Raw genomic sequence first — 60,948 nt, 5'->3', positions numbered from 1 at the left:
CCGTTTGTTAACGGGACAGGATGGACCTACCGTTTCGTCCCGTTTGTCCCGTCCCATTTTGTCTCGGCTAAATATCGTCCCGTTGGACAGCCATAGCATTGACGGGTAAGTGGTAATAAAAAGTGTCCACAGTGTACCTACTCGACCCACTTTGTTATGTTGTTGTCTGTCTATTTGTCCTGTCATTATTTGGTCCATTTTTCTCGTTTACATCACATGAGAAAATGCCAATATTCCCACTATTTTATAGTTTCTTTTCTTCTCCTTTATATATGTGGGATGTGGCTACTGCAAGATTGGATGTGCATCTCCATTAGTAAGTGCAGTGTTACTCACTAATACTTATTGTCAAAAAAGTAACAATAAACATAGAACTATCCTATAAAATCTTGAGTACCCCTCGCTCACAGTGGTACAACCATTATTACAAAAAGAAATTAGTGACCACAATAATACCCTGACTTAAAATTTTGGAATCTACCTTGCACCTGTGGTACAACTATAGGGAGGAGGCCTAGGCAATTGGATCCATTTTTTTCCCCAATATCATCGTTTTCACCAGTCATCAGGCGTTTGTAAGAAGCCGAGCTTGATGCTGAAAAAGTGAACATACCCACAATAATCTCCTTATCTATCCCCCCAAGTTGGAATCTGAAGATGCTACACTTGGTGCATATCATAGTATTTTTTGTTCCATATCCATAAAAGCTAATGCTCCTATAAACAAAACAAACCAGTTGCAAATTTCAGAGCTATAAATCAAAAGTTCTATGTAATACAAACTACTGGAACATGAACACCAGAGTTATAGATGAACAAAAACTAACCAACCAGTTGGAATTCCTATCCGCATCATGTTCCATTGAAATAGGATGGGAGGCTTGAAATGTTCTCGAATTTATGGCTCAACAAAGTTTATTCTCTAAAAGACATTTTATACATGGAAACTAAATAGTCCGTTGGCTAGTTTAACTAGTATTACATGATGGCACCATCTCATTAGAAGAACAAGTTACCAAGAAAGAGAATGAAAATAGCTGATTGCTGAATAACAATGCAAAAGTCTGCAAATAGCAGGTACACAGTGAACATGCTACCCTTCCCCTCAAAAGAATACTATAATTCTTACTTGCAATGAGACACAGCAACATGTAAAGAGTTTAAAACTCCTTATAAGTAGATGCTATAAATTAGCTCAGCCAAGAGGCAAAAGTGAATAGCATGTGAGCTCCTGAACCAAACACATTTTGGCTGCCGTGTCACAGTTCAACCACCAGTGCGACTACATAACTCCCGATTAAACAAATAAGGGAGGATAAAGAACATAAATGCAATACCTGCAATCTCCCGTTGAAGAAGCTAATGTGAAATTCCCTTTGCTTTATGGCTCAGTAATCCTCAGTGCAGCATCCTCATTCATTGTCCAAACATAATCAGGCATGTCAAGCCTTGGTCCAGCCACTGTTCGGTAAATGTAAAGTTTATCAACAGGGCAGCTATCTGGCCGTGTATCCGGGGGACCCCTCTCATCTATAACTTCAACATTAAGCCTAGGCAGCTTCTGACCTAGCAGCTTACAGGCTCCAAAACTTACCGAACAAGAAGACATCCAAAGGGATCGCATACTCTCCAGCTTTGCAGCATTAGACAAAAGAGCATCGTCGCCAAAGGGGCAGTCTCTGATCTCTAGTTTTCTGAGGCTCTCGCAACCAGATAGCACATGGTGGAGGCCCAGATCACTATCCCCAGCAAAAGCAATGGAAAGCATCTCTAACTTTTTAGCATGGGTTCCAATGTACTCAAACACACGGTCAGTAAGGAGGCCAGAAAGAGAAAGCCGTTGCAACTCTTTGCATTCTTCCACAATTGCCCCAAAACCAGTATCAAGCGGTTCAAGAGTCAAGTAATCAGGAGTTCGAGGTTCAATAATACACAAGCGGAAACGAGTCATGTTAGGACGGTTTCTAGCAATAGTAACCAAAGCGGCATTTGTCATTTGGCGGCAGAAGTATAAAACCGACTGGAGCTTAGGGCAGCCATCTGAGACAGCTACAAGGCCTTGCTCTGTAAGTAAAGCATCTGGTTCTGGAGCAAAGGGATCAGAAGGAAACACCCTAAGTTCTTGAAGGTCCTTACAGGAAGCGGCAAGCATCTGAAGACCAGTATCTTCAATGTAGTCTAGTACCTGCGATCACATTCATTCAAATTGAAGTGTTTTAAACACTAGCAATGATATACCAAACATGTAGCAAGAAAAATTAAAGAACCACTTTGACAGGAAAGACTTCAAAACCACATGAAAAGAACCGATCAAAAAATCTTTAGCATTTAATTCAGATTGATAGATGTCTTTCATATAACTGTTTGTCCCTTCCCGTCACCAGAATTGACATGAGTTATTAGAATGTTCTCTCTTTTCTCCGGAAAAAAAGTTGTTTATGGTTTCAATATCGAGAACACGAGACAAGTACAATAGTAAAAGCAAGCTAGAACATACCCACAATCTCTGCAAATTGTGACACTGACTTATGAGCTTGCTAAGATCAGGGTTTTGAATAGTAGCATAGCTTAAATTCAAAGAGGTGAGTCCGGAGCAAACTGGATATATAGCTGGAAGGTAAGCTGGCACGACATCCCAAAATCCAGACAAGCCTTTAAGTCTCTTGCAGCCTGAAAAAGCTTCTTCCAGGTTTGAGAAAATATCAGACTGTACCTCAGAAGAGAAGGCACCTGTCCCAAATTCAGCCAACTGGGAAGCGCCCAGCAGTAGGTTAGGAAGCTTCTCAAGGGGAACAGAATGATTGAGCCGAAGAGTCCTCAAATTAGGAGAGCGAGCAATCAGACGCTCCAGATCTGAGAAGCTGACCTCAGAACCCAAACAAGAAATGTTAAGTGAAACCAGTGAAGTACAGCTATCAGGAAAATAACTGAGCCAATCGCTACTTAGGTCCTCCACTTCACTTTCTCCCAAGTCCAGTTCTCTCAGATTTCTGCAGCACATTGTGAGTTGCATGAGAATATGGTCCAAAGAATCCGAATAACAATTTCAAGAAAGGGGACTAGAATAAAATCTAAAAGTCAAAAGACACAGGAGAATTGAACTGTCAGAACAAGTATATTTCCAGTACTCCGTTTCCTAAATTCTCCAATTAAGCATGTTACATTGAACCACAGTGGCATCCAATTTTTTTTTTCCTTTTTGAAGTAGTATTAGCACCGCGGATGTACTCCATTATAAGCCCCGACCAGATATAACACGGTGGCTCCAACCAAAGCACCATAAATAAAGAAACGGAAGCTAACTAAAGGAGGATACTTTTCTCTAAATATGAACTGCATACTTAATCACTGTGTGTGCAACAGCGCATACAGAGTAGCAAGTTCAGCATTACATGCTTTTATGAAATCAACTAGTTTGCATTTCCATAATAAAGTTTCAGTGACAACTGGGATGCAAAAGGGAAAATTTGACTGGAACAAATGAAAGACCTTTTGATTCTCTGCTCAACTAAACATAGGCGCGTAACAGCACAGGCATAGAACCTACTAAATACTAACAAACAAACAAAAGATTTTGAACTTCACGGTAAGAAAATCAGATCCATATTACCCACGGAGCAAGCAACATTTAACCATGATTCATTCTGTAAATTTAGGAAAAGTGAATAATGCAAGTCCTTGTCCTGTTAAAAAAAAATATCAATTCCTCTACAGTGTATTCTCAGTAAAATGAAAAATTAAAGACAAAATATAAGCTTTGTTATTTTCTTGATTGATAAAGGTAAAAGGTCCAATTTTGCCCTTGTGTTTCGCCAAACGGTCTAACTTTAGCTCATCAATATCCTCGTTGTTACAATTTTGGCTCGAAATTGTCCTTAATCACTAAATGGTATGTGGTGGAATCCAACCTATAAGTTCAAATCCTGAACTCGAACTCATAAGTTCAAATCCTGGACTCACCACAGAGTCAACATTGACCAGAAAAAAAGGTTCAAATTTGAAGTCAATGCAACCACAAACGAGCTACCAGAAGCACAAAGTTTAAAACTTTATTCTCCAGGTAAGAACTAACATACTCATCAGTAACTTTTAAAAAAAGCCAAAAAGGTAATCTGACGTGTACTATACCAAAAAAATGACACGTAACAGAAATCTGACCTGCAGTTAGCAGCAATTGCAGCAAGTCCATCAGTAGTAAAGCCTTCACAAGACAACAACACCAACACCTTAAAATGCTCAAACGAAGTAGAAATCAACTCCAAAGACTCATCACTCACAACCATTCTCTTAAGTCTAATCTCCTCAAGCATAGTATAAGTCCCCGACATTGCAGCAATCCAAGGTTGTACATACGCACCCCAACCTTCAGGTACTAGATTAAAGTCCGCAAAATGTGGCTTCCCTTTCAGCTTCACGGATCTAACTTCAGTAGGGAACCGTCTGATCATAATTTCAGGGCTAACGGCGTAGCAGTTTCCTATGAATACTTTCCTCCTGCACCGCCTCTCAATCTCGTACCATGATTTGCACACTAAGGATATACTGTTCAGGTCCTTATCTGAGGTTAAAAACGAGAACAGGTGCTTTAATACTTCTTCTGGAAATGATGAGGACGCCATTGCTGTACGGAGCGGAGGTCAAAAATGGAATTTTTTTTTACTGGCTGAGTAGCTTGCAACAAATCTTCTCTTTGTCTGAGGAGAACTGTAACGAGTGTTTTGTACTGCAGAGAAGCGAAGATACGTGCCTTTTATTACGTCAGGATGTTGGAAAATGGAGAGTTAAGTTAACCAGGGTTAGGAGCTTCAGATCTGAATCAGACATTAATCAGGGTTAAGTTGAGTTGTCGGTAGGGAGACAAGTACTGTCATGTATCGGAACTGTCACATACTCACATGTTATTGTGGATATAGTTGTTGGGAAATTCTCGCAAGTTTAAAACTAATAAGTTTTAATTTTAAATAAATATTACTTCCTTCATTTTTATCCATATGAACATAGTATTTGACTTGATAAGGAGTTTAAAAAAAGAATAATTTTTGAAATTTGATATATTAAATATACTATAATATTTGTGTGTCGTGCTCATCAAAAATACAACGACAACATACCAAGTATAATTCTACATAGTGGGGCCTAAGAAGATTAGGGTTGAGAAACGTGTCAGGCTAATAGAAGGAAAAAATATTTAAAAGAGAAAAACAATAAATTGTACAAGACAAGACAAGAGAAGATTTACGTGTTTCGATAATTTTTGTCTACTCCACGGTCACACAAAGAATAACTATTTATTAATTGAAGAGATAAAGAAGATGTTGAGGGATGATTTGCAAATAAAAATGCATACCCCTTTTATAGGCATTTGAATGTCCTGCCGACGTAAGCTCTTACATCATAAGAATGTCGATGTAAGCGCATACATCATAAGAATGCTGATGTAAGCGCATACATCATAAGAATGCCGATTAAGCGTTTACATCATAAGTTCATCTCTTTTTTATTTTTTTTTCTTTTATTTTGTCTACTTTTCTTTCTTTCACATACAACAAGTTTGCTACTATCAATCTCCCCCTCAAACCTGTGTTACGTCAGGAAAGAAATAGAAAAAAATTGCTATTCTCTGGTGGCGCCTCCACGCTATAAGTCTTGAAAGCTAATTGAGACAGTGCACAGCCTTAGTTTGTCAACACCGACAACTTTGGTCAACATGTCTAACGGGTACTTTGATCCTAGTATCTTCTGCAGGGAAAGGGTCTCTTCACTTTTCAACTCTCGGATATGATGATACCTCAACTGGATATGCTTCGATCTTTGTATGAAACACTGGATTCTTGGCAAGATGAATTGCACTCTGGCTATCGCTGAAAAGCTCACAATTGTCCTGCTATTTACCTAGCTCTTTAAGAAAATTATTGAGAGAAATCATCTCTTTTCCAGTTTCTGAGATTGCCATGTACTCTGCTTCAGTGGTAGATAGAGCAACACTTTTCTAAAGTCTGGACATCCAGCTAACAATAGTACCACCCAATGTGAACACGTAGTTTGTAGTACTTTTTCGACTATCCAGATCGCCGCCTAAATATGCATTAGCAAAACCTTGTAAGATAATATTGCTCCTTTTAAAACAAAGTGTCATACCTAAGGTGCCTTTGAGATATCGCAATATCCATTTTACACCTTCTCAATGCTCCTTTCCTGGATCTGACATGTATCTACTGACAACTCCAATTGCATGGGCTATGTCAGGTCTAGTGCAAACCATATCATACATCAAACTTCCTACTGCTGAAGCATATGGAACTTTGGACATGTACTTCCTTTCTTCATCTGTCTTAGGTGATTAGTCCTTTGACAGATTAAGATGGCTTCCGAGTAGAGTGCTTCTGGTCTTTGAATCATGAAGACTGAACCTGCTTAGTACCTTACGTATGTACTTTTCTTGAGACAATTATAAGGTTCCTTCAGACCTGTTTCTGCTAATCCTCATCCCAAATATTTGCTTAGCTGGTCCTAAGTCTTTCATTTCAAACTCCTCCGCCAGTTATTGCTTAACCATGTTGATCTTATTTATGCTAGATCCTGTAATTAGCATATCATCAACGTACAACAGTCAAATGATATAAGATTTATCAAGATTTTTGATATAACAACAATGGCCCATCTCACATCGTGTGAAACAATTATTATGCATGAATCCATCAAATTTCTTGTACCATTGTCAGGGTGCTTGTTTCAAACCATACAAACTCTTCTTCAACTTACACACAAGGTTTTCTTTACCAGAAACTTGAATACCTTCAGGTTGCTTCATGTAGATGTCTTCTTCAAGGTCACCATGCAAGAAAGCAGTTTTAACATCTAGCTGCTCCAAATGCAAATTTTCTGCAGCTACGATACTTAGCATCAACCTGACAGTAGTTAATTTGACTTCAGGAGAGAAGATCTCGATGTAGTCAATCCCTTCCTTCTGCTGAAAGCCTTTTACTACTAATCGTGCTTTGTATCTCTTCTTACCATCATGCTCTTCCTTGACCCTGTACACCCACTTGTTTTGCAATGCTTTCTTTCCTTTTGGTAACTCTGTAAGTATCTATGTCTTATTCTTTTGAAGAGAATTCATCTCTTCTTTCATGGCTAGCTTCCACTTATTAGAGCTTATCACCTACATTGCTTCAACAAAATGCTATGGTTCTCCAGCATCAGTCAGAAGTAAATAGTGGAGAGAGAGAGAGAGAGAGAGAGAGAGAGAGAGAGTTAACATATCTGTAGCATCCGTGACTCTTTTAGATCTCCTTAATGTAGGTTCATGATTAACTAATCCCGAATTTGATTCTAGTCCTGACTCCAGATCTGGTTCTCCATATGATTCTATCTCTGGTTCTGGTTCTGATTCTGATCCAGATTCTGCTTCTAGTTCGGCATCTTCAATTTCAGATCCAGTTGTAGTCTATCTAGCTACTTCATTTTCTGAGATTTCTTCTAACTCAACTGTTTTAGATGTCTGTCTGTTGGTGCTGGTTTGTTCTACTTCAAGTTTGTCTTTGTACATCACATTTTCATTAAATGTGACATCCATGTGTCTTAGGATCTTTCTATTCTGATCATCTCAAAATAGATAACCAAAATTGTCATCACCATAGCCAATAAAGAAACATTTCTTGGCTTTAGGATCAAGCTTATCTCTATTATTAGAGTTTACATGCACATAAGCAACAAGGCCAAAAAGAAATTAGATGTGAGAGAGTTACCTCCTTTCCTGTTCATACCTCCTTATGAATTTCAAAATTCAGCAGTACAAAGGGTCCCCTGTTTATGAGGTAAGCTATCGTGTTAATAGCCTAGGCCCAAAAATACTTCGGCAATCCAGAATGGTTTCTCATACTTCAGGCTCGTTCATTCAGAGTTTTGTTCATCCTCTCAGCAACGATATTTTGTTCCGGTGTTCCAGAAACTGTCTTGATCATTCTGATCCCATTCTCATAGCAGAATGCTTTAAACTCTTGATTATCATACTCTCTTCCATTGTCAGACCTCATACATTTTAACTTTAGACTTGTCTGATTTTCAACTTCAGCTTTTCATCTTTTAAAGTTAACAAACACATCAGATTTATTTTTCAGAAAATAAACCCATAACTTTCTTGTAGAATCATCAATGAAGGTGACATAATAGCGTGAGCCTCCCAGAGAAGTAACAGGAGCTAGTCCCCACACATCTGTATGCACTAGTTCCAGCTTCTCTTTCTTTGGCGTCCTTCCCGCCTTTGAGAAACTAACTCTCTTTTGTTTCCCGTAAATGCAATCTTCGCACAAACCTAATTCAACATGCTTCAGGTTTGACAATTTTTCTTTGGATGCCAACAACTTCATTCCCTTCTCACTCCTATGCTCGAGCCTCCGGTGCCACAATGTTGTATCACGACCATGATCAATTGTTGCTATAGTATCTCTGTATTGCAGTTGCATACAGTGTTCTCTTCTTGAAGCCTCGTGCCACAACCAAATTTCCTTTGGTTATCTTCCACGATCTGTTACTGAATGTTGTTGTATATCCTTCACTGTCAATCTGACCCATAGATATCAGATTTTTCTTGAGGCCAAGAACATGTCGGACATTTTACAATTTTCAAAGCGTGCCTTGTGAAGTCTTTATATGAACTCCACATTTTCCGACAATGTCCAGAGGTTCGTCGTCTGCTAGATAAACTTTTCCAAATTTTCCAGTAATATAATTATGCAATAATTCTTTGCATGATGTAGAGTGAAAGGATGCACCTCGAGTCCAGAATCCAAGATTTGACTGGACCGTCTGCACAACAAATTAGTGCATCACCGACTTGTTCAGCAATTGCATTTTCTGAATTATCATCCTTGTATTGATCGTTCTTCTTCTTCTTTGGTTCTCTACACTGACTACTATAATGGCCATTTTTATCGCAATTCCAACACGTAATGTCTTTGTGATTTTTAGATTGCCCTCTTCTCCTTGACTTTGATCTGCCACGACCATGACTTTGTCCTTTTTGGCTGCTTCTCCCCCTGCTTTCGATATTAAAAGCAGATCTTGGGGAATCACTTGATTCTCTTCGGCGAATATCTTCGCTTAGAACCAAGTCTTTAATATCATCCAATTCGAGTTTGGTACTTCCCGATGAACTGCTAACTGCAGTTACTGTTGCAGACCAACTCTCCGGTAGAGATGATAGTAGAATCAACGCCCTAACTTCGTCATCGAATGCTATATTAACAAAACTCAACTGAATTATATTACATTAAACTCATTGATATGTTCAAAAACATATCCACCTTCTGTCATCTTTAAGTTGAACAATCGACGCATCAAATAGACTTTATTTGAAGCAGATGGCTTCTCGTACATATTTGATAACTCCTTCATCAGGCTTGCAATGGTCTTCTCGTTAATGATGTTAAACGTCACATTTCGCATCTGCGTCAAATGAATCACACCAAGAGCTTGGCGATCTAATAGATCCCAATCCGCTTTGGCCATAGTCTCTGGTTTTACCTCGGTCAGAGGTAAATGTAAATATTTCTGGTATAAATAATTCTCTATTTGCATTTTTCAGAATCTAAAATATTTGCCATTGAACTTGTCAATCTTAACCTTCCCTTCTTCTGATGCCATTTTTCACAGCTAAAAAAAAAATTATGTGAATAGTGCATGTGAATAGTAACGATGATCAATTGTGTCACACTATTCTTGTGAATAGTATATGCACCAATATCGTACTTTTATACCAGAATTACATTGTTTGTGCTCTGATATCAGTTGTTGGGAAACGTGTCAGGATAATAGAAGGGAAAATATTTGAAAGAGAAAAGCAATAAATCGCACAAGACAAGACAAGAGAAGATTTACATGGTTCAGCAATTTTTGCCTACTCCAAGGCCACACAAAGAATAGTTATGTATTAATTGAAGAGAGAAAGAAGAAGTTAGAGGGATGATTTGCAAATGAAAAATGCATACCCCTTATATAGGCATTTGAATGCCCTGCCTACGTAAGCGCTTACATCGTAAGAATGTCGATGTAAGCGCATACATCATAAGAATGTTGATGTAGGTGCTTACATCATAAGTTCATCTCTTTTTTACTTTTGTTTTCCTTTGTTTTGTCTACTTTTCTTTCTTTCACATACAACAACAGGTTTGCTACTATCAGTTAGTGTGTACGCAGACCTTACCCCTACCTTTATGGATGTAAGAAACTGTTTCCAATAGACCCTCGGCTCAGGCAAGCATAGATACCACAATAATAACAAGAAACAAGACGAGACAACACCGAAAAACCATGTAAAAGCAACATACACAACAAGATAGTAAGATGATCGGAAAAAAAAAATCACAGGTATTCAAATAAGCCTGCTACCAACCAAATGCTCATAAAAAATAAGATAAAAAATTAAATTAAATTAAATTATTTTAAATGAAGACCATCCTTTTTTGGACGAACCAAAAAAGAAAGGTTAACCTTACATAAACTAAAATGGGGAGTAAAAACTTTTAACTGAATTAGTCCCTATTCCCCTTTGGTCACACTGCAATAGCAGAGAGCTTATCATTTCCAACTAACTTTGCATCGTTTGGCTACCCATGTGTTATAGTAAGTTTGCATTCTATATTTAATGATAACATTGTTCTAAAATTAGTCTATATATAACAAATTTCCCTATATAAAGGGGTAAAAATCATATACCTCAATAAATTAAAAGTTAAATATATCGCTACTATCGCTAATTATATATAATAGATTTCATCAATTTCATGCTAGTGAAACATGTTACATAAAACTAAAGGAAAGATAAATATTTCTCAATAAGGCATGACGAATTTATCAACATACGCTACAGATTCATGGGCAGCAAAGCATTAATTTTGGAGTTCTTTTTTACCAAAAAAAAAAAAAAGAATTTATCAACATATATAGTCATTGAAGTTAGAGTTCATACTTCATATTGGATGATCTTTTTCTTTTTTCCGGATCATATAAGATAAACACATAATAATAATAATAGTAATTGGGGAGATCAATGCCCAATAGGAAAAATTAGAATACATTACCAGATTACAATATTGGACCGTTGCTTCACAAACGCTCCAGTATTACAAATGGCAATATAACGGGGGCCAGCCACCCCGCTTTTCGGGATTAAAGTTTAAACTCCTACTGTAGTATAAAATCAGTACCGCGTAGCTTCTTTCGCTACACAAAACAAAGTGCAAAATATCACTAATTAGCAGCTTCCGTATTGTTGAACCTTCTTCTCCGTTTAAGGTGAGTTTCATTAATTAACCTGAGCATTCAAGTTTTGACTTGTATTTCTGAATCTGTTGCTGCTGCACTTTATATCCATATCTCTTTTTTGTTTAGTTATATTAAGTCAGATTGTTTAAAAGCAAATGGGAGTAGCAAGGGATAAGCTATCATCATACTGGTGGTGGTTTAACAGTGACAAAAATACCACCCAAAACCGGTCGTCGTGGCTTCAATCAACTCTAGCCGGTGAGAAACTATACTCCCATCTTCTTCCTCTTATCTGTCTACAGGCTAGAAATCAGTGTCAAATTTATAACTTTTGTTGTCTATCTTTTAATTGACATGTTTTGCATGCTTCTTTGATAAACTCGATGCTCGTTAAAAAGGTAGTGAAAACTGAATAGCCTAATGAAAAATTGAATCTTTTTTTTGTTTTTATATTCAACTAAGAAGAGAAAAATATTGATTATGATCAATTATAGCGCCATCATTGTGGTCCAATTACTGGTGAGAAACTTTGCTATGTTAGTTGGTCAAACTTTTATTATCTTGCTTTAATCTGTGATTAAGAACTGGTTGCCTAATTATAAGGTGGACCTATTTGGAGTCCCTTTTGGCTAAAGAGCCAATACTTTAAGAATAGTTGATGCTTGTTAGTAATGTGACAAGAAGTCAACTAGTTTTACGCTCGTTGTCAGGCTGCCGCAACCCCCTCCTTTATCCGAGTTTAGGATTGGCAATATGAGCAAGCTCACACAAGCGGAGTTGTTGTTGCTGTTGTATTCATCAGCAACACTTAAGATTGCTCGTGCCTTAGTATTATGCCAAAACTTTCTTTCTTCCTTTTTTAAGTTGCAGTAATTCATTCGTTGAACCTTGGGGATCACCATTAGCATTGAGGTCAATCACCACACTACCTCTATCATACATACGACATTACACGAAGCGAGGGTGCATGGTCAACACACACCTAAAGCGTCTACGTTCCGCTTGCAGCCAATACAACCACAACCTAACTTGCACGAGATTAAACAACCGAAGCTACTGGTAGTCCCGAGGAGGAAAAGAAAAAAGGGCAAACCGGTTCACGAAGCATCCCGCATTCATGTAGGGTCCGGGGAAGGACCGCACCCCAAGGGGGTGTTATGTAGGCAGTCTACCCTAATGCAAGCATTAATGGCTGATTCTACGGCTCGAACATATGACCTACAGGTCACACGGAGACAACTTTACCGTTTCTCCGAGGCTCCCCTTCCGTTGAAGTAACAGAAATATTTTAAAATACCAAGGACTAGCAAAGTTTCTGTACTTGTTTCATGAAGCCTTAACTGTATATTGTTGCAGAACTAGATGAGAAGACAGAGGCAATTCTCATGATAATTGAGGAAGATGCAGATACCTTCGCCCAAAGAGCGGAGATATATTACAAGAAGCGACCACAGCTCATTAACATGATTGAGGAAATTTATCGTGCCCATCGGTTGTTAGCTGAGGGATATGATCAAATCAAGCATACAACTGAGCCGCACATTTTGGCATCGTGGAAGTCTCCATTTCCTTTCACAAAATATCCAGAGGAGAAATTGATCAACTCTATGGAGAAAGCCTATGACAGCTATTCAGAATCCTTTGACCCTGCGTCTGAGTCTTCTGATTTATCTGAGGTAGAGGATCCTGAAAACGACGAAGAAGAAATCCAAATCCAAGTAGAGAAGGCGATACTGGAAGGTGGCCTTAGCCTTAAAACTGATGTAGTATTGAATCTGAGGGAAGAAATTGAGATACTGAAGGAACAGAGTAGAGTTCAACAAGAGCTTCTAATGCAGAAAGATGAAGAGAAAAGAGAGGCAATCAGACAGCTTTGTATAGCTTTGGATTTGCTGAGGGAGGAAAACAATAGGCTGAGGATGAGTGTAGCTACGACTTCTCCGAAAAAGGAAAACTCCATTGAGCTCAAGGCTTCAAAGAAGGGGTTCTGGAAAAGGCTCTTTAGCTGATCTCCTAAATCAGAGTCTGCAATTGTTACTAAATGCAACTGATCAAGTACTAGTAATTTAGCTAGTATATGTAGAAAGAGATACTCAAAGATTATACTTCATTTGTGTAGTATTATACCTCAGAAATTATTCTTGATATTCTTTATAGTATAGCAAAATTGTCATGTATAATAGTGTATGTCAGTTTCATTTTAATATTCTTTTGTTGGGCATATCAGCTGTGTTCATAACCCCTCAAACAGAGAACGGAAAAGCATGAATTTTGTATACAAAGTGGAGAGTCATTGTTTTATTCCCTTCTTAATTGATGCAAGAATCGTAATACAGCCTAATTAACTTTTTAATGAAAATGTCATACACCTATGACCTAACAATGAAATCTAATGTTGCAGCAAGTGATTATGTACCCTGATGAAAGAGCAAAATACCATGAATAAAATCTTTAGTACATGATAGACAAAAGAGGTGTGAAATTTTATAATCCAATAAACTATACCACAATGCAGCAGCCATTAGGACATTTACACAGCAAAGACCAGAATTGCACTAAAAAATAATGGTAGAGGAACTGCAGAGTAAACTGGCAATGACCCAGAAGGCTGAAATGGCATGAGAGATTCAGGAGCAAGCATAGCATCTGGATTTGGTGGGCTGAGACTTGAAGGTATTGTGGGTAGTGAAGAATCACTAGGAGCAAGTTCCGAGCCACCAGGGGAAGGAAACAGAGGAGTTATATCTGGAGAAAGTGCAGGAAATGGAGGTGAAGATAATGGTGGATTTGGCAGTAATGCAGGTGCAGCTGAAATAGTTGAAGCTGGCACCTTTCTTGGAGAAGTTCTATCCAAGGTAAGAGAAGAAGAAAAAGAATGGCAAACCAAGAAAATCATGAGTATAATCAAGAATGGCTTTTTGGAAGTGAAAGCCATTAATGATAGTGAAATGAATGGACACCCTTTTGCCTATTCTTGGCACAGAAATAGTAAAGGTATTATCTTTGGTGGAAAGAATGACAGAGTTGGTATTATGATTGAATTGAAGGATTATCAAGAAGAATGTATTTAGGGAATGGTCTAAGAAGACAGCTTGGAATGTATTGGCAATAGGACAAGATTGGTGAATGGTTATTGTTTGTGAAATCACATGAGGATGAATAGGAACTTATGTGTCCTTTTCCTCAGTGGCCTTTTGTTGCCATTCATAGTCTATGGAATTTTCTGTGTCTGACAAACCATTTTCAAATTGCGTCTGCCACCTCCACCCAACTTCACCATCTCCATCTATTTGGATGATTTTTGTTCCACCCTTGATAGTTGATTAGTTGAGACTCTACACTTTATAGGGTAAGAAAAAGTGGAATACCTACCTCAATATATTGGACTGTGTTGAGCAAATTGTCACATCCCCTGTGCTTCTGGTATCTCGAGACTCTTTATCTTCAAAAGAAATTGACGATGTAAAATGTGATTTAGTAACTTGAAAGATATGGTAAATAAGTAAGCACGTTTAGGAATTTGGAATTTCTTGACGTATCCATGTAAGTTATAAGCAAACACGTTTAGGAATTTGGAATTTTATGTGAGTTGGAGTATGTTCTACAATGTGCAGCCAAACATGAAAAGGTTGGTACCTACTCCAGAACAGTTCGATGACCTTTTGAGCTCATAGGAATGTGATGTGGCCCACATAGGGTTAAGAAAAACGATTTTTTTTTTTTTTTTGGTTTTCAACCAGGTGTCCGGTTACCACCTTGGAACCCGACTAAATCCGAATTCGCATCGGAAAGTCCCACATTGGAGGGTAAAACGCTACCTAACTAAGGCAACTCCACACCCAAGACTCGAACCTGAGACCTCTGGTTAATGATGAAGGAGTACTTATCACTCCACCACAACCCTCGTTGGTAAGAAAAACGAATTAATACACCATCTGATCTTACTCTTTATTTTTATAAAATAAAAACTATAGAGACGTTATATTCAAAATGAAACTAGTTCTGCTGCCTAATAGAACTTATACAGAAGATCCGATAATGATTTGGAACCACCTTTTAACATGCTTCAGACCAAAGATTACTGTTTTTTTTTTTAAAGGAGAGGCCGGAGAGGAGGGAGGAGAAACTGAAAGAACAAAAAGAAAAAACAAAAGTACTAAATTAAATTGGAAGCTCCTTTATTAATTGTTACATATATTGAATTCTGTGAATGGTTAGAAAACCTCAAATCACATCTACTCTCAAAATTTCCTAAAAAGAGATGTTTACAGCCTATACCTGAAAAAATAAACCTCAGAAATGATGCATACTTTAATGTGCAGGGCCATGCACTTCCATTTCATTCAAAGGCAATGGCCACCAGCACCTTGATTTCAACTGGACAGTTCTTTTGCGTCTAACAATTGTATCATTTGCTACATAATTTGGTTATTCACTTTGCTGGCCAATCTTGTTACAAACCCAGGAGGCAGCCAAGTAAAGCACTCCTGTGTCTCTCTCAATGCAGATATTGCCTGGTCATCTGATTTCTTTCCCCTCAAGTAAACAATAGTGAGATCTTTCACTGTCAAAATAACCATCTTAGGCATGAAAACTTTAAAAGAATGGCTTGGCTTCAAGTGAGAATCAGGATCAAGCTTCATAGATTATGTGATCAAGCCCAAAGAAGACCTTCAGAGCCAAATTCCAAGTTAGAAACTGGACTATCACCAAAGTTCTGTTGATTGGTTGCTTCACTATGTTCTATGGAATCAACATATGCTCCCATAAGATCGGATGATCTTTCAGCTGGAATGCCATAGTCTTTGAGAATACTAGAAGAGGCGTCTAGGGCTGCCTCCCTTTCGAGAACGACCAAAAAATTGTCTTCAAATTCAAACACTAAATATTTGCCTTTGCAAGCTGCACGAGAAGACAAATTTGTAACTGCCCCAGTTCAAGAGAACGAGAACTTAAACTATATATACATTAACACTTACAATCCACTAGATGAGCCAAGTGGTGAATGTTTTTAATTCTGGTGCCATTCAACTTCAAGACCTGCCAATAAACTAAAAATTAAGACTTCATTGAAGAAGCATACAACAACAACGACTATGTCTCATTCCAAAGCTAGTTGGGGTCAGCATATGAATCCACTTCATTGAAGAAGCATACGTGACTAATTTGAAATTTGATGTTCACACCAATTACAATTCAACTGGTAGGATTGTAACATAAAAGTACATGAGTAACTTGCCTGATCATTGCTCATATCCTCATACCCGATATTTACTTCATTCGCCAAGACCTACAAGCAAAATAAACCATTGAAATATAGAATTATTTTACGTAACTCAGCATCAGCTAGAGGTGACAAAATGGGTAAGCAAGTGATAAAGTAGACTCGAACACCAAGGGTGATAAAATGGCAGGCTAAAACCCATTTAACCTTAAATCATCACCCTTAGGTTATGTCCCCTGTTCCTGTTCCCCCACCATGGCCCAGGGATGGGTATGTCCTACTTTCATGTCCAGTAATGAACAAGAGAAAGGATATACTAGTCACTATATCCGCAGATCAATTTACAAAGGCCAAAACTTACTCCATACATACCTGGGATAGTACAACAATCTGCTGCCCTTCGAACTTTGCCAAAGAGTATCGAGCCTTGGTCAATAGTTTCAGCTAATAAAATTAAAAGAAAACAATCAAGACAACAAAGTATTTCTAATCATTGACTTATCAAAACAAAGAAACAAAAAAGAAAAATAAAATAGTTCTAATTATTGTGAGCAATCTTCGTTTTGTCAAGACTCACCCCAATGCTATCTTCTTCTTCCCTGCCAAATAAAATATGAGAGTTTTGTTATCAGAGAGAGAACTCTTATACTAATACGTACTTGAAAACTAGCAGTTTGGTAGCTCCATATAACAATACAAAGAATTCTAACAATTCTTACTCTATTAGTGGTTCGGATAGTGGTGTAAACACCAAGCCTGCAACTATTAGGTATGAAGGCTGACCACCTTCTATATGATAAGGAACCTTCAGATGAGAGCAAACATATCTAAATAAATTAAACTGAGATTCAAGTGATGGGTCACCAAAAAGACCGAGGGTCAGCTAACATTTCTTTTATACCAAATGCACGCGCGGCTTCAGAACTGCTTGAACCTTCATGAATTCTCCTCCTCTTATAATACCAAGCTCAACTGAATCACCACTGAATCTGAAAAGGAAACAACAGTTTTGTAAGATATACAGTAGCAAGTGCATACTTAATAAATCGACACGCAGGACCAACATTGATATGGAAGATTGGGAAATTCTGGAGTTTGATATCAAGGATTCAGTGAAATATTGGCATTAGGCTGATATCCATTTCAAGGTCATCAAGGAAATAGAAATGGATCCACCAGGAGAAAAAACAAAAAAGACTATTCAACCTTCACAGTATAAAAAATGATAAGCATTCCCTGCTAGCTTTGGCAGATTTAATTTAAGGGCAGAAACTTATGTGGAAAAGACAAAGGGGGAAGTGGTGTCCTGAAAATTGGTAATCATTACATGAACTAACCAGTCTCAGAGGTTGCCATTCAAACTGAACATTACGTGCATAATGTTTGTCAAACGTAATATGTAATAAATAAATAAAAAAGATGTTTGTCAAACATACTAATGTCTTTAAATGCAAATTTAACTTCTTTGCAAGTAACTGAACTTTACTTTTGACTAATGAGATAGCGAAAAGCTATACGTTCACTTGATCGAAACGGCACTGTTCCTTCAGACCCAACACGAACACCATCAAAGCTAACAATGACGTCGCCCTGAAAAATGTACCAAGTATCATTTGACTTAGTGACATTACCAAAATAACATGCCAGTGAAACAATTAAATCCAAAAGAAATTTCCTAGTAACTTAACACCGTAAGAATGGAAAAAATCAAGAAAATCAAATAGACAGGTGACATGAATACAGATACCGACAGAATATCCATGTCACCGCACTCATTTCATACCTTAAAGCTTCGTGTCTTGAGATCACTTGAGTTCCAGCACCACATCGATGGTGCATGTTACTCAATGTTGTGAAAATAGCAATTAATGAAAAGAATGTACAAACTATGACTTGATTCCCTTGTCCATATTCAATCAATCAATTACACCTAAATCTCAAACCAATTCAGTTTGGCGATATGAATCTTCCATATTCATTATGCTCTATTAAGGAACACGTCCTTAGTGGATATTGGTTTCAGAAAAAGTTATCTGCTTTAAGGGAAGTAGGACGTCAAAACCACTATATTCAGGGGCGGAGCTAGCGCTTTGGTTACGGGTTCAGCCGAACCCAATAGCTTTGGTCCAAACCCGGTATTTGTCTTAAGAAATCCATTGAATATGTACAAATTGTTAATTCAGAACCCACTAACTTAAAAGAACAAAAATCCCGAATCCATAAGCTTCAAATCCTGGCTCCGCCCCCAACTATATTAAGCAAACACACTTGTTCTAAGAAGAAGAAAAAAGGGCAGTCCGGTACACTAGGCATCCCGCTTTCACGCAGGGTTCGGGGAAGGGCCGCATCCCAAGGGATGTGGCTTTCTAATGCAAGCATTAGTGACTGCTTTCACGGCTCGAACCTGTAACTTATAGGTCATGTTAGTTTACAGCATGTATATAGTGTAGTATTGTCCCACATTGGTAGAGGAGTAGTATGTCCTTGTATAGTATAGCTATAAATAAGGACCTATTGTATTGAATTGTTCATCCAATATCAATAACATATTTTCTCCCGTACCTTCTCACATGGTATCAGAACAATTATGAGAGACTTATCGATGTGCATAAATTCCAGCGATTCCGGGAAAGATAAATCAGTACTTTTTAAGGCTATTTTCTATCTGCTTCATCTCTGTCAGTGTTGTGCAAAATTCAACACTACCACAAGAGTCGTCACTGTCCGGCAACCAAACCCCAGTGAAAAGCTCCGGCAGCAGCCACCTCACGCGCCACCAGAAGCTCACGCGCGTGAGCTCACGCGCCGGCGCGTCCGACCACTTCCGGCCATTTTTTGAAAATCTTCCTTCAGAACAGTTGGGTCGCCTGGTAATTCCGATCCTACCCCTACTGTTTTCATTTCATTCCGAAAACTTTGAGTTTTTTCCGACAGCTACAGTAGATTCCGGCAGCTACAGTATTTCAGTATTCTGTTTCTGTGTTTCCGTACTCTATTTCAGTGGATTACAGTTGATTCTTTCTCTTATTTGGTAATAATTTGCAACAATGTCTTTGGGATTTGATACTTTTGGGTCTAGAAACATGAGTTCTGGAAGCTCTAGTGCTATTATTACCTCGGAACCTTTAATGGGAGGTTCAAACTACTTAGCTTGGACTTCATCTGTCGAGTTGTGGTTTAGAGGTCAAGGTGTTTAAGATCATCTAATCAAACAGTCTAGCGATGGAGATGAAAAGGCAATAGCACTCTGGGCAAAAATCAATGCTCAGTTATGTAGCATCTTGTGGCGATCTATTGATTCCAAGTTGATGCCCTTGTTTCGTCCATTCCAGACATGTTATTTGGTTTGGCCAAAGGCACGCACCTTATACACTAATCACATATCTCGCTTCTATGATGTGATATCGCGGATGACAAACTTAAAGAAGCAGAAATTAGATATGTCTACTTACTTGGGTCAAGTACAGGCAGTCATGGAGTAATTTGAGAAGTTGATGCCAGTTTCTGCTAGTGTGGAAAAACAACAAGAGCAGCGACAGAAGATGTTTCTCGTTCTTACCCTCGCTGGACTTCCTAATGATCTTGATTCAGTACACGACTAGATTTTGGCTAGTCCGACTGTCCCGACAGTTGATGAATTATTCTCTCGATTACTCCGCCTTGCTGCAGCACCAAGTCCACCAGTGATCTCATCACAGATACTTGATTCCTCTGTTCTTGCATCCCAGACAATGTATGTTCGGGCATCTCAAACTATGGAGCATAGACGAGGAGGAGGTCGTTTTGGAAGATCTAGATCCAAGTGTTCTTATTGTCACAAACTTGGACACACTCGTGAAATGTGCTATTCCTTACATGGTCGTCCACCCAAAAATGCTTACATTGCTCAGACCGAGACTCCAGGTAACCATGGATTTTCTTTATCTAAAGAAGAATATAATGAGATCATTCAGTATCGAGCAAGTAAGCAGACATCTCTACAAGTAGCCTCAGTTGCTCAGATTGATACTTCTGTTACTGGTAATTCTTTTGCTTGTGTTTCCCAGTCTAGCACTCTTGGCCCATGGGTCATGGACTCAGGCGCTTCTGATTACATCTCTGGTAATATATCACTTTTGTCAAATATTGTATATTCACAATCTCTTCCCACTGTTACTTTAGCCAATGGATGTCAAACTAAAGCAAAAGGAGTTGGACAAGCTAATCCATTGTCTTCTATCAACCTAGATTCCGTTCTTTATGTCCATGGCTGTCCTTTTTAGTCTTGCATTTGTTAGTCGTTTGACTCGTGCCCTCCATTGTGGTATATATTTTATTGACGATTCTTTTATTATGCAGGACCGCGGTACGGGACAGACAATTGGTACAGGACGTGAATCAGAAGGCCTTTACTACCTTAACTCACTCAGTCCTTCCACAACATGTCTAGTTATGGATCCTTCAGATCTAATCCACAAACGTTTAGGACATCCGAGTTTATCCAAACTTCAGAAGATGGTGCCTAGTTTGTCTACATTAGATTATGAGTCGTGTCAACTTGGAAAACATACTCGAGCCTCTTTTTCGCGTAGTGTTGAGAGTCATGCAGAGTCTGTCTTCTCCTTAGTTCATTCTGATATATGGGGTCCTAGTAGAGTCAGTTCATCCTTGGGATTTCGTTATTTTGTTAGTTTCATTGATGATTATTCAAGATGTACTTGGCTTTTCTTAATGAAAAATCGTTCTGAGTTATTTTCTATATTCCAGAGTTTCTGTGCTGAAATCAAAAAACAATTTGGTGTTTCTATTCGCATTTTTCGCAGTGATAATGCCTTAGAATATTTATCTTCTCAATTTCAGCAGTTTATAACTTCTCAAGGAATTATTCATCAGACATCTTGTCCTTATACCCCTCAGCAAAATGGGGTTGCTGAGAGAAAGAATAGGCATCTTATTGAGACCGCTCGCACACTTCTAATTGAATCTAGTGTTCCGTTGCGTTTTTGGGGCGATGCAGTTCTCACAGCTTGTTATTTGATTAATCGGATGCCTTCATCTCCCATCAAGAATTAGATTCCGCATTCAGTATTGTTTCCCCAGTCACCCTTATACTCTCTTCCACCTCGTGTTTTTGGGAGCACGTGTTTTGTTCATAACTTAGCCCCTGGGAAAGATAAGTTAGCTCCTCGTGCTCTCAAGTGTGTCTTCCTTGGTTATTCTCGTGTTCAGAAGGGATATCGTTGTTATTCTCCAGATCTTCGTAGGTACCTTATGTCAGCTGACGTCACATTTTTTGAGTCTAAACCTTTCTTTACTTCTGCTGACCACCATGATATATCTGAGGTCTTAACTATACCGACCTTTGAGGTGTTTACTATAGCTCCTCTTCCACCTTCGACCGCAGAGGTTTCATCCATACCAACCGTTGAGGAGTCTAGTGTTGTTCCCCCTAGTTCCCTAGTCACAGGAACACCACTCTTGACTTATCATCGTCGTTTGCGTCCTCCATTAGGCCCAACTGGTTCTCGTCCTGCACCTGACCCTGCTCATGCTGCGGACCCTGCTCCTAGTACACCGATTGCACTTCGGAAAGGTATACGGACCACACTTAACCCTAATCCTCATTATGTCGGTTTGAGCTATCATCGTCTGTCATCTCCCCATTATGCTTTTATATCTTCTTTGTCCTCAGTTTCCATCCCTAAGTCTACAGGTGAAGCGTTGTCTCATCCAGGATGGCGCCAGGCTATGAGTGACGAGATGTCTGCTTTACATACAAGTGGTACTTGGGAGCTTGTTCCTCTTCCCTCAGGTAAATCTACTGTTGGTTGTCGTTGAGTTTATGCAGTCAAAGTTGGTCCCGATGGACAGATTGATCGACTTGAGGCCAGTCTTGTTGCCAAAGGATATACTCAGTTATTTGGGCTCGATTACAGTGATACCTTCTCTCCCGTGGCTAAAGTGGCTTCAGTCCGCCTTTTTCTATCCATGGATGCGGTTCGTCATTGGCCCCTCTATCAGCTGGACATTAAAAATGCCTTTCTTCACGGTGATCTTGAGGATGAGGTTTATATGGAGCAACCACCTGGTTTTGTTGCTCAGGGGGAGTCTCGTGGCCTTGTATGTCGCTTGCGTCGGTCACTTTATGGTCTAAAGCAGTCTCCTCGAGCCTGGTTTGGTAAGTTCAGCACGGTTATCCAGGAGTTTGGCATGACTCGTAGTGAAGCTGATCACTCTGTGTTTTATCGGCACTCTGCTTCAAGTCTCTGTATTTATCTGGTAGTCTATGTTGATGATATTGTTATTACTGGCAATGATCAGGATGGTATTACCAATCTGAAGCAGCATCTCTTCCAGCACTTCCAAACTAAGGATCTAGGCAGATTGAAGAACTTTCTAGGTATTGAGGTTGCCCAGTCTAGCTCAGGTATTGTTATTTCTCAAAGAAAATATGCTTTGGACATTCTTGAGGAGACGGGGATGATAGGTTGCAGACCTGTTGACACTCCGATGGATCCGAATTCTAAACTTATGTCAGGACAGGGGGATCCGCTTAGCGATCCTGCAAGCTATAGGGGACTGGTTGGAAAATTAAATTATCTCACAGTGACTAGACCCGACATTTCTTTTCCTGCGAGTGTTGTAAGTCAGTTTATGAGTTCTCCATGTGATAATCATTGGGATACAGTTGTCCGCATTATTCGATATATAAAATCGGCTCCAGGTAAAGGGTTACTCTTTGAGGATCGAGGTCATGAGTAGATCATTGGATACTCAAATGCTGATTGGGCAGGATCACCTTCTGATAGACGTTCTACGTTTGGATATTGGGTTTTAGTAGGAGGAAATTTGGTGTCCTGGAAGAGCAAGAAACAGAATGTAGATGCTCGGTCTAGTGCAGAAGCAGAATATCGAGCAATGGCTATGGCAACATGTGAGCTAGACTGGACCAAACAATTGCTCAAGGAGTTGAAATTTGGTGAAATCAGTCGGATGGAACTTGTGTACGATAATCAAGTTGCCCTTCATATTGCATCAAATCTGGTGTTCCATGAGAGAACTAAACACATTGAAATTGATTGTCACTTCGTCAGAGAAAAGATACTTTCAGGAGAGATTGCTACAAAGTTTGTGAGGTCGAATGATCAACTTGCAGTTATTTTCACCAAGTCTCTCACTGGTCCTCGTATTGGTTATATATGTAACAAGCTCGGTACATATGATTTGTATGCACCGGCTTGAGGGGGAGTGTTAGTTTACAGCATGTATATAGTGTAGTATTGTCCCACATTGGTAGAGGAGTAGTATGTCCTTGTATAGTATAGCTATAAATAAGGACCTCTTGTATTGAATTGTTCATCCAATATCAATAACATATTTTCTCCCGTGCCTTCTCACAGGTCACACGGAGACAACTTTAACGTTGCTCCAAGGCTCCCTTTCACACTTTTTCTAAGAAGAACAGAATAGAATGACTAAATCAAGTTAATTGACAAAAATGGACGGAAAACAAGTGAAGCACACTCTGTTGGATACAATAGATGCCTGAAAGCCATGCCTTCCAGGGAGCTTCTCATTAAAATAAAAAGACCTTTTATTTTAGCTCCTCAGCAAATCCTGTTTGTCACTACCCAGTCAAATCAAATCTTTTCTTATGGTCCTACCATTTACAGGTTGCAGTTTAAGGGTTAAACGTTTCAAAATCTTTGATAATTGAAACAAAATGCCATTAAGCTGAGGCTCTCTGGACTAGATTAACTGTCATTATAAGAACGGAGTTACCAAGTGCTTTCAATGGTGCAAAAAAATCCATGTGTAACAGTAAAATGATAAATAGCCTACTGAAATAAAGAATAAAAATACCTCTTTCAAGACATTACTGACATCCGAAGTGGGCTCAACTTTCCGAACAAGTACACCCTATGAAACAATAAACCTTGTATTAAGAGAGGATGTCGAGAAGCATTATACAAGTATGTACATTTTCCGCTCAAACTACTGAGTAACCACTGCACATCTCTGTCTCAAAACACATTACTGCCAAGGTGGATTCAGTTGAATGAAAACAGAATGTGTTTGCTTTCATGTAGGATTTTTTTTTTTTTCAAGAGGCATAAAGTAGTATAAGAAACGCTAAACTGATAGATGCACTTGGTTGGCCGGTGGTATAACTTAATTCCATGACATCTGATTTAGAGGAGTTGACAACATTAGAGACCAGAACGCTGAAGATATTGTAAATGCTGCTTCATTCAGGATGACGTCCTCTTGAAATAAGTTAACTATTAAAAAGTTCACCAACGGTGACTCATTATCAAGAAGAGTTAGCTTTACTCAGCTCAATCCATGCCCATAAATTCAATTTTTCACACGCTTAAGCCTAAGGATGCCTTCAACATTTTCTTTATATTGCTTTTTCTAATGTGTTTCTGTGTATTCTAATTTCTAACTGATAAATGTATTATGCATAACTAAATTGAAGTTATTTTAGTCAATGCCCACTTTTCCCATGTATATATGACCAAATGCAAAGATTCAGTTCTGACATTTGCTGAACTCTAGCCACAGCACCTCAGCACCACCATCATCCACTCTTTCACAAAAGTACTTGTAGCTGCTGTCCCGTTCTTTCTAGCATTAATAGAGTGGTCAAGGGCTTCTACCGAAAACAAGAACATAAAGACACAAAACAAGAGCTAAATGAAAAGGAAAAGGGCTTCATCTGGTTCATAAAGAGAAACTCTCTCTCAATCTCCCCCTCCCCCCCAAACCAACCCCCCGCCCCAAAAAGAAGCAAAAGAAGCTCAATCTTTCCCTCCTCCATCTCCTAGTCGAGTTTGCTATCCATTATTCGTTCTTCGTCATCATTAACCATAACTTCACCAAGCTCTGCCTCTTACCCGATTCAGAAGGTCCAATCTTAATCTTCATATAACCCTCTGATTTTACTTGGTTCATCACTGTTCAGTAAGATTCACTGGAACCAACATAATCTAGGCCTCGTGAGGAAAATGCAGTTTAAGAAAGAATGGAAAATGAATCCCAGTCAGCAAGATGTTTAGAAGGGTGATTAGTTAAATTGTCAAATGCAAAGCCTTTTGCTCCATATTAGATTGTATAGCTTAAGATGTTGAACTTAAAATGCCAATTTCCGCCCAAGCTCTCCTTTATGGATGTCAAAGACCGGTTTACACCTCATTGAATGAATTTTTTGAATTTGTTTCTTCTGAGGTTCAATTGAGACCAAACTCAGAATTGAGTGGGCTTTCGCCTAATTTCAAAGTATTGCAATTTGTTTCCAGCCAAATATTCATTAGCTTTTAAGCTCGTGAATTAGGATTCCAGTCTGCAAAGGCTTCATGAATTAGGAGTCCAGCTGTTCAGTGTGGGCTGGGATCAGCTGAGAGTACATTTCTCAATGGGATAATATGCCAACCCATATGAAGTATCTTAGGATAAGCAGTACCACTATTTCTGTCATCAGCTGCCAAATTTTTTATTGATAAATGAATTCACCAATTACACATACAAAAAGGAAAAACGGAAGGGGGGGGGGGGGGGGGAGGACAGAGAAAAGGCGATCATTCTGAAGAGCAGACACAAGGACTTTCATTCTGTATAGATAAATAAACAGACCTCGTTAGATGGCACTTTTAAGCAGGCACGTAGTGCCGGATTCTCCAATTTTTGCAACAAGACCCCAAGGCAAGGAAAACCTGAAAATATGATACAGTGAGAAGTAGTATATCATATCCCAGAGTTTTGGTCCCAGTGGACCCATTTAAAGAGCAAACTAAGAAGTTACGAGTTAAAACTTCAGTCTATGATTTCACATGTACAGAAAAACAGCATGTAGTGGTGGAACCATACAAGTTTGAAATGATAAGTTAATACTGATGGCTTTCTTATTTCAGGGTGCCCCCGCCACAGCATAAATTAATGTTGTGATTAAGGATTAAAGGGAAGCAAATAACATAAACAAGATTCGTGTTCACCAACAAAAATTCCTGCTTGGACCCTGTGCTGCTCCTTATTTCTCAGAGTTAAACCTCAATCCATGACCCTTTTTCACATTAATAATGCCAATCTTTTAGTTCTTTCAGTGACACCTCATCTTCTCTTCCTTTCTCCTTTTACAGAACCAAGAGGCATCTCTGTTTCTTTCACATATGCCTTCATGTCACAGGCTGAAATGCCTGAAGGAGTTTCCATTCATCCAGCTGCCTTCTCATTAGCAAAACCAACCACTCTCTGGGAGTTAAATGTTTCTCTTGCTTTCTCTCCCATCAAGTATCATCATCACACAATTACAGCTAGACATCACGACAAGCAACAAATATATTTGCTTGGCAAATAAGAAAGGAGCAGATGCAGTCATCAGTTGGTTAGGTTCAAATAAGCTTATATTCAAAGTTTAGAACTGGGTTTTTTTCTATAACATGCAACTCAAAAGTACACTTCTTTTAGTTCACATTTGCATATTAATTGATTTTTCCAGCAACACAATCCAACTTAAGAACTCCGCGCTTGATGCATATTAAAAAATAGACACAGAATTCAGACCAAAGTCCAAACAAATTGAAATGAAGCCAATTCCAGATATTAGTAAGTTGTCATAATCTAATTCAAAAAAATAAATATTCTCGGTTAAACTGTGTAATTGAAAACAAAGACTGTTTGCAAAGCCCTAGCCATTTAGGTGATTCCTCAGCATAGAATGGCCTGAATGAGCAGATAATTTCACAAAAGGAGACAGACTCACCACAATACTTCCCATTCCTCTCATAGTCTTCCAGAAAATGAGACACAACTGTAGTGGGGATTACATAACCAATATTTTCAGCATCATCTGATCTGTAAACCTAAAGGAGTTGTTGTGTAAGCATTATCAATATGAAAACAACACATGAAGTTAAAAAAAATAAAAATAAAATAAGGCATGAGATTCCTGAAGAGGATCATAACTTTGTCAAACATAGTGGAGGAACAGTATGCACTAGAAAACATTTTGCACCCTGAGGAGTGACTGACCTCATTCACTAAATAGATCAAGCAAAATAAAAATAAGTGACAAATGCAAAAAGTAATTTGGAGAACTGTTGATGCAGCACATGGCCATAAGAGATACTACCACCCCTAGTCGATACTGTTATGGTTTGCCTTGGGCCGAGCTCTTAAGCTAGCCTCAGGATGCCTTTGAAAACAGAAGAAAATAACAGCAGCGGTAATATAAACCACTACAATTATGTGATTAAGTAACCATTTCAAACTTGAAAGTTGCATCCTGTCGTTACAAAACCCCTAAAAGAGAGGACTCTGTGTAAACTAAAGTGGCAAGCCAAAAGAAGCAAGAGTCTGGTCACATAAATAACCATTATCCAAATCTGAAAAGCAACTACCTGAAATGCCACTCCAATGCAATCTCCATCATCATTGAATGCAGGACCGCCACTATTACCTAAAATCCTTGCCATTAGTAGCAGCAACTACAGTAAACAACAACAACAACAACAACCCAGTATAATCCCACTAGTGGGGTCTGGGGAGGGTAGTGTGTACGCAGACCTTACCCCTACCCTGGGGTAGAGAGGTTGTTTCCGATAGACCCTCGGCTCCTTCCCTCCAAGAACTCCCCACCTTGCTCTTGGGGTGACTCGAACTCACAACCTCTTGGTTGGAAGTGGAGGGTGCTTACCACTAGAGCAACCCACTCTTGTCAGCAACTACAGTAAAGAACGAGAAAAAAAATACAACTATTGATCCAATGGATAAGTTCTAAAACAAATAAGATAAGAGTAAATTTCCGTGGGCTTGTTATATGAAGAAGCGGTCTTATTTCAACGTCCATTTACCAGGATTTATTGCTGCATCTATTTGAATGCCCAGCAGCTCAGATGATCCATGAGCATATGATGTAACCTATTGATGAAGACAAATTTGTGAGTTAGCACTTGTAATTATATCTAGGAGAACAAAAATCAGGTTGTGTCTATCACTAGTAGCAAAGGGAAGATTACCTCATTTATAATAATAATCAACTCTTTTGCAACCTATAGAACTGACTGAAATTTAAGGGAACAACTATATGCTTGAATACTCATAACTATAACCGCAACCTTTAAAAGTGGGAACAATGAGGGTGTAAAAGGGTCAAAAAACAAAATGAAGGAAAACAATAATAATAATAATAATAACAAAGAACAATGATCTCTATAAAAGTACCTCGCATTTCTTTAAGGTGAATCAACAACACAACAACAACATACCCAGTGTATTCCCACGGTATATTTCTTTAAGGTGAATCCACTTGCTTAATTGCAGGTTACTGATGGGGATTTTAATTTAGGATCATGAAACCAGATTAATAGTTGATAAACCCCCTTTAAGCACAGGTTCCTTCTGTATACTTCTTGTATACGGGGATTTCCCCAACATTAAAAAAACTTACCTTATCTGGGAAAAAAAGGCACAGGTCCTGTTTTTGGAAAGAAAATCTAAGTACAAAATTAGAAGTTATACTAATATTACTGTTATAGCTGTACACAGTGAATTGGCAACGGTTGTGACTCTAGTGCATTATCTACGCCAGTTTCTTTTCCTAACATTATCAATTTATCAATCTAAATTCTAGCAATCCTTACCCTTTAAGATTGAATAGATCATGACATGATGAGAACAATACCAGTCATCAGTAAAAAGAGCCAACAAACTATAGTGTACGCACGAAAAGACAAATGACCCACATTTGTCAAAGAGTAACGATCTAAATTCTTAAAGTAAGTAAAAGCATCTAGAGGTCAGTCACCGTCAGCTAAGGAACTAATACTACCTTAACTGAAAGGTGAACAACAGAAACAAACCTCAATTCTTGAAACTACCCCCTTAGTCACAGATATTGTATCTCCTCCAAGTGGATAGCCAACCACAGTTACAGCATCCTGCAAAAGAAAAAGGACCAGCTTAATATGTAAGCTGTATGCATTGCATCAGATTCGGCAAGAGATATGGGCTTTTGAATATGTCAAGATTTTTTATAATCTACGGAAATAGAAAGTAATCCAGCAACACAAATTGAGTAGTAACAGAGGTTCAAATATCAAATGACAAGCAAAAAGGCAGCAAGATTATGTTATAGTGGTTATGAGTCCAGAATTGACTTTTTATAGGAAATATTTTCCCTGGGAATAAATATAATATTCTTTCTTTTAAGGTATAATTCTACCCAAGAAATAACTAAGCATTTACTTATCTATCAACTATTGAAGCTTACTACCAAATGTGAAGCTGCCTCACAAATATATAATTCACATAATCATACATATCAGAGACAAATCTCGACTCAAGGATAGGACATCTACAAACTTAATTCATCCAAGAACAAGTGTGATTGACTAATATAACAAGCAGACATCAATGTAGATAGGTGCCAACTTTCTTCAGTATGAACACTTGTGCAAGGTGGCATATCGCCATATCCCATTTTCTTTGACACATTTAGACCAACCATAAAAATGAGAAAGCACATCTTCAGAGAAAACATTTACATAAATTTTTTATAAGGTAAAATAAGGAAAAAATATACATTAAAAAAAAATAATAATAATAATATAGATAGGTGCCAACTTTCTTCAGTATATATATATATAGAGAGAGAGAGAGAGACATACACACGTAGAACAGCTTTTCTAAAATGAAATTGATAAATGAGAAGTACCTGCAGACGAGGCAACCGTCCAAAACGAAGGGGCTCAGCTCCCTCCCAAAAGTCCTTGCTTTCCACAGATAGCAAAGCTATGTCACACTCTACCCCTCTGGCTAGAACCTACATGTCATACATGATGAGAATTAAGCACCACATAATTAGGTTTGGCGGGTTTCGGGGGGATGGTGAGAAAGGGAAACAAGCTGAATCAAACTCAACATTGGATCATATGAAAGAAAACATCTACTTCTCAAAGGAGACCAGCATATCCCATATACTAGCTCGGGACTAAACAAATACGAGAGGCACATTAGCCCCTGATAAAGTCACCTAATAATAAACAAGGAAAGAGCCTGGAATACTTGCGTATGCGTACTGCCTCAGATATAAAAGTCTGGGTGCATGGTTGTCTTATTACAGGTAAAGCAAGGAGGAAAAGAGGGAGAGCTGGAGAGACAGCAGTACTATCTAGCTGTAATTCAGTTTCTTATTAGTATAAGCGAGAGAAAGCAATCTAGCTGCAGAAATACCAGACCTACTTTAACGCACATCGTATAATGCTTTACTCCAAGACTATAATACTTCCCAATAATTTTGATCTAATATATCATATGTCACTTAGCTTCAGATATTTCAACATTCAAAATAAATCTTGTCAAAGTATAATCACCAAAATCCCTTTCATTCCAATAGTATTACTCCCTCCATTTCATTTTATGGGAACTTGTTCGACTGGACATAGAATTTAAGAATAAAAGAACAAACTTTCGGAACTCGTGGTCTTAAACATGTAATGACAGTTGAGAGGTTATAAAACCATGTCATTAAGGTAAAATGGAAAGTTTAAAGTTAATTTTTTTCAAAATATAGAAAGGGATCATCCTTTTGAGAACCGACTAAAACGGAAATAGTGTCACACAAATTGTAACAGAGGGAGTACCTTTTAGGAGACATCATCTAATGATTGGTCTCAAACTGTTTTCTGTTTCCATACAAGAGCCCGAGATAACTCCGTTATTCGTCTTACAAGAGTAAAACAATAAAGCATATTTTGTGTAGGTATTTAAAACTTATCATGAAAAGCATACCTTAGACAAGAGTGGGTTGCTCTAGTGGTGAGCACCCTCCACTTCCAACTAAGAGGTTGTGAGTTCGAGTCACCCCAAGAGCAAGGTGGGGAGTTCTTGGAGGGAGGGAGCTGAGGGTCTATCGGAAACAGCCTCTCTACCCCAGGGTAGGAGTAAGGTCTGCGTACACACCTTGTGTGACAGACTGGGTTGTTGTTGGGATTATACCCTCCCCAGACCCCACTAGTGGGATTATACTGGGTTGTTGTTGTTGTTTGTTGTTGAAAAGCATACCTTAGCAACATATTTTGTGTCATCTCCCCTTTTCTTCACTTTGACCTGCCACCAAAAATATTAATTTTGAATATGCTAAAAGCCGCATTTGACAGGCAGATGGAGTAGAACAATGTAATTGACTCATTGGGTGATAGAAGACCACCTAAATAGCAGGGATTCAACGATAGTGAATACTGATTACAACATTAGCACTGAAAGTAGGTACCTGCGTATCATGTTCAACGCAATGCGCATTGGTTAAGAGCTTTCCATCACCAATCATGAAAGCACTGAACAAATCAAACTAAAGTCAGACTTCTAGGCTATCCCCCCATACAAAGATCAGCCTACCAGATATAGTAGACAATATATCAGAGAATAACGCATCGCAGAACTACTGTTCATAGGAAATTTGCCATTTTCCACAATTTACTAAAAGAGAAAGGAGAAAAAGCATGCCTTCCAGTACTTGTATATTGTCTTTGTTTCTGCCAAGGAAGGGAATAATCTGGAGCAGTATGTGTACAGTAAACCTTGACACCAACAAAACGGAAATGGGAATGTGAGTAAATATTATTAAATTGTCATGCAATCCATATAAAAGTCATTCATAAGTGCAGTTGCAGATATGTTGAAAGCAATCACATTGTTGATGAACCTATTGAGGCTACAGAAGAAACTGAGTGAGATAGAATATCTATCGAGGTGTACACCATCCTAATTGCTGCATAAGTATTTGAAGTATATTTTTTATTAACTTCGAACTGGAGGAACCAAACCATTAGAGAATAATTTCGTGTCGGATAACGACAACAATACACTTTATAAATGCCCAGTGGCACAATTGTTAATTTAGAACTTTAGAGATACACGAGGTTATTTCACAAATTTCCCTTAGCAAGCTACGGATAAGATGAGTACTGAACTTGAGTTTTCCAGGAATCCCCTTTTACTAATTTCATGATTCAAATGATCTACACCTTCACCTTGAGATTTGAAGATGAGGCATCCAAACAAATTGGCATAATTAGAAATTGCCATATATATTAACATATATTCACCTTCACAACAGCATTAAGAAAAGCTGCATCTTGGAAGCTACTGGTTTCTACCTGGAAAGAAAAACAACTTAGGTGCAGTGGTGTAGAACAATTGAAACAACATCTTTTGGAACATAATAAACATAAAGAACTTGACCTATGTTGCTCGGACTCTCCGAAAATATCGCCCGGTGCGTGTCGGATCCTCCAAAAGTAGTGCATATTTGGAGGATCCGACATGAGTGCGGCAGCATTTGGAGAGTCACTTGACAGCACCAAAGTCGTATAATTCTTGAGTACAAGTAGGTAGGATAAAATAGATAGGGGAATGGCGGGATAAAAAGTATATTTGGGAAGAACATAGAAGTATCAGAGTTCAGTTACATCCTCTCCAAGATAACATCCCCATATATTAGAAAAGAAAGAATCTCAAGAACATTGTTGCTGTCCTGAAGTGCAGCAAAAATAAAGAATAGAAAGCCAAAAGCAATAAGTTGCAAACATGACAATGGGTGGAGTGTTTTGGCAGCAGGACATCGTCTTCAACTTGGAAATACACACACACGCACACATACATATATGAAACTGAAAACTTTTGCAGAAATATATTTATATGAAGGCGCATATTACAACTAAAGAGCAGATGGTACAGGGGAACTTTTAAAGTCATAGGTCCTCCTCAGCATGGCACCCATTTATGCAAAATTAATGTGTGCATAACAGCATCATGTGATAAAAACTATAAAGGGTAAAAGAGAATGTGAAAAAGTGCAAGGCCTTTCATGTTCTTACCTAACACACGCAAAACAACACCCCCCCCCCCCCAAAAAAAAAAACCAACCCCACAGACACTCAGAGTTGCATGACTAACACCCATTTTCCCTTGTTCTGCATATTTCTCAAGAGCAAGAAAGAAGCCAATCGCCTAGACAAAATGGAGAGAAGAAGTTGACTTTCTTGCCTGCTGCTCCTTCGAGTCTAACAGAACTCCCTTCCCTTTTCTCTGCAGACCAAATGATTTAATTGATGTCGGTTGAGATCGTCCTGCTTCATTGGTACTGCTCCTGTCATCTGCATTTGCAAAAGCCCCTTCATTTTTGGATCTCCGTGGAAACTTCTGTTTACCAGCTTCTTTCTGAATTCATGGCTTTGCTTGTTTAGTAGAAGTTTTACTCGTAAACAGCAAGGAAATACTTTTTCCCTAAATTGGAACAGAGTAATATGACTAGCTCCGACGAGCAGAACCATGAGAACAGCTAGCACAGATCATAGTGATTCAAATTGAGTCAAACAACAAGTAAAAATAATTTTCAAATAAGGACAAAAAAAAGAGAAAAACTAAAAGTAGTTTCTTTGTAAGAGATTATATTTTAAGCTTGCAGTGCATGTCTCCTTCACAAAATACTTCTTTGAATCTTTCTCATCAAGTAAAAAAACCAGTAAACATTAAAAATCAGGATTCAACTTACCTTAACTCCATTTTCAGTTGCATTCCTTATTGCTCTTTGATAATATAAAGCATGCAAGAGATTAAAAGTGTTATCTTTATCTTTTTCCTTTCCAGTATGTACCGCCAACAAAAAGCCATATCAATACAAGCGTGACTAAGCATAATACATTTTCGACACTGCAAAATTCATGTAACCTTCTCATACACCTAAATTCTGGACTTCTCTCAATTCCTCATTTTTTATCTAATTTCGGGTAGTATCATAAAGAACGGAAAAATATTAAAGTCCCACTCTTTCGCAATGTTATATATATGTGTGAGCGTGTGCGTCTGTGAGTGAGAGCATATTATCTCACAGCACCAACTACGAATGTTTTCTTATTAGTTGGACTACAGCGTATTGACCAAAATGAAACACAGAAGAATTTATAAATCAACCAATAAATGAGAACTCAATTATAATATATACACCAAAAGCGGGTCCAAAAGCTCAATAATATCACAATTCACGATCCATTCAGCTCTATGCAGGGAAATTTTATTAAAATACTAAATAATTTATCTTTTAAGACAATACAATGCACAGTATAATAAAGATAAAGTAAAACAGAACCTAATCCAATGGTGATTGAGTATTAAAAAAAATAGCAGAGACGATGATGTTAATTTACCTCGGATGATTTCTTGAGAACATTTTTGTTATGGTTTTGATTTTGAGTGGAAGCTTTAGGAAGGAAGAAAGAAGAAGGTCTAAGGGAAGTTGAAAAGAGCCGGTCAGATGAGAGAGAGCATCGTGAAGTGCCGCCGCCGGTGGAGGTGAGCACCGTGAACCAGCTGTTTGCGGTTGCCACTGCCATATTTTTTGGTTAATTAATGCAGCAAATGAAACTAAAAGTAGCTAACTGAAGAGAGGACACTCGGACTTTTTTCCTTATCCTGGCCAGGCCTTAGGCCTCGGGTAATCGCATTCAAATTATGCGACGTATAATCCTTATAAATATATAGCATTCATATTATGTGACTTATAAATTGCATACTTATTTCTAGGTTAACAAATACAATAACATGTTTAAGATTTCAAGTTTTTAAAGTATTCATTTATTTCTTAAATTCTGTACCAATTCAAACTGAGTACCATAAATTGAAACAGGTAAAGTATGCTTTACACTATTTACAAAATTCACAAAATGTTGTACTAATAATAGTTAATTGCTATATTCCTGCTTTTTGCCGGATAAAACCTCAAAAGAGAAATAGAAATTTATTTTTAATCTTTAACCATTATATTTAGCTGATTTATGTTGGTTTAATTGTGAGCATTAGAAATGTACTACTCTAGCAATAGACTTGAGATTTATGTTGGTGATCTACAAAAACAACGATACTCCATTATTTTAACCTGGCCCTCGCCCTGCCCTCCTAAGTCCTAAGGGAAATAATAGGACTCGTATGCGAGTTAAGCATTCTTTGATTGCGATTTATAAATCGCATTTGCCTAATGCAATTTATATCGCATTTGCTATAGGTCACTTTTACCTCGTATTGCTATAATTTATATAACATGTGTTTACCCGAAAAATGGATAGAGTTAAATTTGTACGTAGTTCTAAGGGTATATTGTATGACTTGACACAAATCGTAAGAATGAATAGAAATATCGAGTGTTGACCGTAGAGAATGAAAAATAAGGAAAGTTGGAAAGAAGATGATTTATGGATTAAGCAAGATAAATCAATCTATGAAGCTAAAAAAGGATAACTCTTTAATATATGAATGTATGATATCTCAGTTACAATGTATGCCAAAACTTGTCTTTTACATAAACATAGTCATCCCTTTTATAGTGAGGAATCATACTTTAGATATAATTAAAATACATAATGGGAAACCCATAATAAATCAGTTTTTTCCTAATTTCCGCCGAGATTCTCTCCCTTAGTGTGGCTGCAACAACTCCTATCTATGAGCTCGATCTTGGTCAAACTCAGTATTGGTCGGTTTTCAGTTTTAGACCTCAAAGCAGGTTTGAGGTCGATGCCGACTCGGGGTCCGGTAATGACTTGAGCTCGGTATTGGTTGGCATCTGTCCCTTAAGCTCGATTCCATCACATCTCATCATAGTTCGATTTGGACCCGAGCTCGATAATGACTTCGAGCTCGATATTTGACCTGTCCCTGAAACTTGAAGTTTGTTTGTACCTCTTTCGGATCTCATCTCGATATCACGAAGAATTTCTCCGGTCCATTATGTTTCGATCTCGATCAGACGTACAAGGCCGAAAACAGTTTCAACCGTATACAAATAGTCCTCTCGTTTCTCGGGAAGGATATGGCGAAAAACGATATGATTTTCCAACGGCTCGATCAGATATAAGCTGACGTTTACATCGGGCTCGAACATGACGCACGTGATAACTGTCACGTCGGTTTAGTTTTTCAAGGCATTTAATGTGTGTCAAACGGTGGTCGGCCACCACTGATATTGAACCGCCATTGCCCAATCTATAAATAACCCTTCCTTTTACAATTTATCACTTTTACATCTTCAATCTCCAAGTTTTCCAAGTTCTTCTTCTGAGTTCATCTGTAAATTTGCAATTTTTTACTGCAAAATCTTTCTTCAAAAACACCAAATCTATGTTACCTCCTTCTATTTTCGATCTTAAAATCCAAAATGGCGAAAACATCAAAAACCATTCCTCAAAAAGAAAAAGCTTCTTCTTCACAGTCTGTCGCCCACAAAATACCGGTGGAGCCACGGCATGGGGAGTGTGTTCCTGGGGCGTGTGTTCTTTCTTCTGATTTTAAGGTCGATAAAGACTCATCGGTTCCCGGCTGATGTGAGCCAGTATCGAGGTATATGTGTTCGATAACCGAGGGGCACCTCGAACAGCTAAAAAAGATTGGAATTGGGAGAATAAAGAAATAGTAATCCCGTCTCCTGAAGAAGATATCACCACTTACGTGAAGGGATTTTTAAGTGTGTATACCTACCCTTTCACGTTAGGTCCCCTCGACCCTGTTATTATTGATTTCTGCCGTCAATACCAAATAACCCTAGGCCAAATCCACCCTTCTTTTTGGTGGATTGTTATTTTGATCTGTTACTTCGTGAACAAAATCGAGGGGATGCCTTTCACCCTCGACCATCTCATTCGATTGTACTACCCTTGCCTCTTTCGAGGCGAGTTAATAAAACTTCAGTGCCGGGCTACCAGGGTTCTGTTCTCGAGCATAGATGAGGACAGGGATTGAGGCTGGATGGGCAGGTTCGTTCGAGTGAAGACTTCGGACCTGATTCCGACTGAAAAAATTCCATTTCCCGAGGAGTGAAACATGAAGGGTAAGTGTAATTCTGTTGTTATCTCCTACTATTTTGCCCATTTATTTCTTTTCTCACTGATGTCCCCTTTTGTGATGCAGTGGTTCCTTGGATGCCCGGTGCAGTTCCTGGCCTCAAGAACTGGGTACGGGATCTAGCTTCGACCTACACATATGTCGAGCGCTCATGGCGTGATTTGTCAAAGGACTGATGGGAGGCCAAAAATCATGGTAAGTCTCTTTCTCGTATCTTTGGTAGTTCGAACGAGATGCTTTCCATATACTTAAATCAATTTTCATGTATGTAGGTGTGGGAAAAGATGCGGTTTTGAGACCCCCGCCAGGGGAGGAAGAGGCTTCGATCTCTGTTTCAAAACCGGTGAAGGATAATAAGAGAAAAAAGGTCTCTGCTTCCAAAGATCCAAAACTGAAGACGAGGATGGCTCGTAAGCCAAGGAAGAATATCATCCCTTTAACCATGGAGTCAGTTATGCGTCTAAGGGATGAAGACGAGGAAGAAGAAGAAGAAGAAAATGGCGGGTCTGTGCTGGTGGCCCGAATGAAGAAAAACATTGATGCCCCAAAGGCAGCTGCATCGATAGTGATTTATAAAGCTCCGCCTCGGAATGAGGAGATATCAGAGGAAGGTTCGGGCAGAGTCCCCGAATCATTAGAGATCGAGGATGCTTCCTACCGAAGTCAACAAACGGTGGGTATATCAGAAGGGGGCCGGTCCTGAAGCTCTTCGAACTGAGGAGAGCGCCCCAACGAGTCGCATGGGGCAATAGTAATCGGAGACTTTCCCACTCTTCCTGCCTTTTCCGAAGGGGCGATTCGGGAAGCCCAAGCTTTGGGGGCCCTCGAAATAAATCGATTTCATGAAGGGGAGGACCCCTTATGTGATTTGTATACTAGCGTCGAGGATGTTGTTGGCCCTAGTGATGTGTCAGCCCTTTTCTGTGAAGTGCAACAAGCTCTAAATCGGGTAAGCTCTAACTCCCTTCGTCGATACCACATTCATATTTGCTATTCTTTTCTAACTTCTTTTCTTCTTTCTTCGTAGGCCGCAGCGGTTCATCGAGAAGCGTGTTCTCGATCTCAAACTAAGCTACGTCGGTATGAGGCCGACCTCCGACGGGTCACAGAGGAGAGGAACGCCCTTAGACTCTTCTTCGGACAAAGGGAAGAAGAAATCAAGGACCTCCGAGCCGAATTGGCAAAGGCTTAACAAGACCAGACCGGCCTGACCGAGCAGGTAATGGTAATCTTAAAAACCCATGGGCTCGATTTCGGAATGGTGGCTAATATTTCGATCTTACAGCTGCAGCAGAAGCTTGAGGTTATTGGGAAGCTTCGTAAGGAGGTCGATGTGATAAGGGCGGAGACCTTGGAATGGAAAGATAGCATGGACCGTCTTGCCGCTAAAACAGAAACCACCCGAGCCCAATTATCATCGGCCAAAAACCAACTTCAAAGCTTGAAGGAGAAAAGCTCGGTTCAAGCAAGAAGAATAGAGGATCTCGAGGCTCGGTTGGCCTCTGAACTTGCCAAGGCCAAATATGACGCCGAAAAGGCAAAGGCCGATGCAGATGCATTCGTAACCGTCTATCGGGCCGATGCTGAAGCTGCTCAGGTACAAGCAAGAGAGGCAGCCGAGACCGCCAACACTCGAGTACATTGGGTTGCTGAACTTGCCAAGTGCCGATCTCGGAGGGAGACCCTCTAGGAGATCCATGCTCAAGGTTTCGATCTCACCAAGGAGATAAAAAGGGCTAAAGAGCTCGAAGCCGATGTTGAAGCCTTGGATTCCGATGATGATGATGGTGATGATGATGGAGTGAGGGCGAGTCTGAGAGTGGGGAGTAGCCCGATGGAGAAGAGACCGCCTCGGGAGATAACCAGGAGACTTAGAATTTTTTCTGTTTTCTATGTAGGGTCCTGTTTGGATGTTGTAAACATTTTTGTATATATAAAGATATTTTCCTGATTTGTCTATATCTTATTTTCTGCCTTGTGAAGGTCTCGTTTCATTAATGCCTTATGAAAGTTTTCATAAGTTAGAGGCTTTAGGCAATTTGATCGAATTCAAACTTTGTGATCTTTATAATCGAGTGAGTTGATTGCTGGAACTCGAAGTAATGTAGCTCGTAGGCTGAATGGTTGAGTGAGTTAATTGGTCGAACTCGAAGTAATGTAGCCCGCAGGCTTAATGGTCGAGTGAGTTGATTGCTCGCACTCGAAGTAACATAGCCCTTAGGCTTAATAGTCGAGTGAGTTAATTGCTCGAACTCGAAGTAATGTAGACCGTAGGCTTAATGGTCGAGTGAGTTAATTGCTTGAACTCGAAGTAACGTAGCCCGTAAGCTTAATGGTCGAGTGAGCTGATTGCTCAAACTCGAAGTAATGTAGCACGTAGGCTTAATGGTCGAGTGAGTTGATGGCTTAGTAGTCGAGTGAGTTCTTGCTCGAACTCGAAATAAGAATAGCCCGTAGGCTTTGTAGTCGAGTGAGTGCTTGCTCGAACTCGAAATAAGAATATCATGTAGGCTTTGTAGTCGAGTGAGTGCTTGCTCAAACTTGAAGTAATGTAGCTCGTAGGCTTAGTAGTCGAGTGAATGATTTGAACTCGAAGTAATGTAGCCCATAGGTTTAATGGTCGAGTGAGTGCTTGCTCGAACTCGAAGTGATGTAGCCCGTAGGCTTACTAGTTGAGTGAGTGATTCGAACTCGAAGTAATGTAGCCCGTAGGCTTATTGGTTGAGTGAGTGCTTGCTCAAACTCGAAGTGATGTAGCCCGTAGGCTTACTAGTCGAGTGAGTGATTCGAACTCGAATTGATATAGCCCGTAGGCTTATTAGTCGAGTGATTGTTTCGAACTCGAAGTAATATAGCCCGTAGACTTAGTAGTCGAGTGAGTGCTTGCTCGAACTCGAAGTGATGTAGCCCGTAGGCTTATTAGTCGAGTGAGTGATTCGAACTCGAAGTAATATAGCCCGTAGGCTTAATGGTCGAGTGAGTGCTTACTTGAACTCGAAGTGATATAGCCCGTAGGATTATTAGTCGAGTGAGTGATTCAAACTCGAAGTAATATAGCCCGTAGGCTTAATGGTCGAGTGAGTGCTTGCTCGAACTCGAAGTGATGTAGCCCGTAGGCTTACTAGTCGAGTGAGTGATTCGAACTCGAAATGATATAGCTCGTAGGCTTATTAGTCGAGTGAGTGTTTCGAACTCAAAGTAATGTATCCCGTAGACTTAGTAGTCGAGTGAGTGATTGCTCTAACTCGAAATAAGAGTAGCTCGTAGGCTTAGTGGTCGAGTGAGTGCTTGCTCGAACTCGAAATAGGGTATCCCTTAGGCTTCGTAGATAGTCCCCGAGTGAGAATGGTTGCTCGAACTCGAGTCGGGGTAGCCCTTGGGCTTTATAGTCGTGTGAGTGTTGCTCGAACTAGTTGATTTTTCGGTTGGCAGTCCCCGATTTATGGGGTAATGGTCGGCCCTTAAGCTTGTTTGCGTAATAGATCTCGAAATAGAGGAATTTTTCTTGAATATAAGATATTGGTAAAGAAGAAATTTTTCTTTGTAAGTCATTATACATGTGTTCATGTTTTGTGTTAGGGCTCGGGCCAACTACATGGGCATGGCTCGTTTGACCATTTGGCCCTTACAATCTTTCCTGTCGAGACCCTATTGTCATGAAATAACGAAGTAACTTCCTTTGCACTGTACTTGATAATCATCGTTGATATGTTCAATGACAATGGTATGCCCCCAGTATTCGAGGTTGATTGTACGGAGGCCTCAAATACTGTTGAATTGTTCCAAGTTAGCACAATCAATGGTTGCCTCATTAAAAAACCTTGCCGAAAAACCCATTTGGGACAAAACCGGTCTAAGGGAAAAAGAGTGCAACGCGTGCTTTCAGACCTAAGGCTTCGTGTTGAATAATCCATCTTTGTTCCTGATCGAATTCATCAATCCTCGTCTTTGGTCGAACACCTACAACGGTTAGTTTCGAAATATAATTGAATAGGGGGGAGGGCGTACCTTAGCAGTAGTATCGTTTTAGTCGTTCAGCACATCGAGCTTGTAGGATTTCCAATTATACAGCCGGTATCGATCTTTGATCGACCTCTATTCTCGATTGGCCGCCCTTTTAATAACGGTCCCAGAGCCAAATTGGTCATCTTCGACTCTTATTTTGGATTGATATCGATTATGCATATCAACCCAAGTAATAGCTGGGTACTCGATCAAGTTATGCTTCAGCTGCCGTAAAGCCATCGAGCTTTGTTCGTTTAGACCTTGAGTGAAAGCTTGAACATCCCAATCGTCTGTGACTAGTGGTAGATCTATTCGTTCCATTTGGAAACGAGATATGAATTCTCTTAGCATCTCAATATCCTTTTGCCTTACCTTGAATAGGTCCGACTTCCTAGTCTCGACCTTTATGGCCCCAGCATGTGCTTTAACGAAAGAATCTGCTAGCAAAGCAAAAGAATCGATAGAGCTAGATGGTAAATTATGATACCATACCATTGCTCCCTTTGTCAGGGTTTCACCAAATTTTTTCAACAATACAGATTCGATCTCATCGTCCTCTAGATTATTCCATTTGATGGCACATGTGTAAGAGGTGACATGTTCGTTGGGATCGGTCATTCTATTATATTTAGGAATCTCGGGCATGCGAAACTTCTTTGGGATCGGTTTAGGAGCCGCGCTTGGAGGGAAAGGCTTTTGTGTAAATTTTTTAGAATCTAAGCCCTTCAGTATCGGTGGTTTCCCTGGGATCTTATCAACCCTGGAGTTATATGTTTCCATTTTTTTTGCCGTTTGCCTCGATCCTCCTTTTTCATGATTCTATTCGTTTGGTCAGTTCTTCGAACATCTTAGCAATTTCGGGATTAGTCCCCTACTCTTGCTCATTTGACCTTACTATAGCTGGTTCTGTTCTGTGGGTGACTTTTCGGGGTCGACTGAGCTCCGGCATGCTCGATACCTAGTTTTGATTCTGCAACTGAGCTATCGCTACCTGTTGAGCTTGCAACATTTCGAAAATCATACGCAAGCTGATTCCGTTTTCCTCGAAGTTATGGGTTTCTCGAGCTACAGATCGAGTACCACTGTGAAAGCTATTTTCAAGTTCAAAATGTTGGTTCGTCTCAATAGGCATATGCGAATTAACGTCTAATGGTACTTTGACTTGAGCTCCAACGGCGTCGAAAAATGGCCATTCGGCCCTGGGTGTCGAGTTGTTTTTCTCACCTTGAAGACCAGCTTCGTTGTCGATAGGTAAGGCCATTTAATTGAGAACTCGTCGTTGCTAATCCGAAATCAAAGATACTTCCGAAAATAAGTGTAAAATGGTGTGTTTTTGCAGATTCATATCAAATAATCACTATTATCCTTAGCTCCACGGTGGGCGCCAAACTGTTTACCCGAAAAATGGATAGAGTTAAATTTATACGTAGTTCTAAGGGTATGTGGTATAACTTGACACAAATCGTAAGAATGAATAGAAATATCGAGTGTTGACTGTAGAGAATGAAAAATAAGCAAAGTTGGAAAGAAGATGATTTATGGATTAAGCAAGATGAATCAATATATGAAGCTAAAGAAGGATAACTCTTCAATATAGGAGTGTATGATATCTCAGTTACAATGTATGCCAAAATTTGTCTTTTACAGAAATATAGTCATCCCTTTTATAGTGGGAAATCCTACTTTAGATATAGTTAAAAATACATAGTGGGGAACCCATGATAAATTAATTTTTCTCTAATTTTCGCCGAGATTCTCTCCCTTAGTGCGGCTGCAACGGTTCCTGTCTATGAGCTCGATCTTGGTCGGACTCAGTATTGGTCGGTTTCCAGTTTTAGACCTCGAAGCGGGTTTGAGGTCGATGGCGACTCGGGGTCCGGTAATGACTTGGGCTCGGTATTGGTTGGCCTCTGGACCTTAAGCTCAATTCCATCATATCTCATCATAGTTAGATTTGGACCCGGGCTCGATAATGACTTCGACCTCGATATTTGACATGTCCCTGAAACTTGAAGCTTGTTTGTACCTTCTTCGGATCCCATATCGATATTATGAAGACTTTCTTCGGTCCATTATGTTTCGATCTCGATCAGACGTATGAATGCCGAAATCAGTTTCGACCGTATATAACATAATTTTTTTATTAGTCTGTTTCAAAATTCTTTTATATTTGAAAAAAATTATTTTTATGCTTTCGATTTTATCCTTAATAAGAAGCTTTGATAGCCACATAATGTTATGACATGTCTTGGGCTACAAGTTTCAAAAGTTTTACAACCACACAAATACAATAACATGTTTAAGATTTCAAGTTTCAAAAGTATTCATTTATTTCTTAAACTTTGTACCGACTCATATTATACAATATAAATTGAAACAGGTAAAGTATGCTTTGCACTATTTACAAAATTCACATAGTGTTATACTAATAAATAGTCAATTGCTATATTCCTACTTTTTTCTAGATAAAAACTTCAAAAGAGAAATAGAAAGATTTCTAATCTTTACCCATTATATTTAGCTGATTTATGTTGGTTTAATTGTCAGCATTAGAAATGTACTATTCTAGCAATAGACTTGAGATTTATGTAGGTGATTTATAAAATGGATTTTGAAAATGTAATTTAAAAGTCACATTTTAGAAATGTGATTGTAGAGATAAGTAGTTAATGCTATTGTACAATTAGCTATTTAAGGTGTACTCCTCTAGATAGTCCGTGTGATTAGTTAGCACGTGTGTATATGCAACTATTAGTTAGTGTGATACATTAGTCTACATATACTCATTTTCTGTATAGATTCGATTATTACATTGAACGAGAATTCCCATTTCTCTCTCTATAACATTCTTCAATGTTACACACCAGAGCTTCTTTCCTAATAGCTCAGAACTTTGTAATGGCGGTTCTAGGGCTGGTTTTGACATGGTATCATAGCTTAGGTTCTCGGCTATTCCGAGTGACGAGCTTCTGAAAGTTACGATCTTCTAATATCATTCTTCTCTTCTTCGATTTTCCTCAATTTTGCGTTAAATTTCTTCTCAATTCTTCACCTTTTCTCAAGTTCAATTTTCGATCTCAAATCTTCAAAAATTATCTGTAATGGCGAACGATGCAGTCGAAACTACAGCAGGATCTTCACATGCGAACAACATCACATCGATTGCAACGATCATCTATATGTGCATCCCTCCGACACACATGGTTTACAAATTGTCCCATAATTGCTTATCGAAACTGAAAATTATTCGGAATGGAGTCGATATATGAAAATGTCACTTATTCGGAAGAATAAATTGGGGTTTATTGATGGAACGTGCACTAGAGATTTGTACAAAAATGATGCTTTCCAATTGTGCCAGTGGGACCGGTGCAATGCAATTGTTCAATCGTGGATCATGAGCTGGGTAGCGAATGAGCTTAGAAAGGGAATCGTCTTCTCCTCAAACGCACAAAAGGTCTGGATTTTGTTGAAGACTAGATTTGATAAGGTAAATGCAACCAAAATTTATCACATGAATATGGAGATTAGCTCATTAGTACAAGGAGTTTCTAGTGTATTAGTATATTTTTCAAACCTGAATGATTTGTGCGATGAATTTGAGTCATTAATTCTGGAACCTTGTGATTGTGAGAAGTCAGGACCATTTGTTGAATTTTTACACCAACAGAAACTTATAAAATTTCTGATGTGACTAAACGACACTTATGTACCACAAAGGAGTCAGATTCTCATGATGCATCCAACACCCTCACTTGATCAAGCCTACTCCATGATTATTCAGGAAGAAAGTAAGAGGAAGAACAGTGGTTTGGTAATACAGGGTGGTATTTTAGGAAGTGCTCCTCTGGATATCGACCATACTGCACTAGCCTCTGTTAATGCCTTCAACGTAAAGCCTAAGAGAAATGCTGGGTTGTACTGTGACTACTGCAAAATGAAGGGTCATACGAGGGAAGGATGCTACAAAATGATTGGATATCCACCTGGATTCAAGTTCACCAACAAGAGAAGATGAGCATATGAACAACCAGCAGATGTGGCACATAATGTGACTGTTGGGGAGGAACTTCACACTGGTATATATTGGAATGTTGTTCCAAGTGTTTAGCCTTTCACTGCTGAACAATACCAACAGATTCTCAAGCTGCTGAACAAGGAGAAGGGTCCTGATGCCTCAACCAACATGGCAGGTAACTCTACCACTAACCAAAGTCCTTGGATTATTGACACTGGGCTTCCAATCACATTGTTCCAGACTTGCATCTACTATCATCAGTATATCATGTACCTGAACTCAAATCACTTTCTGTGCATTTACCTAATGGAAATAGTACTCAAGTTACTCATACTAGACCATGTACTTTTCCTAACTCAGAAGTTCTTTATGATGTTCTTTATGTTCCTGAATTCCAGTTTAATCTACTCTTTGTTTCTAGATATACAAAAGGGTTAAACAGCTCAGTTCATTTCTATCCTGATTTTTGTGTCTTTCAGGACCTCTTCAGTGGCATGGTGAAGGGGATTGTTAAGCTCAAGGGTGGTCTTTACATCCTCAATCCCTCAACACATGTTACTACTTCCACTTCTAATTGTATGTCTGCTTCAGTTCAATCAAATTCAAGTGCATTATGGCACCAAAGGCTGGGTCATGCACCTCTTGTAGTCTTGCAAAAGATTCCTGATCTCAACAAATAATTGTCCTATATTTCTACTTTTCATTGTCATGTATGCCCACTAGCCAAACAAACTAGGCTACATTTTCCTGTTAGTACTTCCAAGTCTAATTGTGTCTTTGAACTTGTATATATGGATGTGCGGCGGTCCATATAGAGTCTGTACTTACAATAGGTTCAAATACTTTTTTACTCTTATTGGTGACTATTCAAGAATGACTTGGACTTTTCTTTTGAGGTTAAAAAGTGATGTGTATGTTGTTTTTACTGAATTCCTATACCTTGTTGAAAATCAATTCTCAACCACTATATTTTTCGATCAGATAATGGTCACGGATTTTTTAATACCCTCTGCTCTAATCTTTTCAAAACTAAGGGGATCATTCATCATAGTAGTTATGTCCACACTCCACAATAAAATGGTGTTGTTGAAAGGAAACACATACATATCCTAGAGGTAGGAAGAGCCTTAAGATTTCAGGCTAACATACCCTTGAGGTTCTGGGGGGATTGCATTCTTGTTGCCACCTATATTATTAATAGACTATCAAGTGTTGTCTTATATGCAAAATCACCTTATGAGATCTTTCATGGTAAACCCCCTATTTTTTTTCACATCAGAACTCTAGGATGCCTCTGCTATGCCACAAAACCAGATTTTTATGACAAATTCACTCCTAAATCTATCCCTGGTGTCTTTATGGCTTATGCTACTACTCAGAAGGGGTATAAAATCTATGACACTAAAGCTAACAAGTTCATAGTTAGCAGGGATGTTATCTTTCACGAGAATGTCTATCCCTTCAAAGTAAATTTCTTGCTACTCCTGATTCATCTTCTACTTCTTCTCCTTGTTTTCCCAGTTCTGATCCTCTACCATATGACATTCTCTCCCTTCCTACTGATCGTGCTCCATCTATTAGTTAACCTACTCCATCTCCTAATCCTATTTCCTCTCCTTCTTCCGTTGTTCCACTTGGTCCATCTGATCCTCCTACTGATTCTTTGCTGCCTAGAAAATCTGGTAGAACACTTAAGCCTTCTATTTGGCTGACTGATTACATTCACCTTCCTTTACCTTCAACTTCTACTTCTTGCCTTTACCCTATTCATCACTTTGCTTACTACTCTCATCTTCATGTTCATTTTCAATCCTTACTTGCTTCTTTCTCAGCTGATATTGAACCTACTTCTTACTCTCAAGACATTAAAGATGATAGATGGATTAAGGCTATGAACCTTGAGATTGAAGCCTTTAAACAAAATCATACTTGGGATGTAGTTGATTTACCACCTGGAAAGATCCCCATAGGTTGCAAATGGGTCTACAAAATCAAGTATAATATTGATGGCTCTGTGGAAAGGTTCAAAGCTAGATTAGTTGCTAAGAGTTACACACAACAAGAAGACATTGATTTCCATGATACCTTTTCTCTTGTGGCCAAGATGACCATAATAAGAACTGTTATAGCCATTGTTGCCCTCAGGCATTGGTATGTGTATCAAATGGATGTCCATAATGCTTTTCTGAATAGTGATCTTGCTGAGAAAGTTTACATGACTCTTCCTCAGGGACTTGGTAGTCATGGGGAGTATAAGGTGTGCAGACTACTCAAATCTTTATATGGTTTGAAACAGGCTTCTAGACAGTGGAATGTGAAGCTGACACATGCCTTGTTATCCTCTGGTTTTCAGCAGAGCAGACATGATTATTCCTTGTTCACTAAGACTACTAACAATAAGTTTGTGCTTATTCTTGTCTATGTAGATGACTTGCTTGTCACATGTAATGACTTGAAAGAGATACATCAAGCTAAAAGTGACCTATATAAAAGCTTCAAATTGAAAGATCTTGGAGAGCTTAGATACTTTCTGGGAATGGAATTTACCAAGTCTGAAGAAGGCATCCTAATGTCTTAGTTGTCTTAGAGGAAGTATGCTCTAGAGATGATATCAGAAGCAGGACTATCAGGTTCAAATCCTAAGGACACCCCTGTAGAACAAAACCTGAAGTTAACGAGTACAAAATATGATGAGTATGTGCAGAGAACTATTGCTGATGAGCCATTGAAGGACAAAAACAACTTTCAGAGACTCATTGGCAAGTTATTATACTTGACCATCATTAGGCCAGACATTGCATATGCAGTGCAATGCCTAAGTCAATTCATGCATGCACCAAAGACATCTCACTAATCTCATGGAAAGCTAAGAAATAAAGCACCATATCCAGGAGTTCAGCTGAAGCAGAATATAGAAGCATGGCACACAATGTAGCTGAGCTAACATGGCTGAATGGGCTGATGAAAGAGCTAGGAGTGAATGTCAAGATGCCCATGGATTTGTACTGTGACAACAAAGCTGCTATGTAGATTGCAGCAAATCCCATATACCATGAGAGAACAAAACATATTGACATTGATTGTCATTTCATCAGAGAAAAAATACAAGAAGGGTTGATAAGGGACTGCACACATAGCCACTCAGGAGCAACCACCTGATATTTTAACAAAGGCATTGGGGCATCGTCAACATGCAGTTCTAGTGTCCAAGTTGGGAATGAAAAATATTTTCCATTCTCAACTTGAGGGGGAGTGTAGAGATAAGTAGTTAATGTTGTTGTACAGTTAGCTATTTAAGGTGTATTCTTCTAGATAGTTTGTATGATTAGTTAGCACATGTGTATATGCAACTATTAGTTAGTGTGATACATTAGTCTACATATACTCATTTTTTGTACATATTCGATTATTACATTGAATGTGAATTCCCATTTCTTTCTCTAGAACCTTCTTCGCCGTTACTCACCAGAACTTCTTCCCTAATAGCTCAGAACTCTGTAATGACAGTTCTAGGGCTGGTTTTAACATTGATTTACAATGCGATTTGAGTTGACGAACACCTCTCAGATTGTTTGTTACCTCAACAAACTTAATATGCATGTAAATCGCATTTCACGTATGCATTTTGATTTTTTTTTGGAATTCTCACAAAATTACACATTAATGAAATTTTCCAACCAAAGTTGCAAATTTCAGGGAAAAGATCAATAATGCGAATATTCTTCTAATTTTTAACCTCATTTGTCAAGCGCGGATATAAATATTTGTCAATTAAAATATACTATTATTTGTATTGATTTTTTCGTAAATATGTATAGAAAATTATATTAAATTCAAAACCTTTATTATTAATGAGTAGTATTAAATTAGTCTCTAGCGTTCATTTCTGATCTTAAATGCTCTTATCTCTTATCCAGAGCCCTTCTCTTAAATTGGTTGTCAAGTTCTAATTTCACAAGTTATTAATAAATTATTCACTACTACTAATTATTGAAATTGGACATGATAAGGTGGAGTTTAGGATATGAATAATAATGGTGTTAAATTCAACAAATGAGTAATAAATAGGTGATCTTGATGACCTAATTGTTCATTTGGTCACAATTAGTAATATCTATGAACCACTTTTTTGTCCTAAAAACTATTTTCGGTTCTGATAATTCTTTTGTCAATAAGAGTATTTCAATTCCTACAAAACTATACTTCTTCAAAATAGTGCGGAAAAAAAGTTCTCATATATTTATTATTCTCACGAGAGGACTTATTCTTTGAATTTACTCTTAAAAAATTCTCATTTGTTTTTCATCATTTTTGTATATTAAAAAATTATATACGTAATCGTCTCGTTTATTTTAGAGAACACATATAATAACTAAGATATCACAATTCAAGCTGAAGCAACAACTTCAATTAATCGAATTTCTTTATCCTTATTTAGAAAAGAAATCTCGTTATCACATTTTGCTAAAGATCTTTCTTTTTTGGGGATATAAATCAGAAACACGGGAGTGTTTATATTTTCAGGTTTTTATACTTAAGTTTACAAACGATAAAGTATAAAAAATATACTTTTGTTCTTTTTTTATTTCCTTTTAACGAAATAATAATACTCCATTCTTTTGACTTGATTAGACTTTTCCATTTTCCCTAATTTGGTTTTCTTATTTCCCATTTCCCAAACAATACCCAAAAATTCTTCAATCTTCTCTATCCAAAATCCAAAAGCAAAAAAATGGGTGGCCGTTAAAACAGCTACCTACTATTGTGTTGTTACTGCGATACCCGCCCGCATTTTCCCGCCATCACTTGTTCACGTCTCCAAATGGCTTGCCGATTGCTCTCAATCTCGAGCTGTTGCTGTCTTCGCCTTTCACAACTTGTTGTTAGTAGCCAAAGACCAATTACACGTAAACATACTTGCAATTTTAGTCAAATTATGATATACCCAAACATTAATCAATGTCGTCCATTTTCTAGAGGAGCAATATTCGTCTTGCTTTCAAATGCCCAAAGCAATGGAGAATACGGTAGCTCTGAGCAGTTAATTGAAGATCTTAGGGTTCCCCAACAATGGCTTGAACCCTCCAAAGCCCTCGAGGTAATTAACACATGTCTTTTCCCAATTACTCTTTTAATATAAATCAGTTTTGTGAGGGTGTATCAGAAAAATAATTAGCTTAATTGGTACTCCTAGAAGGGATTTGATGACCTGAGGTTTGCTTGCACTTTGTCTTTGCAGTTACAAACTAAGAGAACCTTCTTTGTGAATTACCTATTAAGAAGTCAGTTAAATATCCTGGGAGTGTTGAAAGATCTTAACTTTGAGTTGTGGTGGGTCTGATCAAGCAGTTCATGCATAAAGAGTGAATGCTTACTTCAGTACTACCAATCTAATTTTAAGAATATTTGTGTCAATTGAAGTTCTCTTGGAATTTAAATTCCTTTGAATTGGTAATAAATTTAGAAATAACTAAAGAATATAGAAGAGTAAAACTTTCTACTTAATTCTTTGTGATTGTTTTGTGATCCTGGACATTGCTGGGATCAATGATAGTTACCTTATGTGGCCATTGTGTTAAGAGGGTCTGGCTAGAAACGATCATATATTGGCGCATAGTTTTCTTGGTAGTCCTCTACTTCGTCATCAAACTCCGAATGGCATGGTATATTAAAGACCAAATAGTTAATAGGCCAAGTGTTATACAAATAATGGTAGTCTTTTATCAAGTAACACATTATGAAATTTGAGAACTATGACCTGACTCATCTTCCGTAAGTCGTTAAGTTGTGTCTGTGTATCATCCTCTGCTGTGTCTATGCCAAGTGTTTTCTGAAAATTCAATCTTTTTGCCTTCTTGATTGTGTTTAGCAAGTTCTCTTCGGAACAATTTTTATATTCTAATTACAATCACTACAAGTGTTCCGCAAAAGTTAAATCAATTTAGAGAGATCTCTTCAAGATATGTATTGAGAGGCTCTAAAGTGCACGGAATGGTAGTTGAGGCATTGCCATTCAGCAAAATGAAACTGCTAGTATCGTATTTGTTTTACATCTGATTAAGGATAATCATTGCTGAGAAGGACGACACGATTTGCAACTCAACTGTAAAAGTCTTGCACTCTGACATGAAACAATTAGTGATCGCTTTTGATGCTCTCAGTTACCTTTATCCATTACCCCAGGGTGAATTGTCATATTAGGATCTTTTCTACATATAAGCTCTGCTAATTAGTTTGAACGTATTTCAATAGAAATAGCAATTTAATATGTGGCATCATTATCGGGTTTAAACTCCTATGTGCTTTGTAGGATAAGGTATCTGCGGGAACCTGTCTCTTCTACTTACTGCATGTTGACTATTTTCAAGTGGTGATTTGCAGTACACTCTTTGAGTAGATGAGCCAAGATGAGATTTGAACAAGATATGCTTAAAATTCCTCTCAAGATTGTTTTTTGTGTGCATGTTATCTATAGTTTTTGTCTTTAATATATATCTTAGCTGATTTTCGCCGAGACCATTTGCAAGATGGGTAGGAATTTCCTTCCCTTCACATGCTATAAGGTGTCCTTAAATTGAGTTCCATTTTTATTCCCTTTCTAATAATGATCTGGCAAGTTTTATTTAATCGGAAAATATGTATGTTGAATGCTTTAAGATGCCATTTTAGTTAGTTTTACGCGTCGAACTTAAGTTGTGGATATTGTCCAATACTGTATAGCTTGAGGTAGTCCATCTGAGAATGACTTGCTATCATCACGTTGTTGCATACATCTTGCAAAATCTTGATGTTGGCTGGTGGCAATGTGATCCTTTCTAATCCCATTGAAGAAAAAGGGAAAGAATTGGTGCACTTTCCTATTGATACGAATTTTGCATGGTGCTCAGGAGCCTTTCTTCTGCATCTGCATCTGCATCTGCACGTGTTTTGAAATTCATAATTCTAGATATGAGGTCAACTTCTTTACGTCTGCTTACTTTTTTTAGCGGCGTCTACCTTATCAATTAGAAATAATGCAGAGGTTTCTGATCTGCATATTGTCCCACTCTACCCCCTCTCTTTTCTCTATTGGAATACATGGCTCAAGAACTTGTGGCATTTACACAGGAATCTGAATGGTTGAGAACTGCTCTTAACAAGTGGTTGGATGATGAATATTGTCCAGAGGAAACAAATGTTGAGATTAGCAAAGTTGCTGCGAATTCATTTTACAGATCATTGTTGGAGAATAAAACTGACATAGGTGAGATACTGTTAAAGATGGCTGGAGATTTGGAATCCATATCTTATCAAGAAAGCTTTCATGGAGCATTCTCATCAGCAAATGCAGCAGTGAGTCTCATAATCCAACGGCTTGAACAAAACTAATCATTTGGCCTCAGTAAAAAGTTTGGAACTCTCAGCTTCCTACCAAAAACGCCTTAATTTTTTTTGACTTGCACTTTAGAATTATCCCTTAATAGTAGTACATTAAGATTTCACCAATAAGGTTAGAAAGGCCATTATTGTAAAGAAAAAAAGAAGGTTAGAAAGGCCTATGGCTTAATAACTTCAGTTAGTCAGCTTTTATTATGGTATATGGAGTTGCTGGAGAAATATGTATTTGCCAGATACCTTCAATTTGCAGTTGAGTTTTAGAATGTATGTATTAAACAATGGTCTATGCAAACTGCTAAGTTGTGTTGGTCATCTCAAAACATTTTTTTATTTTATTTCTTGTGAGTATACATTTTTCCAGTAGAGAAAAGTGAACATATTGTGATGCTGATTGAAGGATTAAACTGAGCGCATACTTAAGAATATTTTTTCCCCCTCATTGGAATAACAAAGGGCCAAATGGTCAAGTTGGTTGAAGAAAAAGTAGAGCTTTTATTTCGTTGTGGCTAAAGCTGCTGGTCGAACCCGTAACTAAAACTCCAGCTTCAATCTGAAATCAGATTATGGGTAAGAAATGTTGTTTTCACCTTTCTAATAAAAATTACTATCAAATATTGACAATTTTAGCAGTTGTCACGATCAATTAGTTATGTGATGAATCAGGCCCTCAAAACCTCCCACAGAATCAAGGGTGGGGAAGGTCACTTTCCATATTTGTTTTAGCATCTTTTGTTTTCATCTACTGTACTATGAGGTTGATGAAAAAGAAGTAAAAACAATTGGTCCACGAGAACCAAATTTCGAAAAAATATCGACTTGGGCACAACAATATATATTTGGTACATTTCATTTGAAATATTACCTTGGACTGATAATTTGCTGGTGTATTTTTGAGGTAGCCATAAATGTTTTGCCTTTTTATATTGGCCATGGCCCATGAATAGTAGACAGGCCAATGAATGATGATAGAGAAATTGCTTATATGAAATGTAGTTGTCCGTTTTGTGTAATTACTATACGTTGGTCTTCAATGAAAATTTCTATTGATGATGTACCGTGTTTTCTACATTAATTTTATTTTTTAATGAGTGATTGTTATTAAAAATAATATTAAAAGCATATGAATTAAACTCGATATATCGGGGATTTTGGGATTTCTTGATCAAGTGGTGAACAATTGGCCAACTTAATATAACAAGATTTAACCAATCTGTTACAACTCGTTTTCCAAAATGTGACAGAAGAAATGATACCAAGATATTTTTTGACGTCAAAATGATTGAATAGCATAGATGTAATGTAATGCGATGTTGAGTCACGTGGACTGATTTTATTGGTTGTCTACAATCTCTAAAAAAGCAATAATTGATGGAAGGGCTTAGAAGGGTGTGCCTAGAAATAATTATAGGGGAGAATGATATTGCAGTCTGAGTTGACATTTAATTGTCTGTCTGGCTATTTAATATGACCCAGGTTTCATATATACTCTATCTCTACGTATTTTTTCAAGGTAGTTTCTTATTACTACACAGTTGCATTTTTAGAATTTATATTAAATGGGTGTGAAATATTCTATCACATAATCAAGATTTGAGTACGATTGGAACATTGTGTTTGTCACATAGACTAGATTTATTTGTCTGGATGATTGAACTGTACCATCTGCAATTATTTTGTAGGAGCATATTTGATTGCTCATAATAAGTACTTCATTTAAAATCATTCAATTACATAAATAGCAAATCAAGAACAATGAATGTGGGTACATATGTTCTATCGCGAAAAAAGCACACTACATTGGATAAAATTCAAATGATACAATATTAGTATGACCTCTGCATTAAGATGACAATTGACATGTACAAATCCAGAGATATTTCAGGTAAGACCATACAATTTTAATTTTCATGGTACACTCACATGTGTGCCTTTGTCACGAGGACTTGCTGTCTAGTTAATTATGTTAAGCACGTAATTATATTTTGCTAGAAAATGATACAGTCATACTTTTCTATAATAATATTTCACTATTAAATTAGGTTTTTTCGGAACTAATTTTCATGTTATGTTATAATATATGCTTTCTATAACAACACTTCGCTATAACATCCAAAAATATTCGAAACAAACGAGACTTTTATAGAGAGGTTTGATAGTAAAATATACTAGAATCCAGCGGAGTAGATAATATTATTTTTTTCTGCAGAAAACGGTTATCAAGTAACCAGGGTTTTCGTCGAGCGTTCAACTAAATAAAGTCGCAAAAATAAGTCTTTAAAAAATGTGCTGCTTATAATAATCTTCCCACCTAAAAGGGAGCTTTTATTTAAATACTATTTGCAGTAAACAAAAGGTTAAAACGACAAAAGATAAAAGGAAATCACGATTGATACGACACATAAACATCAATTCTGCCGAACAACATGGAGTTATTCTCTGAAAACATGTGTTTAACTAGAAAAATAAGTACTATAGTTGAGCAGTAGCTAGGAGGTAGGTGACGGCAGCCTCCCTCCCTCTCATCTATCTTTTTCTCTTTTTGAAATTATTGAAAATATAATCTTATTTTTCTAAAAATATTATTCTGTTTCTCCTTAAATTTCAGTAAAAATTTACATTTTTCTCCCTCACAAATCTTGGACAAAAATAATAGTTAATTAGATGGCTTCAAGTACAAGTTGAAGAAAAATGTGACCTGTTATTTTTTTTTAATTGAAGGACATATGAATACATTGAGCTATTTTTTGGTAGAGGGTTATAAGGAGGTTTGCGACTAGTGGCGAGGCTAAGAATTTTTTCATGGTTATTCAAATTTAAAAGAAGTGAAAAAAAAATCTCGACAAATGGTGTTCAATATGTGTTATATACCTCTAAAACGTAATATTTTACCTATATAAACAATATAATTTTTCGATAAATGGTGGTCAACTGACCACCCTTGTGACCATGTGGCTTCGCCAATATTTGCGACTTTCAACTTAAATTATATATATTTAAGTAAGAAGTTTAAAATAAAAATATATAGTAAAATCACACAGATGTATAGTAAAATTATATATTTGATTTATTGGAAAAGTAGGAGGCTAATAACCACAAACTATTATACTAGTGGACTCCAAAATTGTCGGCCATTCAATTTGCCAAACCAATATTATCTTAATTTTTACTAAAAGGGAAAAGAGCAAAATATACCCCTCTACTTTCATATATTGTCTATATTTAACCTCCGTTATACTATCGGGTCAAATTTATCCCTACAATCAGTAAAATTTTAAAAATACCCCTTGATCTGTTAAGTAATCCAAAATCTCCCAAATTCTTTTTATTTAAATCACTTGTTCTTCTTGGTCCACTATTTTTGAAATAATTGGCATTTACATGCCTTTTGAATTAGAGAAAAATATATATTAAATAATACAACCGAATAAACAAAGTATAGTAAATTAAAAATTTTAAATTAGGTACCTTTTCTAAATTCTAAAAGTATTTAAAATATCCCAATTTTAATGAATTCGTTGCACAAAATGTATGGAGACTTTGCAAGTATTAGTAATTGAAGTTGAAGTTTCTCGGAGGCTTTACATTGTCTAATTCAACTTTGCTTTAATTAAACGCCTACACATTTTGCACTCTTAAGTCAGTCGTTCGAACTTTATACTAACCAGGCAATGACAAAATATATTTGAATATACATGTACATACATGATGATCAGTTGCATATACTACACAATAAATACAACAACAAGAACAACAACAACCCAGTATAATTCCACTAGTGGGGTTTGGGGAGGGTAGTGTGTACGCAGACCTTACCCCTACCATGAGGTAGAGAGGCTGTTTCCAATAGACCCTCGGCATCCTTCCCTCCAAGAACTCCCCACCTTGCTCTTGGGGTGACTCGAACTCACAACCTCTTGGTTGGAAGAGGGGGTTGCTTACCATCAGAGCAACCCCTCTTGTCAAAGCAAATACTAGGTGAAGTCAAGAACCGTTAAATAGATAAATAGATCCACTAAATTCTACGGTGTGTATATGATTGAAAAATAAATAAAATTTTAAACCAATTTTATTTATTACAAAGAGAGAAATTGGTGCATTGATAATAATAAAAAATTATGAATAATTTGTATAGTCTAGTAACTTTAGCATTTATATCAATAGTAATTTTTAAAATTAAAATAGTGGACCAAGAAGAACAATAAGTGATTTAAATAAAAGAAATTTGGAAGATTTTGAATTACTTAACAGATCAAGAAGTATTTTTAAAAGTCTACTGATTGTAGGAGTAGATTTGGTTCGATAGTATAACGGTAGGGGTAAATTTGAGCCGATAATATAATGGAGGTTAAATACAGACAAATATATAAAAATAGAGGGGTATATTTAGCCTTTTTTTTCTTTAAAATTTTTTGAAAGTTGCCAGAGAATATTCAAAAATATTACTACTGGACTGCTGGTTGAGGTAAAGCACGTGGATGAACGAATCAGATGTACAGAATTAAATATTACTGCATAGTTTTTGTGCAGATGTGATAATGTTTTTTAACATAGCCACCAAACTCACTTGTTTGGTGGTATAGTCTTTATTTTTCACTAGCGCTGTCCGATTACCTTTAAAAATAAAAAACTTAGTTAAGAAAAATGATACGTGCTAATAGCCAAATTTGGCCAAGCTATTCCGCAACTCAAAAGTATTTTTTTCCTCGATTTGAGGTGTTTTACCAAGTTTGTTTTTGGGAGAAAAAAAGTATTTTTGGCTGGAGGCAGAAAAAAATAACTTATCCCCATAAGTAAAAGTAGAAGTAGTTTTAAATGTTCTTCTTACCAAAAATAACCTTAGCAAAATATTATATATATCAAGATAACCTTATTTAGTTTAAGCGATGAAGTAATATATAATGAATTTTGAGATAAGCTTTCATATTCATTGAATAAATAATAAAGTATAATTTTTTTTATATTTTACTTAAATAAAATAAAAAGACTTAATTATTATATTTAATAATAAATATTTATGATTATTTATCGACTTATATAATATTAACTATTAAGCAAATTTTCATGTCCTTATTCGTAATCTGACATTTAAAAATACTTTTTGAAAAGTTTGGCCAAACACAAGTTGTTGTTTAAATGTGATTTTCAAATTAATTAGTCAAACATAAATTATTTTTTTTCAAAATTACTTTTCTGAAAAATACTTTTAAAAAAAAAACTTTTCGAAATAAATTTTGGCACAAGGGCTATAAGTATTATATAGTATAAAATTTACTATTCTTGTATTATGGCAGTTTAGGTGTCTTTGTTCTCATGTAACTCTTTTTCTATAGGCTGCCTATAATTTGAATCAGAAATAACAATAATTACCATGCCTCAGATTCCAATATCCTTGTTGTTATTGATTATAGGAATCCTTAATTTTTTTATTTTTTTTATTTATGTAAGTTCAACTCATGTCATCATCTTGTAATTTGAATTTCAAGTTGCTTTATAATTTCTATCTTATATTGTGAGAAAGTTTATAAATTAAAAAAAAAATTACTTGAACTTCTATTGGTATCTCCTTAACTAGTGACATACACGTTTTAGAGCATTTATTTCGATAACTTGAGTTTTACGCTAGCGTTTGGATATAGATTTGATTGAAGCTTGAAAAAAGAATTTTTGAAGTTGCGTTTGGACATGCATTTTATTTGAAGAATAGTTGAAGTTTTGTGAGTGAAAGAAAAAATTTCACCATAAAACTACCCTAAACTAGTTTTTGAGAATTTGAATTTTTTTGATTTTTTCCCCTCCAAAACATGATAATATTTTATAAACAAATAATATTATTCAAAAAAAAAAAAGCCAAAATCTATGGCCAAACGCTATATCTCTTAGTTTCAACTTTTCAACAAAAATTCTACATCTTTTTTTTTATTCAAACTCGTATAAAGGAGAAAGATTACAGTAGATCGATGACCATAGTAAAAATAATATAGGCCAAATATATATATAAAACCTTTAAGTTGGCATCAATTTTTATTTTTGGCATTCTATCTTAGCCTTATTTCATTTTGGCACTTCAATCTCATTTAATATGTTTCATAAAAAGATGACTTGTCACATTGGGTGAGTTTCCTCACCTGGTAGGCGTGTGAGGCTCTTTTTAAATGCCCAACCTCCTTCCCCCGTTATTTCTTTCATCTACATTCTCAAAATAATTCCTTGGTTGCTTTCGATCTCCATCTCGAGAAAGTTTTGAAGCTTCGTCGTATTTTAGTTCCTTGATTTCGTTAGTTTTTTCTTGATTTATTAAAATCCATATCTTCATCTGAAGCTTGAAGTTCCAGGCTTCAACAATGTTGGTGATATCTCTAGTGGGTTCAACATTGTCGTAGTTCAATTTGTGGAATAAGCTAGTGTTAAGTCTTGTATGCCTTTTATTATGTACCTTTTGTTGTACATGTTTTGGAAGAAATTAAGTTGGTTTTAGGTACCAATTGTGTTTAACTGCAATTAGTGGTTTCATCACCTAGTTACGACCAGGGATTTTGGGAATGAGATTAAGGTAGACGAGTTTAGAGTAAATTTTATGGGTGATGAGTCAACTTTGTGTTCATTACACAAAAGTCACTTTTCTTCTTTTTGTTACGTAAAAATCATTCAACTTTGTGTTCATTACCCAAAAGTCATTTTTTTTCTTTTGTTACACAAAAATTATTTTACTTTACTCTATTTATCACAAAAGTCACCTTGGCCAGATTTTATAATACATTTACTTGAAAAGTCCATTATGTCGTTGACATTAATCCTCTCATTTATGTAATACCTTTTATATTATAGACTATACAATACTATATTTTTACCTAGGTATTTACTTATAATTAAAATAATTTTAAATTATTTTATTTATTATTTTTATAATATATCCATACATTTAATTTTTTCATGGCACTCAATTTACAACAACAACAATAACAACCCAGTATAACCTCACTAGTGGGGTCTGGGGAGGGTAGTGTGTACGCAGACCTTACCCCTACCCTGGGGTAGAGAGACTGTTTCCGATAGACCCTTGGCTCCCTCCCTCCAAAAACTCCTCACCTTGCTCTTGGGGTGACTCGAACTCACAGCCTCTTGATTGGAAACGGAGGGTGCTTACCACATGGCACTCAATTTGTTTAATCATATTCAAACATTGACATATTTTAATGATAAAAAACATTTATTTAAAATAATAAAAATAAATTTGTTTAAGAAATGATAGCTTTTTACGGTCAATAAAAAAATTTAAAAAAGTTTCAAAGATATTTGTGTTTAATATTATATTTTTTTAAAACTTTATCTGTTAGTATTATTTATTTGAAAGTATTAATCTAACGTGTCATTTTGTTAAATGGGGTTATTTTATTTATTAAAATTAATGGATATGACTTGACTGATAAATCAATGAGCTTTGATTTTTTAATTTTTATTAAGCATAATTAAGAACGTGGTCTTGAGATTTGTTTACGCTAATGTTACTGACAAATTTAATAATGTTACTTATATATCTTGAAAATTAATATTAAAAAAAAATTAAATGTACGAATATATTACATAAATGGGAGGATTTATAATGTCAAGGGCATAATAGACTTTTCAGATGAATGGTTTGTAAAATCTGGTCAAAGTGATTATTGTGATAAGTAGAGCATAGTAAAATGATTTTGTATAACAAAAGAAAGAAAAATGACTTTTGGGTAATAAACACAAAGTTAAATGACTTTTACGTAATAAAAGAAAGAAAAGTGACTTTTGGGTAATGAACACAAAGTTGAATGACCACCCATAAAATTTACTCACGAGTTTATGACTTAAGGAAAATTGCACGACTCTTATTTTACCCATATCCCATTTGGGTTATTAGTGTAGGGTTTCGGGTAGTTGGGTTAGACCCGTTTGACATGGGCTAAAAAGCAGTTGGCTACGATTAATTGGATAGTTATTACACTTCAGAAGCTTTATATACACACTCTTTACTTTTTACATCGTGTTAATTTTTTGTGTTAAAATAAATGAAATATATTGAATGAAGTTGGAGTGCTAAAATGGAACAAGAATGAGATAGAGTGCCAAAATAAAAATTTGTAAAAACTTTAACGGGGCTCTATGTATTTGGCCTATAATATAACTATGTGAATCTAACTACTTGTCTTTCTCTGTA

The 60,948-nt window shown here is 37.4% G+C and overlaps 4 protein-coding genes across 6 annotated transcripts; 2 read left to right on the top strand and 2 right to left on the bottom strand.

Annotated features, from left to right (window-relative positions):
- Positions 1-309: 309 nt before the first annotated feature.
- On the bottom strand, positions 310-4,728 carry LOC104085449 (protein TRANSPORT INHIBITOR RESPONSE 1). The gene is made up of 4 exons (XM_009589478.4): positions 4,159-4,728; positions 2,498-2,990; positions 1,338-2,185; positions 310-717 (listed from the first exon to the last, which is right to left on the bottom strand). Exons 1-3 carry the CDS (start codon positions 4,617-4,619, stop codon positions 1,382-1,384), a joined length of 1,758 nt encoding a protein of 585 aa, XP_009587773.1. The 5' UTR covers positions 4,620-4,728; the 3' UTR covers positions 310-717; positions 1,338-1,381.
- A 6,443-nt stretch (positions 4,729-11,171) lies between these two features.
- Positions 11,172-14,141, top strand: LOC104085451 (protein NETWORKED 3C). The gene is made up of 3 exons (XM_009589479.4): positions 11,172-11,295; positions 11,392-11,523; positions 12,622-14,141. Exons 2-3 carry the CDS (start codon positions 11,421-11,423, stop codon positions 13,272-13,274), a joined length of 756 nt encoding a protein of 251 aa, XP_009587774.1. The 5' UTR covers positions 11,172-11,295; positions 11,392-11,420; the 3' UTR covers positions 13,275-14,141.
- Positions 14,142-15,404: 1,263 nt separating this feature from the next.
- Positions 15,405-34,975, bottom strand: LOC104085453 (protease Do-like 2, chloroplastic). Of its 3 annotated transcripts, XM_009589481.4 has the most exons (21): positions 34,675-34,974; positions 33,515-33,688; positions 32,575-32,625; positions 31,973-32,046; positions 31,740-31,803; positions 31,532-31,576; positions 30,183-30,290; positions 29,329-29,406; positions 28,321-28,387; positions 27,868-27,926; positions 27,231-27,330; positions 26,105-26,184; positions 24,332-24,388; positions 17,976-18,079; positions 17,391-17,478; positions 17,209-17,294; positions 17,067-17,088; positions 16,862-16,933; positions 16,505-16,555; positions 16,245-16,305; positions 15,405-16,167 (listed from the first exon to the last, which is right to left on the bottom strand). In XM_009589481.4, the coding sequence occupies exons 1-21, from the start codon at positions 34,858-34,860 to the stop codon at positions 15,920-15,922; spliced, it is 1,875 nt and encodes a 624-aa protein (XP_009587776.1). In that variant the 5' UTR covers positions 34,861-34,974; the 3' UTR covers positions 15,405-15,919. The 3 variants fall into 3 exon arrangements, with proteins under 3 accessions (XP_009587776.1, XP_070034137.1, XP_033509111.1); XM_070178036.1 differs by lacking the exons at positions 33,515-33,688; positions 34,675-34,974 and having other exon boundaries at positions 31,740-31,860; positions 32,575-32,628; XM_033653220.2 differs by lacking the exons at positions 28,321-28,387; positions 29,329-29,406; positions 30,183-30,290 and having other exon boundaries at positions 27,231-27,322; positions 34,675-34,975.
- Positions 34,976-50,016: 15,041 nt separating this feature from the next.
- Positions 50,017-53,072, top strand: LOC104085454 (uncharacterized). Its single transcript, XM_009589485.4, has 2 exons — positions 50,017-50,481; positions 52,491-53,072. The coding sequence occupies exons 1-2, from the start codon at positions 50,206-50,208 to the stop codon at positions 52,749-52,751; spliced, it is 537 nt and encodes a 178-aa protein (XP_009587780.1). The 5' UTR covers positions 50,017-50,205; the 3' UTR covers positions 52,752-53,072.
- The last annotated feature ends 7,876 nt before the right edge of the window (positions 53,073-60,948 follow it).

This window comes from Nicotiana tomentosiformis, chromosome 6 (genome assembly GCF_000390325.3).
Source record: "Nicotiana tomentosiformis chromosome 6, ASM39032v3, whole genome shotgun sequence".
Classification (NCBI taxonomy): Eukaryota; Viridiplantae; Streptophyta; class Magnoliopsida; order Solanales; family Solanaceae; genus Nicotiana; species Nicotiana tomentosiformis.
Note: the sequence above shows the minus strand (reverse complement) of the source record. Positions and strands in the feature narration are given on the sequence as shown.

Excerpts from the sequence above, each read along its gene's own strand:
- LOC104085449 (XM_009589478.4), bottom strand. The coding sequence starts at position 4,619 with ATGGCGTCCTCATCATTTCCAGAAGAAGTATTAAAGCACCTGTTCTCG. Across the intron at positions 2,991-4,158 it reads GCAATTGCTGCTAACTGCAG|AAATCTGAGAGAACTGGACT; the intron begins GTCAGATTTCTG and ends AATGTGCTGCAG. Across the intron at positions 2,186-2,497 it reads ACAATTTGCAGAGATTGTGG|GTACTAGACTACATTGAAGA; the intron begins GTATGTTCTAGC and ends ATGTGATCGCAG.
- LOC104085451 (XM_009589479.4), top strand. The coding sequence starts at position 11,421 with ATGGGAGTAGCAAGGGATAAGCTATCATCATACTGGTGGTGGTTTAAC. Across the intron at positions 11,524-12,621 it reads GCTTCAATCAACTCTAGCCG|AACTAGATGAGAAGACAGAG; the intron begins GTGAGAAACTAT and ends ATATTGTTGCAG.
- LOC104085453 (XM_009589481.4), bottom strand. The coding sequence starts at position 34,860 with ATGGCAGTGGCAACCGCAAACAGCTGGTTCACGGTGCTCACCTCCACC. Across the intron at positions 27,331-27,867 it reads GCATTGGAGTGGCATTTCAG|GTTTACAGATCAGATGATGC; the intron begins GTAGTTGCTTTT and ends CAACTCCTTTAG. Across the intron at positions 17,089-17,208 it reads CTATCCGAACCACTAATAGA|GGAAGAAGAAGATAGCATTG; the intron begins GTAAGAATTGTT and ends TTTATTTGGCAG.
- LOC104085454 (XM_009589485.4), top strand. The coding sequence starts at position 50,206 with ATGGCTTGCCGATTGCTCTCAATCTCGAGCTGTTGCTGTCTTCGCCTT. Across the intron at positions 50,482-52,490 it reads AACCCTCCAAAGCCCTCGAG|GAATCTGAATGGTTGAGAAC; the intron begins GTAATTAACACA and ends GCATTTACACAG.